The 71,604-nt window shown below is 45.6% G+C and overlaps 2 protein-coding genes across 5 annotated transcripts in view; one reads left to right on the top strand and one right to left on the bottom strand.

The window, feature by feature from the left end:
- Positions 1-10,511, bottom strand: part of Csmd2 (CUB and Sushi multiple domains 2) — a 546,763-nt gene extending 536,252 nt beyond the window's left edge. For 2 of the 4 annotated variants that reach the window (XM_074080637.1, XM_074080638.1), the window contains exon 1: positions 10,159-10,511. In XM_074080637.1, the coding sequence (XP_073936738.1) occupies positions 10,159-10,345 (187 nt within the window). In that variant the 5' untranslated portion in view covers positions 10,346-10,511. The remainder of the gene's footprint in view (positions 1-10,158) is intronic. The other 2 variants (XM_074080635.1, XM_074080636.1) reach the window with 1 other exon arrangement.
- A 12,870-nt stretch (positions 10,512-23,381) lies between these two features.
- C7H1orf94 (chromosome 7 C1orf94 homolog) lies at positions 23,382-61,849 on the top strand. The gene is made up of 7 exons (XM_074077964.1): positions 23,382-23,710; positions 42,952-43,640; positions 46,582-46,821; positions 48,302-48,474; positions 53,526-53,603; positions 57,149-57,345; positions 61,774-61,849. The coding sequence occupies exons 1-7, from the start codon at positions 23,382-23,384 to the stop codon at positions 61,847-61,849; spliced, it is 1,782 nt and encodes a 593-aa protein (XP_073934065.1).
- Positions 61,850-71,604: the final 9,755 nt, after the last annotated feature.

Genomic DNA, 71,604 nt, shown 5'->3' with positions numbered 1-71,604 from the left:
AGTTCTTTAGTTAGTTCTATACAGTACAAGAGAGGAATGTGCAGTTCTCAGCACAGGGCCCAAGTGTTCAACAAAGGGCAGCTTCAGGATGAAGGGAGGGGTGTGCAAACCTGAAATCCCCAGACACAGCTCACTGCTGTCAGCCTTCATCCAGTACTACCTCTGTCTAGACCTTCTTACCCCACCTTATACTGCTGAATGAAGCCTTTGCCATGCACTTCCCCTCATGGCTTTGCTTGGAGCTCCGGGGCCCTTGACAGCTTATGACCATCCTTGGCAGAAAGAACCTGGTTTTAAGTAGTATTTGTATCCATGCCCCACCTCAGGGCCGCTGCACCAGGTTCTCAGTTAATGTGCTAGTGAGCCAGCCCTCAGGTCCTAAGCAGATGGGAGCAGTCTTTGCCTTAAAACCCTCCTGGTTGGCAGAGCTATTGGGCTGAAACCTGGTTAAAGGAAAGACCATGGAAGGGAGGGTCCTGGGTGTGGTGGGATAGAGGTTCAAGGTCCAGTTCAAGAAGAGGAATAAGTGATGGTGAGACTGGAGTGGAGAGGAGGATGAGTCTACAGGAGAATAAGGAGTCTTGGTGTCCAGGGAAGTGAAAGACTGGAGAAGAGGAAAGGGGATGGAAGATAAGAAGAGGAGCTTGGCAGAGAAGGAGAAGGAGACCAGCAGAAAGACCAAACTGTGGGCAGGCACCTGGGGCATGGAAAAGGTAGAATATGGCAGGTCTCCCCACAAGAGGGAATGATGAAATGACCTGCTGAGTCAGGCCAGGCAGGTAGGTTGATAGGGTCTCTGTTTTTCTTTTTCTTTCTTTCTTTTTTGTTTTTGAGACAGAGTCTCAAAAAAAGCATCCAAGCTGGCTCCAAAATCATGAGACCCCTGCCACAGCCTCTTGAGTGCTGGGATTACAGCAATGCACCACCACACCCTGCATAGATGCTATTTTTATTTCCTTTTATGATGAAAATTTAGCAGCTTTCACTATAAGGCAGCACTGTGATTTAGGATCCAAGCTTTACGGGGTGGGTTTCATAGGCTTTTGACAGATCCGTCAGGTCCACAAGGATGAGGCACAGGGCAAAGAAATGTGGGAAGAATAGAATTCCCTTGGGCCCCTTCCAGCTCACCTTTCCCCCTGATGCTCCACACCAACACCTGCCTTGCCCAGGCCTCACTGCCCTCTTTGTTCCTGTTCCTTCAGAGATCTGTGTTTGCCAGCTAAGTTGACCCACCACCCCCTGCTCAAAGCCTTCCAGACTCCACATTGCCCTTCAGTTAGCAGGTTTTTGCATCACTGAACTTATCCCAGACTTTGAACTTACTCAACCAAGAGCCTGCGCCCATGAGCTCCCACTGAAAAGCAATAACTTTTCTAGCTCCCCATCTTTACCTGCTTACTGCTACTAATCCCACAGATCTTGGTTAAATGTTCCTTTTTTGGGAGCTTTCCCTGACCCCTTAAGTCTAGGTTGCTACCCCTCTCCATTTTATATTATAGTGGTAAAGTGCACATAACATAAAATTTACCATCTTAACCATTTTTAAGTGCATAGTTTGGAGGCATTAAACATACTCACATCAATCACATTGCCATCACTGCCACTGATCCACAGAACTTGTGAAAAGTCCTAAGACTTCTCATCTTGCAAAACTGACACTCTGTGTCCATTAAACATTAACTCCCTAGTCCTCTCCTCCCAGCATCTGGCAACCACCATTCTACTTACTATCTCTATGAATGTGACTGTGCTATCTCAATAAAGTGAAATCACACACAGTATTTGTCCTCTTGTGTCTTGTTTATTTCACTTAGTATAATGTCCTCAAAGTTCATCCATGCTGTAGCATGTGTCAGAATTTCCTTCCTTTTTAAAGTTGAATGATATTCCACTGTATGGATATACCACATTTATTTATCCACTCATCCATCAATGGACACTTGAATTGATTCCACCTTTAACTGTGACTAACACTGCTAGGGTCTTATGCATCCTTACCACCAAAATCTATCTCTGTCCCCCATGCATCTCAGAGTTGTTGCACAGCACAAGTCCTCAATAAATGTCTGCCGTAAAACTGAGGAATCCCTCACATTCTTTAAGCATAGCTTCCATTGATTCTTAATTTGTACTTTAACTGGGGCCTTCAGAAAACACAGGGCCTTGAGCCAGAAGAGAGACCTCCAGAAGGGCCTGGGAGCCCAGGATAGACAGGAAGGCTCTGGGACTTCTCCTTCCACACAGGCAGCCAGCCCCTCAAGAAAATGGACCCAGGTGGGCCTGGGAACCTACACCATTTCCTAACTCATCAGCGCCTTCATATTTCTCAACTTCTGCCATCTCTATAACAGTGAGGGGTTTGAATGCAACAAAACAATGCATTTCTGTTCAAAGAAAGAAGTCATAAACAAAACAGACAGATGAAAGGTTGGAAGAAGTTATCTGTAACCTCTAAAACTGACAAAAGACAGTATCTGGAAAATACACAGAATTTCTGCAAATCAACCAAAAACTTCTGAAATTAAGAATCTAATTTAAAAATGGACAGAGAATATGGATAAGCAATTCACAAAAAGAGAAACTCAGATAACAAACATCATATATATATATGTGTATATATATATATATATATACTCAAAATGACTAGTAATCAGAGTGATGCAAATGAGAAATCAGTTTAAACTTGTAAGAACAGCAAAATTAGAAAGGTGGATAATATTAGGTACTGATGAAGATGTGGGAAGATAAACTCTGTGTACTCTTAGTGGAACTGGGACCTGGTATTGCAGTTCTGGAAAACACTATGACAAAATAAACAAAATTAACTCAGAAATCCCAAGTCCCCATTTGTATGGCCCAGAGTAGGATATTCTCAAGCAGGTACAGGATATTCTTCAGAGCTTCATGCGTGGCAGGGAGGGTCTATTCCCAGGGGAACCAATGCATAAAATGTGACAGATGTATAACTCGCAATGCAGCAGTTAGAAACCCCAGACTAGACACACTCAAGGGACATGGCTGATCTTCAAAATATGGTGTCGAGTAAATTAAATAGGAAACCAGATGAAATTTATGGCTCAGTATCATTTATAGTTATTAAAAATACATACACATCAAGCAACCCTCCATATTTTATATGGATCCATGCATATTTCAAGACATATATCAAGTATATCTGACTGGCTGCCTATTGGAGGAGGACAACAATAGCTTTGGGATTGGGAAGGAAGGGAGGAAAACTTTAAAATAAGAGGATTTTGCACAGACATATGATCATAAAGTGTGATGGATGGAGGGCAGGAGTCATTCAGTAAGATGCTCTTGAGATGGAAGAGAGTAGAAAACAAAAAATATCTCAACTATGCCTTCCACATGACTCAAGAAAATTATATCTATAACAGTTTCCCCTTTCCACATTTCTTAGAACAAAATATTGTGGAAGATGTGTGTCCCAGTGGTCCCTGAATATAGGGAATTTTCACCCTGCTAGAGTTAACGATCTTGTTCCCAGATGGATGTGTTTGTGAAAGTGAAGCCCAAGTAGCCATCTCTCCCAGAATGAACTCAACAGCACTGCTGCCTAGGGGTGGGGTAGGGGGGCTACAGTCAGGATATCTGATAGGTTGTGGTAGGCTGTGGCTGTGAATGGCTTGTTGTTCCCTCTCCTGTTATTAGGAGCACAAACTACTGGTAAGTAAGGATGGATCAGGGCCAGCACACTCAGCAGGTCCACACTCCTTCTCTCACTACCCTGATTCCTGAGATACAGATGGGCAGGCTGTGGGCACAGGTGGTGGGCACCCTGTCCTTCGAAAGTCACACTGCCTGACCAATGGGCAGGATCGCCCACTGGATGGCACTTATATTAGTGAGCTTTGTAGTCCTATTCCTGCAACTCTGGCGTCTTTCTGTTTTGTTGATGAAAGACTGTCCAAGTCCATCATGATATAGACAAGGTGGGTATCATTGTTTCATTTTACAGGTGAGGAACTGAAGGGCCAGCAGGAGAGAGGGAATGACCTGCTCATGGCCACACAGGCTGTTAAGGGCCAGACCAATCCTAGAAAACTGGCTCGTTGATCCTTGAGTTAAGTAACCCTTCCTCATGGCCACTCTGCTATGTGTCAACTTTCTGCTGCCACACATGACAAGGGCCAGGAGGGCAGGACACACAGGCCCCTGAGAGATGCGGATGCTATCATGGAGGTCGCTATTTTCATGCTAGGAACATTTTAATATGGCTTGAAAATAAACCATTAAATTCTTACCTCCTTCTTATTGCCAAGTAGTGTGTCAGACACCCACTTATCACACCAAGCCTCACCAATCTCCCAGCCTCTCTCTACCCTTGACCCCTACTCCCGAAATGGTGATGGAGGAAGGAAGCAATGAGTAGGCAGTAAGTGGAAGTCAGGTTGAGGTGGGGGAAGGGGTGAGAGTCAGGCAGCAACCTGAACACAAACCTCCCGAGGCCTAAGTCAACTCTACCACACTTGCTCATCTCAGAAAGGGCCATCAATCGCTCTGCACAAAATGCCTTCACATTCTCTGATGATACACTTGTTTCTCGAATGGTCTAAATTTCAGAGTCTCTGCTTTCTCCCTTTAAAGTTACAACCGTCACACTTGCTTACTTTCAATCAATAAATAGATGTAGCTACTTAATAATGGAACTTATTCTTTTTTTCTATTTGAAAACCTAGAAGATGGACACAATTTCTTTTGTGAAGTTTCTGGATTATAATTGCACTTAATTGAGTATAAATGAGACAGTAGCTGGGAAGAAAGCTATTTGTCCAGCAATATGAGCCCTTATTTTCTGCTCTAGACTACGCAGGAGATTCTCAAATAAATTTCTAAGAGTTATTTGGTGTTCTCAGTAATTTAACTATACATACTTTATTTTTAGCACCACAAAAGTTCCTTATGGTGATTTTTTCAAGGATAGGGCTGACATCCCAGTATAGACTGATTCAGTCTAAAATTTTCCAACAATACAGAAACAAATAGGTAGAAAGTAAAAGGCAGTATTCAGTGGGGAGCCTCCATCCAGGCCTTGGCTTCTGTGGGTACAGCTACCCCACTGGTTCTAAGGTAGGCCCAGCACCACACTCTGCTGCTGGACTTGACATGAGCTACTCTTGTGCTCCTGGCTTGTGCCAGACATACTTCTATGATAGGGTTCCTGGTGGTGGCCATAAAGGACTCCCAGCTTCTCCCTGAAGAATGACCTATTTATTACAGGTGAGAGGGAAGCCTCTAGCATTTAGGGATCCATGCTATGTGGGACCAAAGGCTGATGGGAACTTTCTATCTGCTGGAAATCTCACAGTTCTGGCAAGAAAGAAACTGGAGTTCAAGGAATCCTAGGGAGGAAGATGAAGATGCGACAATAATGTGACATAGGATTCATGGAAACCCATAGCGAGTTCCACCTAGATGGGTGTTTAGGATTGGAAACCAAGAGCGACTTTGCAGCCCTCCCCAAGGAGCTTGACATGGAGACAGATGTACAGTAGCTGCTGGAGGACTGGAAGTTTGGGAACCAGGCCTCACGTGCCCAAATCAAAGGGACAAAGGCAGAAGGATTCCAAAGGGGTAACACCTTCTGAATCCCCTGAGAAGTCAAATAGCAGTGTGATCATGAGTAAGGGATCTGGAGTCAGGCAGACATGGGTCCAGAATTAGGCACCCCTCTGAACTCTGTGCCTGGTCTATCACATAGGGACATTACTGCCCCCACTGGATTGCAGTACAGATGGAGCTAAAATGTTCAAGTGCCAGACATAACCCACAGTGAGCATTAGCTATTAGTGTCACTCCCCTGGGTGTGAGCATGGAAGGTGAGGAGGACATGGCAAAGGAACACACACTGGTCCCTTGATCCCTTTGTCCTCAGGGCGCTGTTCAGCCACACCGTCCATTTATTAATGGACACATTCTATGAGGTCACAATGGGGTGGGGCCTGCTGCCCCTGTGATTTTGAATTCTTCCCCTCACATAGGAATTACGGTCCCTTTATAGATGCCTTAGAAGATCTGAGGATCAGCCAGGTCTCCAACAAAGAACATGTAGTTCTGCTGAGCAGTCAGACTGATTCCTTGACACCTGCTGGAGTGTCAATGAGGATGAAACAGCAGGCTAGGCCTATGAGTAAGGGTGGTGCTGCTGAAGCCACCTGCTGAACTCTTCTGGACAGTTGGAAACCTTGCAGTGTCTGAGTCCCTACAATCTGGTTCCTAGTCCCCCTGCCCACGATTCTAGCCTCCCTTTTAACAAGGCCATGCTGTCACCAGCCTAGATATGGCCAGTTCTATCTGCTATACTTGTTTTTAAAATAAGTATAGCTGTCTGCTACAGCTTAGTTTTTTTTAGACCATAAGCCCGATTTGCTCGATTGGAAATGGAAATTCAAATCCATACCCACATTGGTGACTGAGCAGTTAAATGCCTTTCTCTGGCATGCTGGTGTTGGGGGTGGGGGTACCACAGACTTGTTGCATTGGTTCTAGAATCTAAAGTACCAACCTGTGTTGTTAGTTGTGGGGAGAAGGTAACTGGGAACCTGTGTCTTTGTTATCGTGATACCTCTGCAAGCCAGCTGGCTTGCCTGAGCAATATCAGTTCCTGGTTCACTGTCCAAGAAAAAAAATATGAAAATCATCTGCTGATTTAACAGCCATCCATCAAACACTCTCCTGCCTTCAGGAAGCTCACAGTTGAACAGGTGAAGCAGGTGAATAAATCCTTTCAATACCATTCAATTTGCACTATAATAGAACATGGGGTACAGCTGGTGCTGTAGTCTGCAAGAGGCAGGCTAAAAGCAAACCTTGGGGTCAAAAGCAAAACAAGAGACTTTTTTTTTTTTTTTTTTTTTACAAATTAATTTGATGTTTGATTTTAAGTCATGAAAGTGGTCACACAGGGAAAAAATTCAAAACTTTGTTGGAATTTCTCAGAGGTCAATGTTGTTTCTATTTGTAATTTATTAAAAAGGTGTTTTTCAATGCTCAGAGCCTTTTCATCCAGACAATGTATCTATATTTGAGGGTAGAAAACTGCAGGCCATGGTAGCCACCTGATAAAGAAGGAGCTGAGGATTGTCGGAAGGTCCTAGGCTGGGAATTGAGAACTCTGGTGGGGGAGAAGCTGATGAAGATGTACTTGCTTTGGAAGGGAACCAGCGAGGTAAGATGTGCAAGAATTCGCCGGATGTATGGGCTGTCTGGACCCAGAGTGTCCATGGACTAGGAAGCCAACAGACATATATCAGGAGATATCTTGGCAGGATAGATCTGTCTGGAAGCTTCCAAGTGTGTGGTGGAAGGATGGGCAGGGATGAGCTCACCCAGAGAGTGGGGAAAAGAGCAGGGAACTGAATGCTGCTGCAAGACACCACATTTCAGGGAGGGGAATAAAGGTTACTATTAGAAACTAAGGAAGCACATCCAAGAGACAGGAGGAAAATCAATAAGATAGTATCCCAAAAACCCAAAGAAAAGAAATTTTAAAAGGAGTAGTCTGAAGCATCCAAAGCCACAAAGAAGATAAAGACAGAGAAAGTACAATGGGTTTGTCAATGATGACAGTCATTGGTGATCTCTTCTAGAGTGTTCTGGTACAGTCCTGAGGACAGAAGCCAGGCTGCAGGGAGTGACTGGTAGTAAAGTAAGTAAAGGCCGCCTTTCATGAGCCTTGACAATAAAAGGGAAAGATGGGATAGTGACTAAAAGAGATCAGGATGGTCAAAATTTATCCTTGGCTTGTTTTATGTTAAGATGTCCCTGTATCTTCCAAGGAAACATGTTACAAGGAGGAAGACTAACTGATGACAGTGGGAGAGCCAGGTGACTGATGGGAAGTTGAAGCTGGGGTGGGTGTGGAGTGGGGGGTGTTGAGGGAAGCAGGCAAAAAGTGTGGGTGAGGAGGCTCCCTCTACCAAATCCTCACATTCACCCTAACCAGTGATCACCCATCCAAGGAAGAGAGGCACTCAGTCCTGAGCCTCTTTTAAAGTCAACAGGGTGAACACAAAATAAATGTGCATTCCCGCCTCATGCACCACATCCTGCTTATCTCCTGTCACCAAGTCCATGTCCAAATCTTTGCTGCCTGGAAGGCCAGACAGCACATGTAAACTCGGGAAAGGTTTAAAACGAAATGAATGTACTGGAAGCCAGGGTAGGGCTTGCCAGAAAGCAGCTACCACACACACACACACACCAACTTATGTACCCACCAAAGAGCTGCAGGCAAATCGGATCTCTCTACAGGTCAGGGTTCTAGCACCATTGAGCAGAGTGCAAGCTCTGGTGAGGGGGCCTTTTGCCCTCTGCAGGGTCCTGGCATGCCCAAAGGGCAGGGACAAATCTAGCCAGAAAAACAATTTGGTCAAGATACAGGGAGATTCTCCAATTGGCTTCAGCCAGAGAGGGAGCTCACCCCTATAACCCTCCAAGAGTTCTCACAGTCAGTAACAGCGATACCCCTGCTGCCCATGTGGCAAGTCTGGGTGACACGCGGCATCAGCGTGAACAGCCTCGGGGTGGGTGTGGGTGTGCGGGAGGCCAAAACTGCCAGGCGCGCACACCACGGGCGCCCCACACTGGGTGCTGGTGGCTATGACTCTTAGGAGAATTTGAGAAAGTCCGGCCAAGTAGGGATGAGAGAGCTGGAGCTGGCTTGGGGCGCCCTCCCTGACCGAGAACCCCAACAGTCGGCGGCTAAGGGGTGGGCGACATAGTCTGCGGAAACGGGTTCACAAGATGCTGGAGCCCAAAGTAATGCAGAGAACTCGCCGTTCATTGGCCTACCAGGGGAGGAGCACACTTTCCAAAAAGGAACCCTGAGATTCTGGGGTGGTCGATGCCAAGTCTTCAGGGGTTCAATCGGTGGTTTGAAACTACGAAAAAAATCAAAGGCTGCTCTAGTCCGGAGGCGCCCTGGGTCCAGGCCTGGGCAGCAGGTGTTTCTGGTTTTCTTCCCTACTGGGTGTCTGCCTCTGGCTAAATGAAAATGAGGCTCCAGGAGGTCGTTCGGACCCGTCCCCACCCGGGAATACGGAACTTTCTAGGTGATGGCTAAAGCTGCGCTTCGGTGGGTGCAGTGGGTAAAGTGGAAGGGGACCAGTTGGGGCCAGTAGCCTCCATTGGGAATGCGTTCCCTCGAAGGTCTGCGTGCCTCCCCCGCGAGCTGCAGGCTGCAGCCAGACATCGTGAAGTTCCAGGACTATCCGCACCCACCAGGTCTGCCCGCCTCCCGGACTCGGTTTCCCGGAGCGGGTCCCGCCGCCCGCGCCACCGCTGCCGCAGCCCAGGCACTCGGCTGCAGCAGGGCGCGGGAAAGGGCACTTTGGCGCGGAGTGAGAACCAAGGGGAAGGTGGCGGCGCGGATTGTGGCGGCGACACTCCCTCTCCCGCCCCTGGGCACAACCCCCACCCCCGCCTCCAGTCGTTCAACCCCTTCCAGCCCCCACCTGAGGCCTCCTGCAAAGATTGCGCGGGACCCCCGGCCTGGGCACGCGCCCATTTGTACCCTTCCCCCACCGCTGTCTCGGAGCACTGAAGGAGGGGGACACTTGGGGAGGGGGATGGAGGCCGCAGTCTCCCCGTGGCTCCGGCGGGGGCAAGGGCTTCAGTCTGAGAAAATGGGCGGGGGCAGGGAAGGACAGACCCTGCAGACCCGGAAACGCGGAGGGGGCGCGCCGTTCCTCTCCTGCCCCCAGGACGGGCGTGCCAAGCAGAATCGGGAGCCGGGGGAATTGGGCTCCGGGAAAGTTTATCCGGGAAAAGCCTGGCACCTTAGGGGCTGGGAGGATGGCGGAACTGAAGCCACGGTCCAGGTGCCCCGCAACCCCAGGCGGGGATGTCTGTCTCCCAGGCCCCCACACCGGCCGGATCCGTCCAAGTTGCGGCTGGGGTTGGGGCGAGCAATGAGGGTGATGGTGGAGGTGAGGACGTGGTTGAGGGTGGGTGGGGTGGAAGATCAGGGACAAACGGGAGAGGATAGGAAGGAGGGTGGGCAATTGGGAGGGGGAGGCTGAGGCGGAGTGGGGGCGGGGGAAGGGACAGGGACCGCGTAGAAGCTGGGTGGGCTACCGGCTCGGGTGGGGCGCGCGGCGGCCACCGGCTCCCCGGCGCGGCCGGACTTACCCGCGGCGACCGAGGCGCTGAGCAACCCCCAGCCCAGCAGCAGCAGCAGCGGCGGCGGCGTTGGTGGCGGCGGGCGGCCCCAGCGGCTCCCCGCGCCCGGCACGAGCGCCGAAATCCCGGCTTCGCTGCGAGCCCTCCCCGCGGGGCAGCCGCAGCGCCCCTGCTTCCGTCCCCGCGAGCGCGGCATGGCGCGGCCGGCTGCCCGAGGGAGAGGCTCCGCTCGCCGCCGAGGAGAAAGGAGGTCAGGAGAGCTCTGGAGCTTTTTTCTGCTCGGAAAAAATCCCGGTACGCGGGAGCCCTGAGCTTCTGCGGCTGGAATGAACCAAGTGTCCGCCCGGCCGGGGAGAGGCGCGCTGCGCTCTCGGAAATGACTCGCTCCAATCCCGCTTCGCGGGGTTCGCGCCGGGGGGCGGGGGGGGGTGAATTATCCCCGGATTAATCACTCCGGAGCCGCTTCTCCGCCGCTCCACATGCTGGGGGTGGATGCGCTGCTAAGGAATAAAAATATTGGGGGGGGAGGTGGGTGTTCCTCTTCCGCGCCACCTCCACCTCCAGATAAACCACAAATTACATCTAAAGGGTTGTTTATTCTGTTTTACAATTGACCAGTTTCTTTTAAGTTCAGTTCTCTGGTTTTCATTTATAAGATCACCATTAATGCATCCCCCCATACACACACACAAACATACGCACAGTGACATAGACACACACGCACTCAGCACATACACACATGCCTCTTCCACGTTTGGAAATTGAAATACTGTCTGGGAAAAGGTAACCAAAGAAGGACATCGTTCCCCAAGTCGTGGCTTTTATGAGCTGATCTTGGGTAGTGGCTTTGAACTTGCCATCTTGGGTTGAGGGGTAATGCTTAAGAGCCCCATTCACAATAGCCTTCTACCCCATTCCAGAAGAGGGACGTAGATGAACAGAGGCGAGGTTAAGACTTGGAAGCGAGTGAAACAATGAGTGGTGGTGGGGGGAGCCCGTTTATTTGACCCGGGACGATCCTACTACCCCTAGCTTAAGACAAAATCTCAGGATGGAAGAAAAATGCCCGTGTGCGCGGGGATGGGGGTGGGGTTGAGATTGGTGGAAAAACTGTGCAAGAGTTACTTGTACAATTTATCCTCAAATTAAATAACTGGATCCTTCTTTTTCCTCTCCCTCACTCCCTCCCAGCCACTGCCCCAAACCAGGCAAGTTTCTCTCAATGGCGTAGCCTTTCCCCACCTCTCCTGGGTAGACACTGCCTCCAGGCCCCAAGGGCTCAGCGTAGGTCCCCACCCCATCCCCCACCCCGACTCGGCTGCTGCTTCTGTCTGGTTTATCCTAGACTCCTCCGCCAGTCACGATGGCTCCTTAGCTGTCTACGCCAAACTCTCGGCCAGAGCGCAGAGACGCTCGGGGAGATGGGGGTTGGCTGGAGGGGACCGTGAGCTGCAAGGCCGAGGGAGGAGGCCCGGCTGGCGCGCGCAGCGGAAAGGCACCTGCGGATGGGCACTGCCACCCCTTTTGCCAGAGGCATCGTGCTCGGCTTTAGGAAGCCAGGGAACCGCGCGATTTGGTCAAATCCGAGCTCTGGCATATTCGAGGCTCTGGGCACAGTGGCTGGCGACCGGCGGGGCTGAGAAATTTCCTGGGCGAAGAAAGAGACTTTGGGGTTGGAGACCTGCAAAGGAGAGGGGCAGGCCAGGGACTTTACCCGGAAGGGCATGCAGAGGGGCCACGGGGTTGACAACCCGCATTGGAGGGGAGGGACCAAAGCTGGAGGAATAGGTGGTTGTCCTTATCACCCACTAAAATCTTGCTCCCCAGAGCCACACTTTCACAGCATGCTTAAATGCCGGTCTTCCTCCCTTCCCCCATCCCCAAGTTGTTCCGGTTTCCCTGCATGAGCTCATTCCCCAGCTGGGGAGCCCGCCCGGTGGCCCCAGGCTGACGAGAGACTCCTCAGAATCACAGGCCCCATCCCCACCCCCAACACACTTGCTTTCCAGCCCCTCCCGACGCTGCCTTGCTGGGTGCCAAGAACCAACCATAGCAGCCAGAACGCCTCAGTGAAAGGCCTGCTTTATATCTCTGGGGCACCGAGGAGGGGGTCTTTTTGCTTCTCATTGTCCAGCCCCAGCCCCAGAAAGAGCTCAGCCACTGTCCAGGCCTTCCCACCAGTCCTGGAGAGGAAAGAGGGACGGTCTGGTGCAGCCAGCAGGAGTAGGTGGTGGCCTTAAGGGTTGTTGCCTGGATCTTACCTGGAGTGGGCTCCTGGTTCCTAATCTTAGACCTTCCCTTTCTCTGGAGGCTCCCCTATTTCTCCAGAGAAAGGTACTAATGGTAATGCCCAGGCCTCCTGTGCAGCCCACAGCTGGGCAGAAGAGAGGCTGGGCTGTTCTGCAATTCTGCAGCTGGAAGCCAGTGGTCTTCCCCCAGAAATCTGCCCTGTGACTAAAACTGGCAGATGAGGTTCACTCTAAAGCCCTGCCTGGCAAAGGGAGTGTTTGTCATCCTCCTTCCTGGGTGTTGTGGCGGGCACGGGCACACTTTTCATCCCCGTAATCGACCCAGTTACTCACATCCTTCACCATTGGTGTCCGCTCTGATCTATTTGGGTCCACACACATTTACTGAGCGCCTCCTGTGCTCTGGGCCCTGACTGAGGCTGTGTTGTGAGCCCTGCAGAGATGCACAGTGTGTGCTCCTGATTTGGGAGGAGGCAGAGCAGAGGTGGAAACCCACACTTCACTGATACAGACAGACGGCCATAATCACTGTGGCTGAAGAAGAGGCCTAGAGCCATATCAAGACACTAAGCTTTTCTTGGACCTGGGGGATCAGAAGGCTAATTTAAGGAGACAGGGTCCAGTTTGGGCTGGACCCTGCTGCCCGCATAAAGACTTTAACCAGGTGAAGATTCATTTACTGAATAAATATTTATTGAACATCAGTATGTGCCCCAGCACTGAGCAAGATAAGAAATATACACCATCGTGAGCAGTCTTTGACTTTATGAAGGCAGGCTTTACGTAAATATGCACAATGTTCCTAATTAAGGATGCTAATGAAAGAAAAGTTCACAGTGCAATGAGAAAGAATATGAGACCAACTTTACAGGGATGTTCGGGAAGATCTCTGTGATGTAGCATACTTGAAGATGAGATCTAAAATTCAGCAAAGAAAAGAAGAAAAAAAATAAGACAACTATGCAGAGGGTTGGGAAAGGGCCTTAGTACTGAGCACAGTAAGACCTTACACAGGGAGGGACAGGCTCCAGGTGGAGGGGAAGTGCCCTGGAGATGAACAAATCATGCAGAGGATGGTGAGGAGTTTGGATTTTATTCTTAGGCAGTGCGAAATAGAAGGTGTATTAGTTTATAGAGCTGCCATAACAAAGTGCCATAGATTGTGTGACTTAAACAACAGACATTTACTTCCTTATGGTTTTGGAGGCTAGAAGTTCAAGATCAAGGCTTCCATAAGTTGGTTCCTGCTGAGGCCCCTCTCTGCCTTGTAGCTAGCTGTCTTCTTTGTCTTCACATAGTCTTCCCTCTGTTCACATTTGTGCCCTAATTTCCTCTTCTTCTAAGGGCGGCAATCATTTTGAACTAGGACCTCACCCTAATTATCTCATTTTAATGTAATTACATCTTTAAAGACTCTATTTCCAAATACAGTCACATACTGAAGGACTGTGGGTTAGGACAACATATGAATTTGGGGGAGGGGTACAACTCAGCACTTTACAAGAAGAAAGGACTTTTTCAGATGGAGGAAACAGATGAATGACAGAATATACATGCAAACAGGTGTCTGTTGGGACTGAGGATGTTGCCCAGTGGTCAGTGGTAAGGTGCTTGTCTGGCATGCTGAGGCCCTGGATTCAGTCCCTTGCATGAAAAAATTAAAATTTAAAAAAGAGGCAGTTGCTAGGGCTGTGTATAGCATGGCTACTTCAGCAGCAGATACTCTGGAAACATGGACATAGCTCTGGTAGAAGTGAATTTTCATTTCTAGGCAATGGAGCCAAGTAGTACAGCTTGGCATGTTCTCTGGCTTCTATGTGGAGAATACAAAGGAAGGGAAGGAAAAAAAAAAAAAAAGACCACTTGGGAGTCTGCTTCAATATTCTGAGCTCCAACAGTCTGAGTGATGTGGGCAAAGACCAGGCTGGGGCTCTGGAAATGCCTGGAGAAGCTGGAGTCAAAGAGAGGCTTACAGCCCTACCCCCTCTGGCCTAGGACAGTATGGCTCTCAACCACGCCCTCTGCCTGCCCCTTCCCTTTTTTCAGATGAGTAATAGGCAGCCATGGGTCGAGGTCTCTTTATAATATCACATTGCAAAAAAAGCCCAGTGCAGTGTAGTGACTTGCCAAGATAAGCCTAATATCCAGATAAGATCAGAGTTTGTTTTAGAAAGAAAATAAAGCCTGATGCTCTGGAGAACTCAGCCTGCCTCAAGTAAGGACTGTAGACCTGATGTCCTGAAATTTTCATCCTGATCCAAGAAGAAAATCAAAGAACTTCCTGCAGCCGAGAGAGAGAGAGAGAGAGAGAGAGAGAGAGAGAGAGAGAGAGAGAGAGAGAGAGAGAGCGCAAATAGGGGCTATGTGAGGGGAGCAAACAGGACTGCAGAAGGCAGAAGGTGGGGGCTCAGAGAGAAAGCTTGGGATCTGATCTGGGTGGAGAGGATTCTAGTCCTGAGTTTGATCAGACAGAAGCCAGTGTTTCCCAAGGGCAAGTCTGTCACTAGAATGATGGCAGTGACTTGCTTCCGGAGGACAGGTGACAGAGCAGTGCATGGAGGAACAGCCCAGAATGAGCTGGGGTGAGCCTATGGATCTCTACAAATAGAAAGGAGAAGCAGTGAGCAGGGCTACAGTCTGGGCCATTCCTCCAATGCTTTCTGTAGCCCACCACCAAATTCTGATATTCTTCCAGAAAAGTCTCCATTTGTGAAATGAGAAAGTGGACAGAGCTCACACCAGTGATGAGACAGGTCAGTCTTTTCCCCTGAGTGTCAGAAGCCATACTCCACAAGAAAGGGCTGTTTCAGGCTACCACTATGGTCTCTCCTTGAAGTTTCTCCAATCAGCTATGCTCCGTGCCTCCCTAATTTAATCTCACTAATTTAATTTCGCTGTTTCCTCTGTCTGCAATAAATACCATTCCCTCTCTCCAGCTCCCAATTGCCACTCAGCTTAAGTGTCAACTGCCCCAGGTGGCCTTTCCTAAATCCTCCCCACTCCCTGCTGGGTTAGATGGCCCTCTCAGCCTGGGCAACCAGCTAGATGTCACCAATGCCTGCTTCCCCTTCCATAGTTTAGAGCAGTGTTTCTCAACTGAGGATGCTTTTTCCCTCCAGGAGACATTTAGACATAGAGGGTAGGGTTGCTACTAACCACTGTACAATACATAGGAGGCTCCCTCCACCCTCAAAGAATTATTCAGTCCAAAAATCAATAGTGAGAAGTGGATGCTCAACCAGGACTGTCTCCCAGCCACCTTTGCATTTGGGTACAGTCTGAGACAAGGAATATATAGGTAGGAATGGACTAGATACAAAGCATTTGGTGGGTGGCAGAGTCACAAGATGGAACAAGCCACCCGTAGGTAGGAAAGTCACCTGCCAACCAGTAAAACCTGCACTGGACCATTATATCCATCTAAATGAATATACGGATTTGTTACAGTAGCTAGCAATACTCTTGAACATCTATCCTCATTTTCCTTATGGTACCCCGGGGAAGTCATTCAGTAATTCCTCACTTGTTCATTCTCTTGTTCATACCACAAACATGGTTCTATATGTCAGACTCAGTGTTAGGTGCTGAGGAAATGAGTAGGAAGAATAAGACATTATCCATGGTCCCTGCCTCAGGGGGCTTATGGTTTGTTGAGAAGAATTAATAGCAAAGCATGGTTAATTATGCTAGGAGAGCTAAAGGGTATGATGAAAACAAGAAGAACTCCTAAGTCAGCCTAGGGAGACAGGTGGGTGAGAAGTAGAACTTTCCAGAAAGAAAGCATAGAACAGGCTGATGCAGGAGGTAAGATATAACATGAAGCATCTGCAGCAGCCAGGAGACTAGGTCACTGAGTAAGAGCCCAAGGAGACAAAAGACCTGTGTTCTGTGACTCTCAGGGCTCTGTAATTATCAGCTTTTTCATTTACTTCCCCCTCTCCCTCCCTCCCATGCGCCACCCCCCCCCCAGGTTCCTGACCCCCTAGTGCCTGTATTGTGCCTTTTCCTCTCTTGGATGACCCACAAGACCCTCTCTGCCAGCCTGATCAAAACAGCTCTCCCATTTCTAGAGAAGTGCCCCAGCTCAGGAAATGGTTTCCACATCTGCCCAGGTTACTGAGCCAGAAACCTGAGAACCCAAGCTGTACTCTCCTCCCAGTCAGTTCCCAAATCTTAAAATCTTCCAGATCCTAATTAAGGACCCCATGATCTATCTTTGAGATTACTTAAAACAGCTAAGCAACTTTACCTCTGCTCCTGCCTTATCCAATGTGCCTTCTTCTTTGCCACCAGTTATCTTTTTGAAAATACTAATCTGACTTCACAGCTCCCCTGCCTTCCTGAGATTTTCTGCATGGCTAGAGTAAACCCAAGCTCCTGAAAGACCCTCCATACAAGTGCCTCCATTGTCTTCCCCTGCCTACCTCTCCAACCCCAAGTTTCCGTACTCCTGAAAACCCACGCTCCAGCCACTCTGAGGTCCTCATACTCCTGCAAGGAGCCATGCTTTCTCCCACCTTTCCCTCAAGGACCTGGATGTGCTGTTTTCTCTGCCTGGAATACTCTCTTCCTCCTGGATGTGGACTCCTATTTGCCCTTCAAAGAACTGACAGGTGTCATTTCTTACAAGCAGTCTTCACCAGTGCCATTCAGAATCCTTGGTACATGGTGGACATTCAATAATCTTGGATGGATGGAGGGATGGAGGGATGGATGGATGGATGGGAGGGTGAACGGGAGGGTGGATGAATGGATAGGCAGGTGGATAGATGGGTGAGTAATGTTTGTGGAATGGACCCAGAGTTATCTCCCTAAACTTGATTATCTAAGTTCTTTCAAGAGATGCTTTTACTGAGTTATGATTTAATGTTATGCTCTCTGTCTTCAGAGAACCCTGATGTGAGCAACTGACCAACTTAACGGCATTTCTGTCTTTTAGGAAAACAGAATTGAATATATTGCCCACTGTGTCACTCAGTGTCCTTTATACAAGGACTCATGATAAATTCATGCTTAAGGTTATTTCCAGGAAACATTTTGTCTCTGCAGATGAAGATGTGTATTTTCTGCTGTCAGAAAATAAAAACTCTGCCAGCCAACGTGTTTCCATTTTTGTTTTAGCTGACAAATAGGGATACCCAGTTTTATTACCTTATTACCTCCTTGCGGCATGGACAATTCAGTTGCCTCAAAGTAGCAACTCTTTCTGCCTTCTTTAGATGGAGTCAGTTGTTGCTTTATTCTTCAACACCATATTTTGTACTTTTTAATCTGAAAGCTGTCTCAAATCAACTCAGTAAAAAACTAGTACAGGTCTTAAACAAATGCATATTGGTGACCAACAGCTGGGCATGAAAGTCAAGGAAAGAAGAGGAAAGCATCAGATTTCTTCTTGGCAGGGGTCCCACACAGGGTCTCTGGAGGAATTCCTGGAGTTCCTCTCACAACTTGGGTCTGGCAGGTGGTGATGGGCCACCTGAATTCTGGCTTTGTTACTACCTTTCATGGGCTACCCCTGCAAGCCATCTTCTTTTCCTCTGCTAACCACGGCCTTCCCTTACTCTAGCTTTAAGTGGAGACCTCATAGGCTGCCATTTTTACATTACAAGGTTGGTAATACTATAGATGGCAATAATAATCAGTTTCTTTTCTTGAAGGCACACCATGAGCTTGAACTGAACTGAAAATTTCACATGCATTTCCTTATTTGAAACTTCCCCTAACCCTGACCCTAAATCTGCTTGTACCGCTTTGCAAATGGAGGGGAGATTGTATGCAGACAGCTCAAGTTCAAGTGTGTCAGCTGCCACCATCCAACCCCCTCATAAGTGGGAGAGGAAAGAGACAATAAGAAGGGATAGTCCTCATCCCCCATCCCCACCCCGAGAAATGTCAGGGATTGCTGATGGTGTTGCCAGGGGAGAGATGCCACCAAGTCACAGCTTTGCCTCCAGAACTCTGCAAGTTCCTTTTCAAACCTTGGAAATGGCTGGCTGCTCTGCAGCCCTGTTCCGTTGCTGAGGCAACATCTGAGGAGGCCATTTCCATGAAGCATGGATGCACGTTCTCTTCCTCCAGCTCTGATGATTTGTCCCTCAAGACATTTTACCTTGGGTCTTCCTGTGCATGGGCCCTGCCTCTGGGCAGTTTGACCCATTATGCATTACCAGCATGGGAATGAAAGCAAGAATCCTCTCCCTGAGTTTTAGGGGTCTACAAAAAAGTTTGAGGCCTGAAATTTTTATTATTAGCCCCACAATACAAAACAGAAAACTGCAACACTGAAATCAGTAAATATTTAATTAAATGCAAAGTGTAACATTATGTCAACTTCATTAACTGTTGAATTTAGTAGTCATAAAAATTTCATTACATTTGATAACGATTTGGAGGTTGGAGTTTTCTCACAGCACAAGATTTCCCGAGTAGGCACCAAGATTGGTAAGCAATCATAACTGAGCATAAATTACTCATGGCCAAAAACTTTCAAATAAAAAATGGCAAATATCCTTGTAATTTTCTTTTATAGCTGAAAGTTATGTTTATTGTGAGAGATGGGTGTGTTTAATTAAATATGTCGGGTAAGGAATAAGGCCTACAGAGTAAGCAGGCTTGGGACTGATGAAAATTTTGATTTTTAGTTTTCGTTTTTGAAGCAGCCCAGGCTAATCTTGAACTTATAATCCTCCTGCCTCAGCCTTCTGAAACTTGTTCTTTGAATTTTTTTTTCAGGGACTGGGGTTTGAACTCAGGCACTTGAGGTTGCTAGGCAGGTACCCTACCACTTGAGGCATGGCTCTGGTCCCTAGATTTTTTGGGGGGGATGGGAATTGAGGCAGGGTCTTCTTATGTGGCCCGGGCTGGTCTAGAACTTGCTGTTTAGCCCAAGCTAGCCTAAAACTCAAGATCTTCCTGCCTCCACCTCTTGAGTTCTGGGATTACAGGTATGAACCATCACACCAGGTCTTATATAAAAGTTTTAAAGAGCCCAGGCTATGCCCACCTTTCTGGGTTTTCTAACTTGGCCATGTTTGTGTCAGAGAGAGAAGACAGGTGAGTACAGGATTTGACTGTAAGATCACTAGGGAATATGGTCTCCCCTTGAGGCTTTCCTGGCTCCAAATTGGAAAGTAAGAATCCCAGAATTCTACATAATGATAGCTAACAGTCATTGGAGATATAGTATGTGCCAAACTTACTTCTAAGCTCTCCCCACATATTATCTCAATTGTCACAAAACAACTCTATGAGGTGTTTTATCATCTCTATTTTGTGGAGGAGCCAACTGAAGCATAAAAGGTTAAATGACCCGCCCAGGGTTACAAGGGTAGTAAGGGGAAATTTAAGAAACTTTTCAAGCTAAAAATAATCCATAGATGAAATGGCATCAGTGACCATCAAATGCCTCACTTCAACTCTTAAAAAAGGCAGAGAATAAATCTGTCTTTTGTGCTGGGCACACAGGTCCCTGTGCAGGACGAAAGTAACTCCATGTTGAAAGGAGACTGGAATAAGTGCAGTCAGTTCATGCTACACCTGATCTGTACGGGGTGCTGATGGAATGCTTTGCCCCCTTCATGAGGCTGTGACTTTGTCTAAGGTAGAGTATTTACTCACCTCTGATCCCTGTGCCTTGCACAGTTGTGGCCCATGAGCAGAGCTCAAAACTAAACACAGCCTGGAAACACCTATGTAATGATTTCAGTTCACCCCTGAACAATTTCCCCAGGACAGCTAAAGCTCTCCCTCCCTATGCTGAGCACAGAAACTGTGGTTTAGAAACTCCAAAGGCACATATTTCAATGTAATCAACAAGCACACCAATGTACCACGTGGTGTTCTTGCAATTAGCGTGTTAAGCAATCACTTAGTAATACAACATCTATGAAAATTCCACCAAGCAAGCATTCTTTATCATCATCTTATTTTACAGATGAGGAGACCAAGTGTTACAGTGTCCTCCCAACATTCATACATTAAAACCCTAACCCCCGGTCCCTCAGAATATGGGTGCATTTGGAAACAGACCTTCAAAGAGGAGGTTAAGATAAATGAAGCCATTAGGGTGAGCCCTAATCCAACATAACTGGTACCCTGTTAAGAAGGATTAGAACAAGGACATGCACAGAGACAGACCACGTGAAGACAAAGTGAGAAGATGGCCACTGTACACCTTCTGTAGAGGGACCTCAGAATGGACCCATTCCAGCTGACACCTTGATCTTGAACTTCTAACCTCCAGAACTGTGAGGAAATAAAGTTTTTTGTTTTAACCCATACAGTCTGCCATCTGTTGTACTCTGTTATAGTGGTCCTAGCAAACTGACCCACCAAAGCACATAGTAACTGCTCTCAGTCTACATGAACTCTGAATTTGAACCAAGTAGTATGATGCAAGAGTCTGTGTGTTTTGCAACAATGGAAATACTCTCTATGCATTTCCTTCCAGTTCTTCTAACAGGGAAGCCAATGGTACATTTGACTCTAGAGCACTTGAAATGTGGCTAGTGCAAGCAAGGAACTAAATTTTTCATTTAACTTAGGTTAAATGCAATTAAAGTTAAAAAAAAAAAAGACAGGTGGCTAGTGGTTACCATATTAGATCATATTAGATATAGCTTTATTCAGTTTCTAAGTATAAGGTTTTTGCAGAATTTTCGGGAAGCCTCATCTCTCTGTGTGCTCTAAAAAATATGCTTCTATCCTTGCTCCCTGTCCCTGATATATTGTAGGGTTTTTTTTGTTTTGTTTTTTGTTTTTGTTTTTTGTAATTTAGCCCCTGTTGCCTAGTTTCCTGCTAAGGGAGAGAGGGCAGAGAAGGAGAAAGTAGACTAGCTGGCTTTCCAAAATCCTGCATCCTGGGCATTGTAGGTCGGTGGTGCTCTGCTCTAAGCATGGGTGTTAGCCAACCAAATGCCAAGCAGCACAAACATGGAGTGACATTTTCAGAACTATTAATATTTCATCAGAAATGATCACTTTTCCTTTAAATACGCTATCTTAAAAGGTTTTCTACATTCTTAACTATAATTTTATTCAGTCTAGGTCCTCAGAATTTTTCCCCAAGGAGCACATCTTCAATTTTATAATGAAAATCAAAAAGGAATGAAGCTTGTATTTCAAAACTCAGTCAACATTTCCAGGAACTCAGGTCCTCTGTAAAGAGCAAGGCTGTGTATTAGGCACCTACTGTATGCCAGATGCTTTACATACAGAATATCATTCATTCATCCAATGTATATTTATTAAGTGCTTACTATGTGTCAGAGATGTGATGTACATAATTTAAAGTCATTTTTCAGGAAAGGATTCCTCTCATCCTTCCCGTTCATCTCAAACATCCCTCCTCTAAAGAGGGAGGGCCCCATGGTTTGTGGGAATGGGAAAACAGATGTCAGGGTCACACAGCTAGAGTGCAAGGCAAAATCAACACATGGGACTTCTACAGGCTGCTATCTTCCTCTACCTACCATTCTTCCTTCTTTTGCCAGCTTGCTGACTCTTCCCAGGAGACCCCTGGGGGATCAACCACTGACTTGGGGGACCAGAGAGACCCGGAAAGAGAAGCCAGTTTCACTGAGGGAAGCCTATTGATCAGCAAAGAGCCAAGAGAGCCCTACTCTCCATGCCTCTGCCTCCCTGTCCCCACCCCCAGAGCCTGGTGAAGCCTGAAGCTGGGGTCAGCCTGGTGCCAAGGGCAGGAAATCAGGGCTAGAGTCCTGGAGTTTGAATTCCAATCTCTCACTTCTCAGCGGGCCTTGGACACAACCCTTTATGACTTTGAGACTCAGTTTCCTCACATCATGTAGAACTGTCTTGAAAAGTGGCAGTAGTTTCACAAGCTTAAATAGGATTGAATATGAGCTCAGCGCTGGGCCCACAGTCAGAACCCCCTAGAATGACAGTTGGGGCTAAAGTCAGGCGGACAAAAAGGGCAAACCTCAGCCCCCAGCTCCCACCCCCAGGGTAGACTCGGAGGTGTGTAGGGAGTGACAGTGGAGTGCGAAGGGATTTCCCTCTGACTTCTAAGGCGGAAAACCCCTGGGTCCTGCCCGCCCCACCCCCCACCGCATCTGCGGGCCTGGGCGTGGAAGAACCCCCGCGCCCCGCGCACCGAGCCGTTGCGTCTGAGCCCACAGACAGAATTCCAGCGTCGACGGCAAGGGTGTGGGAGTCACTGGCAAGCTAATTGACCCTAGCCAATCAGCCCGACCCGCCCAGCCCTTCCGGCGCCCTTTTGAGGGTCGGGGTCTTCCCCAGTGCCCATCGCCGCCCATCGCAGCCCGGCGCCGGAGCGCGGCAGGTGTCTGCTGGGTCCACAGCCAGGCGGGTGGCGCTCCCAGAGGCACATTGGAGATTTCTTTCCTCCACCCCAGAGCAGCCTCAAAAAGGGGGGACAGCAGGGACAGTGAAAGCCGGGACCAGGGGAGTGGGCGGGGGCCGTTGGCCCTCGGTGTGCGCGGGGTCCTGGGAGGCCCGAGCTGAGAACCTCATGGCGGGCTCCTGCCCCCACGGAGCCTAGCACCGTGCAGGGCCCTTACCCAGCCCTCCACGTGGTTTGGCGGGCAAGAATGGGCTGAGCCCCAGGTGCGGCAAGGTTGTCCGCGGGGTGTCCAAACGCGGGAGTGCCAGGGTCTGTGGGGAGAGCCAATCCCCCCCTCCGCCACGAGCTGTTCCCAAATGTCATTCTGCCCGCCCAGGCGCCTGGTTCCTGAGCAACAGGGGATTCCACGGTTACTAAGCTACTGGTTTTTGTTGACTTTTAAATATTTTCTTTTAAGGGAGGGGGAGAAGGGGGCAAAGTCAGGAACGAGCACATCAAAGCAAATCAAAATAAGCCCCCTCTCCTCCCCAGAAAAGCTGCCCTCCGCCCACCACCCCCACACAAACCTAAGGCCTCTGAACACAACCACCTGGCCAGAGGAACTGCCAGGCAGAACTGCCCTGCTTGCCAGACCCCATCCTGTGCTCCTTTTCTGGTGAATGAGGAGTGGTGGTGCATGGTCCCTTTATTTTCTAACCCTGGGTGGACAAAGGGGCTTCCGGAAAGAAAGGAGGAGGATGGCTAGTGGGAATGGAATCCCTTCCTCCTCGGCCCTGGTGGCCAAGCGCCCCTCCGCCCTGGGCCCATTCCCCAGATATGTCTGGATCCACCAGGACACACCCCAAGATAGTCTAGACAAGACTTGCCATGAGATCTGGAAGAGAGTTCAGGGCTTGCCTGAGGCCCTGAAGCCCAGGACTTCCATGGAGCAGGTCTCTGCCTCCATGACTGGGAATCCAAGAGACCACGGGCTCAGCTTCCAAGAAGAGTGAGTATCTCCTACTGAGGAGGGAGGAGATGAAATCTGACCTCCTGGGGGAATGTTCTGGCTCAGTGTTCATTCTGGCTAAACCCTAAATGCTGTATACTTGTCCTGAAGTTCCCTAACTGAAGGGCCAGACCATTCCAGGCTGCCTCTACACCAGCCCACCAACGGTGACATTTCTCATCCTAAAGGCATGGGCAATTCAGATGTAGATCCAAGGTCCTTGAAGAAGCATCCTAGCCAAGGCTGAGGGTTAGATGGCTCATGACTGTCCCCAGAGGCAACTAAAGGATGCTTTCCCTCTCCCACACAGAGGCTGGGCATTCGCACAGATGAGTCTGGTAGTTTTAAACCACATCTGGAATTTCCTAATACAGGGAGCAGCTGTCCCATTCAGCCTCCACAGAAGCTAATGCAAAAGCGCACATCAAAATATTTACTGGGAAGGCATTGACATATTCAGAGGACATAATAGAAAATTAAAGTGCGGGAAGATAGCTGTAAATAGCCGTTTCCTGCATGGGAAACCCCATGTCTGGGAAACACAGAGCTAAGTGTTTCTCTACTAGGGCAAAGTTAGGGACATAATGCTGGGGATGGATATTCACAATGAGACAGAGAGCAGAGAGGAAGAAGGGATCTCATTAGGAAAAAGAAGAAAATCAGCTGCCACTGTTGAGCACTTCTTCAACACGTTGCATCTTCAAAGTGGGCTACAAACATTAATTAATCCTCTCAGAGTCCCTATGAAGCAGGTATTAGTGTCCCCATTTTACAGATGGATTAAGTGTTAATAATTAAGTGCTAATTAAAGACTAAGTGATAATTAAGTGCTGTCTGCTCCAACACATGCTCCAGCTCAGTTCAGAGATGCTTTGGAGTGGGAGGACCATTCAGGCATTTCTCAGCTGCCTCCAGTTTCAGGGACATCTAAGCAAGAGCTAAGAGGAAAAGCAAAGTGTGACTGATACCCATGTTTGTACTTCCTGTTGTCCTTTTGTGAGCTTATTTACTGGCTACAGATGAAGGTGGAGGGCACTTTGGCTGTTCTTGCCTCCTCTGCCCTGTGCTCAGCGTGATATGGCTCAGATAGGAGTGGCCTGTCTACAGCCAAAATCCTACTGTAACACCTTTTGGTGGCACTGAGCTCTTTTCCCCTGCTCATTGCCATCTGGTCTGGAACAGGGCCTTGGGGTTGTATTCAGCTCTCATTGGCCAAGGAGTTGATTATTCACTTTGTGGAGCAAGGGTCAGTAGCAATTTCCGGTAGATGGCACCCTCTCTGCCAGGCCACACTGAATTAATGGAGACAGACTCTACTTCGAGTCTGCACTTGGCCGAAAATTGAACTGGCGCACCTTTGGCCACTTGCTTCACTCCATTTGGCCTTGATTTCCTCATCTGCAAATTGAGGATGATGTGCCCTGTCTTGTCTACCTCAGAGTTGATAATGAGGATCAAATGTAGACAAGGAAATGAGAGCTGCATTATACAAACGAGGCCACCCTTAAGATGTAATTCAGAGAGTGTGGGGATTTCACTATTGTTGCCTTCAATATGGGGTTCTCACACTGTGCTCCACAGACCCTAGGGTGCTTCAAGGTCTCCCTGGAGTCCAGTGGGCTGGTTTCTGGGTCCCAATCCCTACTTCAGCCAGAGCTGTTCAGCTTGCTTTTTTTTTTTTTTGAATCAGTTTTACTAACTGGAGTTCTAAGTAAGGTTGCATTTGAAAAGAGTTCTGCTACTGAGAAAAGAGCTTGGACTGACTTAGATCAATAAATGGCATAATGGTGGTGTAGACATCAACCAGGTAGAACACAATGAGCTGTTCTGGAAATAAAAAGTGGTTGTGCTGGGGGAGTCACATAGCTCTGGTTTCAGATCTCATTTCAGCCCTGTGCCAGCTGCAGAATTTGTGGCTGTTTAATTTATCTGAGCTTTGGTTTCCTCATCTGCCAAATGGAAATGATTACTGTGCACTCATAGGGTTGTCAGGGTGACTAAAAGAGATAGTTAAACGTCCCAGTAGTAATTAAAATTTGTAAAAATTCCTTGTAATGATGACAGTAATTATTTCCTTAAGCCTTATGATTTTCACATGAGGTAGGTACTGTTTTAAACTCCCCATCTTTTTTGGTTTACTACTTTCTATTATACAAAATTCCAAATCCATAAAATAGGATAGTGTACTGAACATCTATGTGTTTATCACATGGATGGAGTTTCAATAATTTCAAACCGTGCTATTCTGGTTTCAATTGCTCCCTCCCCCTATTTTTAAATAAAAGACTTTATTTTTTTATAAGTGGTAGAGTTTCAGAAGTGAAACCCAGGACCACCTTAGCTATGATGTGATAATGGTGTCTGTCTGTCCTGAGAATATGAGGCATCTTTAAATAGTCAAAATACTTGGGAGGGAGTCTTTGTTCTGAGTGATCATACGTAAGAGTTCAAATCTAGGGAGTTGTCCATGATGTGTCCGGGAAGTTTTCAGGCTCACAAGACACCTATGAGCTAGTCCTTCTGCTGCTTAATTTGTAGACTTGGTTTTGGTAATGTCTTCGTCCTCTGGGGTAGTTGGGTAAATAAGCTTTAGAAGTTTTGTTATCCAGAATTTTTTTCTTGACCCTGTCCCCTATATGTCATTAAACACAGACATCTCTAGTTTGACAGAGATCTTAAGAGGTCATCTTCTACTGCTTACATAATCTCCTTGGTCCTTAACCAAGTGGTTATCCACTCACACTTTCTTAGATGGGAAAGTGCCATTTCCTAAGGCAGCCCTGTCCCTTGCTGTGAACTCTCTTTACAAGGTCATTTTCTTCCTGCAACTCGAATCTATATCAAATTAATACTCAATGATCTGGACTCTGCCCTTAGGGCTCTAGAACAAATCCATCCTCCCTTCTCTCAGTAGCTCTTTAGGTGGTAGAAGATGGCAACAATATTCCTCCTTGGATTTCTTGTCTCTGCAGACTAAATGCCTCTGGTTTTCTAAGTGTCTCTTCACATGCCAACTTGGATGGTTTCCTGTCCACATTGCTGGTCCCTGTGACAGTGTGGTTTCCAGACCAAATACAGCAACCGGGTATGATCCAGTGAGTGCAGACAGGATCTTCCAGTCTATATTCTGTAATCCTGTTAGTGATGATAGATATCACTGTTCTCTTCATGTTGACTTTGCTCTTTGGACACATTTTGAGTTCATTCATTCACTCAATAAATATTTATTAAGCACATATTGTTGCCTTGTACTGTGCTAAAAGCTAGGGGGAACAAAATTGTGAACCAGATTTTAAGACAAATAATAATAAAGCAATGATAACTTCAGAATGTGAGAATTGGTGTTTTGTTGGATGAGACCAATGATAAGCACATAAAAATAAATGAGATAATTTCAGACAGTGATGATGGAAATAAAACAGAATAAAGTCATAGTGAGAGTCCCTTTAGCTGGTATGTCAGGTCCTTTGAACTGAGCTGTGGATGCTGAGAAGTTGCTGATCTAGTGACAATCCTGGGAATGATGTCCAGGCAGAGGGGAGAGCAAGTGCAAAGACCAGGAGGAGAATGAGCTCTGAGAGGGACAGCACAACCAGAATGCAATGAAGGATGGGGACGTGGTATAAGGTGATATCAGGGTCTGGCAGGCAAGATCTAAGGGATCTGGGGCATCACTATATAGAGCTTAGCTTTGTTGTGTGGGTTGTTGGACACTTTTGGAGGTTTTCAGGAAGGGAGTGTAACAATTTTGTCAGGTTCACTATTTTTCAAAGATCTGTCCAGCTTCTATGCAGAGCTGGCTTATAGGTGTATAAGAGAGGAAGTTAGATGACCTCTGAGAAGATTCTGCCATAGTCTTTATGAGAGGCCCTGTAGTGGTGGTGGCTGGACCAGAGTGACTAAAGCACAGAGGGAAAGAGTAGGGGGTTCAGTGCGCAGTTGTGAGAAGAGCCAGAGGACCTGACAGTGGCTTGGGACACACAAAGACATCCAGGTGGAACTCAGGTTTTCAGCTCAAGTCCCTAATTGGATAATGGTGCCACTTATGGAGGTGGGAAAGAAGTGGGGAGAAATGGGTTTTGTTGAGAAATCAATAGTTCTGTCTAGAGTCAATTAAACTCCAGAATCTTGTTCACTTATCTTTTAATTAGTCTTAAATTTAGGCTTAGAGAATTGTGGCAAGTCGTTTTGTTGACTCATATTTGAAGATTACTTATTCATTCACTCATTCATTCATTCCTCTCATCACTAAAATTTCACAGCTTCAGAATGAGGACTTTGAATATTGTCTTGACTCCATTGCAGTGACTAAGGAACAGCACTTGTTAATTCTTTGATTTTTGGATTCATTCAATAAATGCTTATTGTTGCCTTTTGAGAGGCAAGGGCCCAGTGCTGGGTCCCAGGGATACAGGTATAAGTATGGTCAAAGCCCTTCCCTCAAAGAGTTCCCAGTCTAGTGACATATTCATCTAGCAACAGTGATATCTAGCAAACAATTATTGTGCACCAACTATTGGCCAGACAATGTCTGAAAAGATGGAGACAGCCTCTGACCTCCTTTGTGGACCTTCAGTGTCTTGCAAAAGGTAGACAGCAACACATTAGGATTATGAAGTTAATGGAGAGAGCCAGGGCTGTGGGACTTAAGGAAGTTCCACAGGCTCTGACCTGGGTTTGGGACTTTAGGAAGTCTTCCTGGACATGGTGAGGGAAGCAAGCTGAAGTGTTCACAGACAAGACCCCTGCATGACGGAAGATGTGGCCGCAGTTCCCTGGGGGGCAGAGGATGTCATGATTCATAATAGTTACAAGGGTTTCCCCTAGGCCAGGTCTTGAGAAAAGAAAGGGAGAGCTGGTTCAGAGTCCTGCAGGTGCAGGGAAGGACAGGAAGTTCCCAAGGGCTTTGTCAAGCACCTGAGATCTTCAGTCTATCCAAATCAGACAGAACTTGGTTTGCAGAGCCAAAGGCTTTGGAGAACCTCTTTCAAAGGCATATACCAGCAGGAAGATAAATCTGCAGGAAGAAATTTGCTTAAGCAGTAGAAACCAAACCAAACAAAACAAAGAGAAGCAAATATAAGGAACGATTTCTTGATTTCTTGACCAGCAGCCTTCCTGAAGGAAGAGGTGTGTGTCGTACTTATTTTGGTAGGTCCTTGCTGTAGGCCAATCCTCTACACTGGTGAAGGCAATGAAACCTGGAGCCTAAGGTGCTGCTGTGCTTAAATTGCTGTCCTGACAAGCCAGTTCTTTCTGATGGTGTTAATAAACAGTTGGACAAATCCTATTTTTCTGAAAGGTTACTTGAGATGCATATCCTCTTTCATTATCATTATTATTATTTTAAAAGCTGGTGACAGAAATAAAAAGGACAAGACTGACATGTAGAAACTTGGGCTGATGTCCCAGAGATGAAGCCAGTGCTGAAGATCCTCAGAGTCTAACATTTTCTCCCCTTCGTGGAGTCAGTCACCTCTTTGAGGGTCTGAGGAAGGCTGCTGGGTGCCCTTTTGCTGAAACTCATCCCCACTTCTCTCAATATTTTGGAAATGACTGCAGAGACCTTCTAGACTGAAGGTTAGGAGTTAGGATTCTTTGTCCTGAGACCCAGCACTTAAATAAGTGTCACCCTCCCTAGAGCCCCCCCAAGCCTGGGCCTCAGCACCCCAGTACCTGACATCAAGGCACACTCATACTTGTTTAAGTGAACTAGTGCATGGTATAGTGCTGGCAGGCAGGCTCAAGGCCACCTGGCTCTTCCTTACTTCAGTGCCTACACACCCCATCAGTCCACTGTCACCATAGCCTTTGATTCTTTGCCTACTTGCTTGACCTCTTCCAGCCACCTTCACATCTCAGCCTCCTGCATTTGGTTCCTTTCTCTCCAGAATGTCTTCTACCCTTCACCAGCCAAATCTTCCTGAAGCACGTCAATAGTGCTACCCAGACATTGTCCGTGGCTTCCTGTTGTCTTCTGACCCCTTGGTCTATCCTCCAAGGGTCTCTGTAGTGGCCCTGCTTATGTCTCTAGAGGCACATACTACTGTTCTGCACACACCTTGTAATCCAAGATGAGCTGTCAACAAGCACTCTTTACGCCCATCCAATTCAACATCTCTTTCTCTCTCTCTCTCCCTTTGTTCTTCCCTCCCTCCCTCTTTCTCTCTCCTCCTCCTTCTTCTCTCCTTGGTCCTCCTCCTCATTTTTTGCAGGATGCTAGGGATCAAACCCAGGTCCTTGCACATGCTAAGCAAGTACTCTACCACTAAACTATAGCCTCAGTCCTTTTTCTTTTCTTTCTCTTTCTTGCTTTCTTTCTTGCTTTCTTTCTTTCTTTCTTTCTTTCTTTCTTTCTTTCTTTCTTTCTTTCTTTCTTTCTTTCTTTCTTTCCTTCCTTTCCTCCCTTCCTCCCTCCCTCTCTCCCTCCCTCCCTCCCTTCCTTCCTTCCTTCCTTTTTGAGCCCAGGCTGGTCTCAAACTCCTGAACTTAAGGGGTCCTCCCACCTCAGCCACTGAAGTGCTGGGATTGCAAATATGTACCACTGTGACTTGCTCCATGTTCCCCCTGCCTTTTTTTTAGTTTAAGTAAACATTAATATCCTACCTCTTTTCTAAGGATTTTAAAGTATCTCATATAACAAAAATAAGGAGACAGGTGTTGAGATTAGAATTTCAACAGCTGCAACTGAGTTCCTTAAACTGTCTGTGTCTTATTTTCTTTATCTGAAAAAATGGAAAAAGTTCATAGTGACTTCCTTAAATGGCTAGTGCATTCATGGAATAATATGTGTAAAGTCTACATACACCTGGAATAAGATAAGGACTCCATATTCATCATGGTCATCATTATCACCATCAGTCACCATCACCATCTTCACCACCATTACCATTGTCATCACCACCATTGCCATCACCATCATCACCATCACCACTATCACCATCACCACTATCACCATCACCATCACCACCATCACCACCATCACCACCATCACCATCACCACCATCACCACCATCACCAACCATCGCCATCATCATCATCATGGTTATCATTAAGGATAAAATGACAGGAAAAGAATGATATGAATAGAGGAGACTTTATATATTAACAAACAGACTAAGAGAAACTACTCAAACGAGGACATTTGTTTTGAGTTTCTTGGCATCCTGGGCTGAAAGGGTTGGTTTTTATAACTCACATTCTCTAGTGAGAGAAAACACAAGAGATCAACATGAGAGACAAACACTTGCCTGGCTCTGAGGACCACATGGCATAGGTCTTTATATGAAGGTGATGGAGTAAAAGATTGGGATTATGACCATCGTTCACATTGCCTGTTGGCTAGAAGGGAGGACACAAAGCACAAGCACACCTGTCTGCATAGTTATGGTGTGAGAGTTCTGACTAGGTGGTGGTCACCTGGCACATACTGTTCACTGCCTTGTGGCCACAGTTCCTCCTCCCTCACTTCACCATAGGATTCTTAAGGGCAAGGACTGTATCTTACTCATCTTTGTCTCCACAGTGTCCAGCCAAGTTCCTGGCACCCCATGACTATGCAGTGTGTGTGAATGAGTGAGGAAGTAAATGATGGATGAACCATTAAAATGCCACCCTGAAGAGAGTGAGGCCTAGAGGTGGCCAGGATCCAAGCAAAGGGTCATGGTCATCAAAGAAAACACAGAAGGACGTGGGGACAGAATATTCAATAAGCCAAGATTTGGAAAGTTTTTTTTTTTTCATCCACTTCTGAATATAAGAGGAACCAGCATTTTCTTGAGCAGCTTGTATGTGCCAGGCTCTGTATTTCTTTCTGTCTTATTTCATTATCTTAGCAACAATACAATCAGTCAATAATACTCCCGTTTTGTAGATGAGGAAGGTGAGGCTCAGAGAGGCTAGACAACTTGAGTAGGGTCACCCAGCTGGGAGAAACAGAGCCGAGGTTGAAGGACTGAGCTCTACTGGACACCAGGAGCCCTTCAAAATAGCCTTGTATGTCTGCTTAGCACCAGAATCCATGAGCAGGCAAGGAAGATGAATCATGATTAACGTCCCACTTCCTGTGTCCCCCTTTGTAATTTAATTTTATGGTTTCTGGAACCATGTCGCAGGTTGTGGGAGCCTGCAGAGATGGGCCACCAGTGGTTTCGTTTAATCCCCTTTTTAATATCTTTGTTGCCACGTTCTTTCCAATTCAGCTCCCAAGTCACATAAAAAAATACCTCTTCCTTAGGGTGAGCCTTCCCTTATTAAACAGATTCAAATGAAAAGTTTTAAAGATAATTTGAACAATAAGAATCACTCTGTAGCTCCCAGCCGAAGCTCCTTTATTGCTGTATTTATTCCCTAGTATTTCCTGTCTCATTCCCCAGTTCACTGAATTCCTCATCCCCCACAACCAGCCCTCCCAGGCCTTCGCCAAATTCCACCTCTGTCCCTCTCCCTGGAGGGAGATTCAGGGAGGTGGTGTAAGACAGGGGTGTCACACTTGCCATTGTGCATTCTAAGGCTGTTCCACCTACCCTGATTGACAGGCAGAGCATTGCTGCAAGCCTCTGGAGGGACAGTCGGGTGTACCAGGGTGTCTCCAACTGCAACAGTGCTGCAAAAACACAAGGGGGGGCCAGAGAGGAGACAGAAAGGAAACCTGCTTAAAATGCAGATTCCTGGGGTCACTGCCAGACCACTAGGGATCTGCATTTGAAACAAGCATACAGGCCTTTTTCTTGTATGTGTATAGAAGTTTCTTTCACACCTTAGGGGTCAAAGATGGGGAACCTCAGGCTTAAAAGGCTGTGGTTCACAGCTTTGAGAAGGAAGTGTTTGAAAGGAAAGCATGGGAGGAAGAGAGACGACTGACTTTAATGAGCTCTAAGTGTGTGCCAAGAACACTTTAAAAAAAAATGGACTCTACTCTGTGTGAAGACCTTTGCTAAGGAATGAGATGGGCAGGCCTGGCATTCTGGAAGCCGGAAGATTTCACGGAGTTGCCTGCTGTAACTCGGAGTGGGTGGACCTATCCCATTCCCACTTAGCAGATGAAAAGACCAGGACTCAGCGACTTGCTGGACTCCACACCTTAGTAAGCAGGTCTCCAGGCCATGAACTGGGCCAGCCTGGCTCTCCAACAGTTGCACCACACTGTCTCTCAGTCAGAGCTGCTAACATTTGCATAGAGTTCCTTACAATTTACCAAGTTCTTTCACATTCATCGTCTCACTTAATCCTCACCAGACAGTGGAGAAGGGCTGGGGAAGGGGAGACTGATGCTTTCCCAAGGCCCCCTGCAGGCAAGCCCGCACACCTTGCCCCCTCTCAACTGACTCCCAACCCTCAAACTAAGAGAAGTGGTTCTGGTCTGGCAGGTGCTATGAGAGAGGAACTGCACCTTCTTTTACTTGCTGCTGATTGTTTGAGTGAGAAAGCTCTGGTGGTGTGAACGAGTGCATGGTGTCTATGTGTGTATGGCTGTGTGTGCATATGTGCATTGGAATGTGGTGTGTGTTGCATGGGTGTATATGTGTGTATGGCAGTGTTGTGGGTGCATATGTGTATGTATGTATGTGTGTGTGCATGCATATGTCCGTGTATATATGAATACATGGCTGTGTGATGTGTGAGGAGGGGACCCAGGCAGTACAGTGAGTCCTGGATCTGGAGCAGAGGGAAGATGGAGGAAGACACAAGGCAGCTTTGATGGGGGAGGAGCTGCCTTCTTTTCCTCCACATTGCGCAGGGCCCACCTTGGGTGCTGTAAACATATGCACCAGGGGAATAGAAGGAGGGTGCCCAGTTTCTATGCAAACCCCAAAATGCCCATCAGTCTTAGCTGAGCCAGAATGGACTCCCCTGGGGAATATGCAGGCTTCACACCAGAGTCTCTGCCCCTACAAGGAGGGCCTCTCCTTATCTGGACCCTTGGTGCCCCTCTGCCAGTCTCTGTGTTGGATATCTGCCTGTCCTCCTAGTTCTACCTCTCACAGCTCATCCTCCTGGTCCCTATTGACCCCTGGAAGCCTCTGCTCTCTCTGTAGTGGAAGCTCAGAGGAGGGAAGTGACTTGCAGGAGATCACTGTTCATCTGAAGGACAGAACTGGAGTGTGACTTTATGTCTTTTGTCTACAGAGCCCCTGCTTTCTCCTTTTTCCACTCTTTTGGGGAGTGTAGGATGGTGGCTAAGTGTAGAGGTTTGGGAGCCACATTGGTTAATCCTGCTCCAATTATGCTTCTCTTGAGTGAATATAAAAAGGTCTTTTAACTTTCCTGAGCCTCTTTCTAAGTTGGGAGTGAAGATATTTCCCCATCCCTTATGGTTGCTGTGAAGACACATGGCAACTATAATGCCTGGCACCTAGTAGAGTCATCACAGATACTGGCACTTTGTCCCCTCACTGTCATTCTTCTAGAAACCAGAGCCTGACACTTCCTTGCTTAAATCTCCCCTATGCCTTCCTTGGGCCTTTGGAATAAAATTCCTTGGCATCACCTCCAAGACCCAGCAGATTCTGACTCCTGCCAACACTGACCTCCCTTCTTGTGACTCCCCTCCCCTGCTAGCATGCCCACCCACTTAATCATAGTTCCCACCAGTGCCTCAAGCTCTTTCCTACCCCATGGTCTTTGCACATTCTGCTCCAATGTCTGGAAACCATCTCCTCTCATCCTTCACCTGGCTAAGTGCTTATGATCCTTTAGGACTAGCTTAAAAGACACTTCCCCAAGGTGTGGGGTACATGCCCCTGCTATCCTCACACACAGCATTTCACTCTTGGTTTCTAGAGCAGAATAGCCTAAGTAGTTAAGAGAGTACCACTGAGCCAGACTGCCTCAGTTCACCTTCTGTGCCCCTTTGGATGTGACCTTTGGATGATTGCTTACATTTGTGTCAGTTAACTTTTTTGATATATAACAAACCTGAAACCTAGTTGCTTGAAACTGCAACTATGTTCTTAGCTTCCATTTGTACAGTTAAGTAATTTAGGCTAGATTCAGCTGGGCTGTTCTTCTGGTGTGGACTGGGCTTGTCTGAACTTGGCCAGTGTCCTTACTCATACATCTTCTTTAAGCTGAGTCTAGCCAACTGTGGGCCAAGATTCCTTGGAGTTTTCCTCCATCTGGTGTGTTACGTTCTAGCAGGCTAGCTTGGGTGGTTCACCTGAAGGTTCCTAGTTCCAAGAAAAATGGGAGATTAAGCCCTACTGCCCAAGCACATTTTACATTTCTGTTTCTTACTGAATCAAGAACAGAGGCAACTACAAAAGAATGTGGGTACAGGAAAGCATGATAAAGAGGTTGCTTTTTTTTTTTTTAATCAGTCTGTCATACTACCCCATTGGCTGCATGGGAATTGAGATGAGTTTCACATGTAAAGTATTAAGCATAGGGCCTGGTTATCAGATAGCATTCAATAAATGTTAATTTGCTATTTTGTGGCTTAGACATTAGATTGCTTGCTGAAGGTCTAGTCTCCATTAAAAGGTAGAGATTTGAATCTAGTTTCTGCCTCCCCTCTATAGACTGACCTCTTAACTACTCTGCTATACTTTTCCACTCACAGAGATATATAGAGAAGTCAGAATCACAGAAAAAGTCATTAGGTCAGTCTACCAGTAGACGACCACAATTCAAGCCTGAATCTGTGCATGACTCCAGACCTTTCTGCTTGCTTCACTCTTTAATCAACCATGTGGCCAGGGCACTGCCCTGGGTACTGTGTTTGTTGTTGGCCTAAAATGCCATAGCAGGAAGAAAATATTTGTGTTGGTGTCCTCCTCCAGCACTAACAATTTTCTGCTTGCATTTTTCTGTTGTTTGGTTCAGCTGAATAGCAGTTTTCATCTTTGCTCTGTGTTATCATGTATACAGAACTGCTGCTGGGGGAGCTAACGACATGCTTGCTTAGTCATTATTCTGGGAAGGGGTGCCAGCCAGTCAATAGCTTTTATTTTTACACAACTCTGTATACTGCAAATGCACAAATAATGCACAGCATTTGAGTATAGAGCCATGATCAGACACCTATCATTTCTGGAGGTAGGCGAAATGGGGCAGCGTGCAACTGGAGCCATGGAGCCACGGCACGGATTCTGACTTGCTTCTTTTGTCAGGAGTCCAGGAACTGGGTTGCCCTCCATGAATGATTTACTGGATAAAGTCTGATAGATTTTATGGTTTTTACCAACCTAATGGAGAAAGTAAACAGCATAGGAAAGATGCCAGGTCTAGCAAAATTTCTTAGGAAAAAAAATTAAGGTAGATTCCAGGAAGTGCAGGTATAACATTGAACTCTGAAAAGTTGTGAGGTTCATGAGAAATCTTTGAACCCCAAGGGGACTGCTCAGAATCTACATGGGGTGTGCTATGGGACCACCTTGCAAAGCTTGGTAGTTCTTAGGATCAGGCCAAGCAGGAGGGTTAGGCTCATCTGATCAGCTCACAGGGATGCCAGGTCAAAGATGGGACCAAAGCCAGACAGGTGGAAACCAGTGGGAGATACTGGGGCAGTCTTGGCCTGGGAGAGGAATGGGAATGTGTGATAGGGGTTGAAGAGTTCTGAGAAACAGATTAGGGCAAAGGCAAGGGAACTCCCTCATTTACTTATCCAACAAGTACTTACTGAGCTGAAGTTATGTGCCAAGCTCCACCCTAGCTAGGTTTAGAGGCTCTGTGGTGAACAAGATAGAGTCCTTGCCTTTGTGGAGCATATGCTAGAGGTGGGGTGGGGCTGGCATCAAGACAGACGGAAGATTATATGGTAGTGGTAAATACTATAAGGGAAATAAACAGGTTGATGGAGTAGATCCTGACTAGGAGTGGGGGAGGCTCATTTTTTAGTAATGTGGGTAGGAAAGGTCACTTTGAGAATTTGACACCTGAACTGAGGCCTGGATGATCATGATGAGTCAGTCAGGGGACAATTTGGTATATGAAGGGGGAGACATTACAGGAAATGCAAAGGCCCTGGGATTGGAATGAACTTGGCATTTCAAGGAGTATAGAAAAGACAGGTTGGTTGGAAGAAGGGGGAGACAGGGCCAATTTGTGTAGTGTTCTGGGGGTCATCAGGAGTTTGGATTTTATCCTGTGTGTAATGAGAATCCTCAGGAGGGTTTTAAGTAGGGTCTGAGTTCTGAGACTGTCCTAGCTCTGTGAGCACACAGTTTTCTTTTTTTTTTTTTTCATTTTTCTTTTATTATTCATATGTGCATACAAGGATTGGTTCATTTCTCCCCAATGCCCCCACCCCCTCCCTTACCACCCACTCTGCCCCCTCCCGCTCACCCCCCCTCAATACCCAGCAGAAACTATTTTGCCCTTATCTCTAATTTTGTTGTAGAGAGAGTATAAGCAATAATAGGAAGGAACAAGGGGTTTTGCTGGTTGAGATAAGGATAGCTATACAGGGCATTGACTCACATTGATTTCCTGTGTGTGGGTGTTACCTTCTAGGTTAATTCTTTTTCATCTAACCTTTTCTCTAGTTCCTGGTCCCCTTTTCCTATTGGCCTCAGTTGCTTTAAGGTATCTGCTTTAGTTTCTCTGCATTAAGGGCAACAAATGCTAGCTAGTTTTTTAGGTGTCTTACCTATCCTCACCCCTCCCTTGTGTGCTCTCGCTTTTATCATGTGCTCAAAGTCCAATCCCCTTGTTGTGTTTGCCCTTGATCTAATGTCCACATATGAGGGAGAACATACGATTTTTGGTTTTTTGAGCCAGGCTAACCTCACTCAGAATGATGTTCTCCAATTCCATCCATTTACCAGCGAATGATAACATTTCGTTCTTCTTCATGGCTGCATAAAATTCCATTGTGTATAGATACCACATTTTCTTAATCCATTCGTCAGTGCTGGGGCATCTTGGCTGTTTCCATAACTTGGCTATTGTGAACAGTGCCGCAATAAACATGGATGTGCAGGTGCCTCTGGAGTAACCGTCTTTTGGGTATATCCCCAAGAGTGGTATTGCTGGATCAAATGGTAGATCGATGTCCAGCTTTTTAAGTAGCCTCCAAATTTTTTTCCAGAGTGGTTGTACTAGTCTACATTCCCACCAACAGTGTAAGAGGGTTCCTTTTTCCCCGCATCCTCGCCAACACCTGTTGTTGGTGGTGTTGCTGATGATGGCTATTCTAACAGGGGTGAGGTGGAATCTTAGTGTGGTTTTAATTTGCATTTCCTTTATTGCTAGAGATGGTGAGCATTTTTTCATGTGTTTTCTGGCCATTTGAATTTCTTCTTTTGAGAAAGTTCTGTTTAGTTTACATGCCCATTTCTTTATTGGTTCATTAATTTTGGGAGAATTTAGTTTTTTAAGTTCCCTGTATATTCTGGTTATCAGTCCTTTGTCTGATGTATAGTTGGCAAATATTTTCTCCCACTCTGTGGGTGTTCTCTTCAGTTTAGAGACCATTTCTTTTGATGAACAGAAGCTTTTTAGTTTCATGAGGTCCCATTTATCTATGCTATCTCTTAGTTGCTGTGCTGCTGGGGTTTCATTGAGAAAGTTCTTACCTATACCTACTAACTCCAGAGTATTTCCTACTCTTTCTTGTATCAACTTAAGAGTTTGGGGTCTGATATTAAGATCCTTGATCCATTTTGAGTTAATCTTGGTATAGGGTGATATACATGGATCTAGTTTCAGTTTTTTGCAGACTGCTAACCAGTTTTCCCAGCAGTTTTTGTTGAAGAGGCTACTATTTCTCCATCGTATATTTTTAGCTCTTTTGTCAAAGATAAGTTGCTTATAGTTGTGTGGCTTCATATCTGGATCTTCTATTCTGTTCCACTGGTCTTCATGTCTGTTTTTGTGCCAGTACCATGCTGTTTTTATTGTTATTGCTTTGTAATATAGTTTGAAGTCAGGTATTGTGATACCTCCTGCATAGTTCTTTTGACTGAATATTGCCTTGGCTATTCGTGGCCTCTTGTGTTTCCATATAAATTTCACAGTAGATTTTTCAATCTCTTTAATGAATGTCATTGGAATTTTGATGGGAATTGCATTAAACATGTAGATTACTTTGGGGAGTATCGACATTTTTACTATGTTGATTCTACCAATCCATGAGCATGGGAGATCTCTCCACTTTCTATAGTCTTCCTCAATCTCTTTCTTCAGAAGTGTATAGTTTTCCTTGTAGAGGTCTTTCACATCTTTTGTTAGGTTTACACCTAGGTATTTGATTTTTTTTGAGGCTATTGTAAATGGAATTGTTTTCATACATTCTTTTTCCGTTTGCTCATTGTTAGTGTATAGAAATGCTAATGATTTTTCTATGTTGATTTTATATCCTGCTACCTTGCTATAGCTATTGATGATGTCTAGAAGCTTCTGAGTAGAGTTTTTTGGGTCTTTAAGGTATAGGATCATGTCATCTGCAAATAGGGATATTTTGACAGTTTCTTTACCTATTTGTATTCCTTTTATTCCTTCTTCTTGCCTAATTGCTCTGGCTAGGAATTCCAGTACTATGTTGAATAGGAGTGGAGATAGTGGGCATCCTTGTCTGGTTCCTGATTTTAGAGGGAATGGTTTTAATTTTTCTCCGTTAAGTATAATGCTGGCTGTAGGTTTGTCATATATAGCTTTTATAATGTTGAGGAACTTTCCTTCTATTCCTAGTTTTCTTAGAGCTTTTATCATGAAATGATGTTGGATCTTATCAAAGGCTTTTTCTGCATCTATTGAGATGATCAAGTGGTTTTTGTCTTTGCTTCTGTTAATGTGGTTTATTACGTTTATTGATTTTCGTATGTTGAACCACCCCTGCATCCCTGGGATGAAGCCTACCTGGTCATGGTGAATAATCTTTTTGATGTGTTGCTGAATTCGATTTGCCATTATTTTGTTGAGGATTTTTGCATCAATGTTCATTAAGGAGATTGGCCTATAGTTCTCCTTTTTGGAGGTGTCTTTGCCTGGTTTTGGGATAAGTGTAATACTGGCTTCATAAAATGTGTTAGGCAGTTTTCCTTCCCTTTCTATTTCATGGAACAGTTTAAGGAGGGTTGGTATCAGTTCTTCTTTAAAGGTCTGATAGAATTCAGCAGAGAATCCATCAGGTCCTGGACTTTTCTTTTTGGGGAGACTCTTGATTGCTGCTTCAATTTCATTTTGTGTTATAGGTCTATTCAGGTGATTAATTTCCTCTTGGTTCAGTTTTGGATGATCATATGTATCTAGAAATCTGTCCATTTCTTTTAGCTTTTCAAATTTATTTGAATATAGGTTCTCAAAGTAGTCTCTGATGATTTCCTGGACTTCCATGGTGTTTGTTGTTATCTCTCCTTTTGCATTCCTAATTCTACTAATTTGGGTTTTTTTCTCTCCTCATTTTAGTCAGGTTTGCCAGGGGTCTATCGATCTTGTTTATTTTTTCAAAGAACCAACTTTTTGTTTCATTAATTCTTTGTATGGTTTTTTTGGTTTCTATTTCGTTGATTTCCACGCTGCAAATCTTGATTGCAGTGGGTGCGTGATGCAGGCTGTCGTGGATGGCTAAAGAAGGGATGATTTATTTCCCCAAAGTGTTGATCCAGGATTACTGTCAGGCTGGAAGGAGGGTCTCTAGCAGTGTCCCCATGGCCCTGCTTTGGACTGTCTCCTCTTCAACATTTCTATCTGCAAATTGGCAGAAGACTCAGAAGACAAGCTCATCAAACATGCAGCTGACATGGAGTTGTCAGGGACAGCTAATGCCATGGATGACAGGCTCAAGATCCACTGTGTGATCCTCACAGGCTGGAAATAGGTTGAGAGCAGCAATATCCCCGATTGCATTCAGCTGGGGGAACAAAGCCTAACCGGGGTGCTGGGAGATCTAACGGGATAATTATCCAGAAAGGAAGCCTGGGCTGAGGTGAGCCAGAGGAGTGAGTGAGGGCAGCTAGACCAGCCTTGTTCCTATACCAGCCTCTTCTCCAGCATGGTGACCAGGTTCTTGGCCTTTCAGGGTCTCTCTTCCCATCTGTGAAGTGGGGGTACATAATGCCCAGATGTGTGGACAGGATCAATTGTGAGTGTGAGTGAGGATTCCTGGCTTTTCCTCTGGCTTGTGGTGGACTCAAGACAAATGTCCCGGTGTGGCCTTTGAGGGCACATGGAAGGTTCACACTCAGGGTGGACCTCTCTGTTCTTGGCACAGGTGTTGACCCCTCTTGGAATGCTAGATTTCTAAGAGCCTCATTGTCCCCTGTGATGTGTCAATGGAGAATGACCAGGAAGGGTCAGGGTCTGGAACTGTCCTGCAAGAGCCATTGTGAATCTGGAATGGAAAGAAAGAGGGTTGTTGCAATCGAGAGGAACACAAGTGTCTTGTCAGACACCTCAGGGCTGCAGGTGGAAGCAGAGAAGGTGTCTTCTGTGTTGCTCCAGGTGCCAACAGCAGTACAGTGAGGGGTTGTGCAAAGGTGCCTAGGGGTGCATAACAGATCTCAGCACTGATGATAACGCTAGTCATTATGCCATGTGCTTGCTGTCTTGCTGTGAGCCAGGCTCGTGCTGAGTGTTTTGCATAACTTATAGCATCCTCACAGTCTAACCCTGAGAGGTGAGTGCTTATCCTCCACCTGACAGATGAGACAAACATGGTTCAGATGGCAACTGCCACAAGGCATAGTTGGGATTCACTCTGAGCACCTAGTCCCTCTTCACCTGTGTGGCCCTGGATTGGGGGCAGTAGGAGTTCCCTGACCCTGAGAAAAGACAGGGAACTCAAATCCCCATGGGTCTTTTAGAAACTGCTTTTCTGTTCCTTGGAGCTGGTACTTTAAAGGATTCAGTGGCAAGTCTTTTGTGTGTGTATGTATATAACATTTATTAAAAAAAACCAAAAAACAGAACCCAAATACAGACACAAGGAGAGTGAATAGTATGTAGTGTGTGATGACCTCACCAGTTTATCTCCAGCTTTCAAGATGATGGACACAGGCAGCATACAACTTGGTTTCATTCAACTATTACGCCTCCTTCTTCCCTCCCCATGCTGGATTAATTTTAAAGGAAACTCTAGACATAATTCGATCTCTAAATACTTCAGCATGTAGCTCTGAGAGATAAGGACTCCTTTTTGTTATTGTTGTTGTTTACCTGTAACCACAGTACCATTATCACAGTTTTGAAAATTAGCGTCTTTGTAGTGAGTCTTTTTAATTCAGAAAAGCTACTAGCTACAGCTTGCTTCAAGCATTAGGTTCCTGGGACTTGAGACTCACCTGTTCCTTTGGAGGAGGAAGTGGAGGAGAAGGAGGAAAAGGAGGGGAGGAAGAAGAGGAGCAGGATGAGGATGATGAGGAGGAAGTAGGAAGGAGATCTGAAACTTGGGGCCATGGATTGGCAACCTCTTTATTCTGATTGTTCCCTAGGGCACAGCAGTGAGAGTGGGGACTATTTATAGCCCAAAGTCTAGACATGGGAAGGAGGCAAACGGAAGGGAATAAGTGAGAGAGCAGGGGAGAGGGGGAGAAAAGAGAGTGGAGGAAAAGAGAAAATGAAGAGTAGGAACCAGCACTGCCTCATGCACAGCCCTGCTGGCCTCCATAGGACACTAGTGAGTTCTCACAGCTTCAACACATTCTCCCAGCCATGCCCCAAGGCTTGTGCTGCTACATTTTACAGTGGAGGACCCTGAGGTTCCAGGGTCTGGTATAACATAAGCTGGGGTGCCTGGGTTCAAACTTAAGTCTGTTTGGCTGGAGTCTGCTGGCTCCCAGCACCACTCTCTGCCTCCAAAACTGAGGAGAATACTGCAGGGAGAGGTTTAGGGGGCACAGGAGCTTCTGGGGTTAGTGTATCAATATACCCTCTATGTGTCTTTGTCTTTGATATGGAGTTCTCACCATTCTCCAAGTGTCCTGGTTACCCAGCTCCTGCCCCAGGACCTCTGGGTCCCAGAAGGACCCAGAAACTAAAGAATTCTTATAGGGCACAATGGGAAGCCTCTTTGAATGGATCCTGAGCCCACTCTGGCAGACTTGTCAAGTGAGGGGTTACTCCCTGAGTAACAGGGAGAGATGGAAGCTCTCAGCACTGCATCCCACCTGGTGGTGTTGAGTCTTTTGGAAGTCCACTGTGTGCCCATTTTTTCTCATGAGAAGGCAACTGGTTCCTCTCATCAGAAATGTGTTTTCATCAGGTTGTGCTTCCAAACCCACTTTTCCTGAGGCCTGTGTCCTCTTGCAGAGCCCCCTTTGGTGAGTGGGCATTTATGCTACCTGTCTCTGACCTGTTTGCAGAACTGTGGAGCTGAGCAGTGGCAAGGATGAGATCTCCCTGCTGGTGGAGCAGGAGTTTTTGAGCCTCACAAAAGAACACCTCATCCTGGTCCAAGAGAGCTCTGGGGAGCTGGAGGCACCTACTGGCACTCCCCAGGGGACCAGAGAGCCAGCTCCCTGCTTTTTTGCACCTCCTCTGGTGGTGGGCAGCCGTGAGCACCCAGGAACTTCCATGGTTGCTGGTGACCAGCATCGGGAGCAAAAGGTAGCTGTGGCTGTCATTGGCAGCCAGCAGGGCTGCGATTCTGTCATGCCCACAGTCACGGGCATCCTGAGGGCTGCCAAGGTCAAAAGTGCCAAGGGGACCAAGGACCAGGGCCACAGTCTGAGTGCCTCCAATACAGAGTTCAGCAAGCTTCTGGCCCAGTTCCCACTGAAGTCCACTCCAACATCCAAGGCCCCTGACAACAAGACAGTGCTGGAGGAGTCGAGGGTCATCAAGAACTTCCTGAAAAGCAGCATGCTCAGTGGCTCTGGGCCCCAGGAGGCTGCAGGGTTGGGCCCATTCCTGCTGCTGCCACCCCCACCTTCTCCTGCATCCCTGGACAAGGCCACTGAGCTCTCTGCTCACAAGAGGCAGCTCCCGGTGTTTGCCAAGATCTGCTCCAAGACTGAGGTTGACACCACAGTGGAAGGGCACCATTCAGTGGGTGAGTGGAGCTGGGAACAGGGCAGGAGAAGGGGCCAGGAGAGGAATTCATTTGGCAGTGGGGATCATTTAATTTCTGATAAAACACCTGTTCTGGACACTAAGTCCAGCCCTCTCTCTCTCTGGAGCAGGAGGAGGATGTGGAGGTTATCCAAGAACAGTTGGTCCTGGAAGTTGTTTTGTGGGACTCCAGGGACTTAGAAAAGTGCATTGCCATCCCCTAATTGAGGAGTCCATATCCAGCCACCTCTCAAGTCTTCCCCACTCCTTCCCCAGAATTCTGCATTTTGTTCTGATCCAGTCACTCAGTCTGAGCAGCTCCAAGAAGGCAGACTGATGACAGTGACATTTGTCCACAGTCAGCAACCACGAGGAGAGCAGATCACCCTCATGCCAGCCAAAAGCAGAATCACCCCCAGGGGTTATGGGCATGGGTGGATAGTTGAGAGGTGCCTGTATCAGGGGAGCCCTCAGAAACAAGATCAAGGTCATCCCCAAGAACTTTCTGTATTGTAGAGCATTAGAGGGAACCCAGGGAATCAGGGCTGGGGACAGACAGTGAGCTGGACTCAGTGCTAGGCAAGCTGGAAGAGGTATGAGGGCCTTGGGATGATGGGCTGTATTTGGGAGAGGGCCAAATTAACTCCCCAGAGGGAGGGGGCCTCCCTCCTTCCTCTTCTCCTGAAGGGACCATCTGTGCCCCTTGCTTATGACACTGCTAGGTTGGAAGTGTCCTGCCCACTCCGCCTCTCCATCATCTGTGAGTGTCTTTGTGTACAAACGTGTAGGTAAAGGTGTGCCAAAAAGAGCTCTGCTGGTACGAATGTATTTGTTAGAGAAAATTCAGGGGTGGAGCATCTAGAGTGTTTGTGTGTATATGTAGGTGCATCTGTCTGTCATGTGTGTACTTGTGTGGGTGTGAGGCAGAGGAAAGGCAGGCAGGGACTCTGTGTGTGTGTGTGTGTGTGTGTGTGTGTGTGTGTGTGTGTATGCCTCATAGGCACAGTCTTGTAGATGTTTAAGGGACAGTAGGTATGTGAGGGGATGCAGGTGTGTTGGTCTGGGGAAAGGGCTATTATTAGTGGATATGTTATTTCAGCACACTAGCTCGGGGCTAAACTCAGCAACCAGAGAAACTCTTGGAAGAGACTCCAGGGACATGTTTTACTAAGAATGTCATTGTTTTCTAAATTGGCCCAGGCTGGAGCAGCAATTCCTTTTGCTGGACTGGCACTAAGAGGTCAAGTCACTTGCATGAAGACAGCCCCCAAGGTTGCTTGGTTAGAGGTCTAAGAGCTAGTGGAATCAGGTCCACTCCCAAAAGGTATCACTGAGGCATGGGTCCTGTGATCTGGCCTTAATGGAGTTCCCAGGTACACACAGTGTGTCCAGTGCAGTATGTAGCCATGGACAGGCAGGTGGGTTTCCCAGCCAAGTTCTGTGAAGACTTTCAGAGACCTCCAGACTGGGGAAGGAGTGAAGGGGACTAGGAGGGCAAGGCCCTCTCCCTGCTTCAACCAAAACAGTGCCTTCACACACACACCACACACTTACGTGCACACACACACACAGTTGTCTCTCCTTGTCTTAGTTCCAGGACCCTCTCAGATATCAAAATCCACAGATGCTCAAATTACTTATATAAGATGACATGTAATCTATGCAGTCCTCCCACATACTTCACATCATCTCTAGATTACTTGTGATTCCAAATACAATGCAAATGCTGGGTAAATAGTCGCTATACTGTATTGTTTAAAGAACAACAACAAGAAAAGAGTCTGTACATGTTCAGTACAGATGCAATTTTTCTTAGAATGTTTTCTACCCACGATTTTACACACACACACAAAAGAAAGAGCTCCAGTGCTAAACTATGGGTGGAAATCACCCATAGTGAGAGCCACTATGGTACCCTTGCACAGGGGGTAAACACTCCATCTACTTGGACTGAGGCCTAAGTCTGGCACCTGTTGTGTCTCTGGTCATTTCCAGTGACTCATTTTGTCTCTTTGATGCTCCCAGTCTTTGTCTGCAGTTTCCCAGGCCTGTGGTTCCTCCCCACCCATCTCCTTGTGTGTGAGGCCTTGCTGAACTCCTGCTTCCTTCTGGGAAGGAAGGACCCTCTCAATCAGAAGTGATGTCAGCCAGCATCTTTTCCCATTTTGTCCCTTTGTCACTTCATGGTGTCCATCTGCCTGTCCTGGAGCTATTTCTGGGCATGTCTCTCTCTTCTTCCTTGTTGTGAGCTCCTGCAGGGCAGTGTCTGGCTCTGACTCATCACTGTGTCCCCAGCACTCAGGTCAGGACCTAGCACTGATGATAGAGCTGAGTTGCCTGTGAACAACACAACAGAGGTAGAGTCTGTGATAGGTATCAAACTGTGTGGCTCAGACAGTGTTCTGTAGAAATGTGCATCTCCCCACTAAACCATGTGCTCCCTGATGACAAGAACTGTGTTTAAGTCATCCTATGACCCCAGCATGGCACTGTGTAGGGTTGGAAGGAAGAAAGGAGGGAGGGAGGTATGGAGAAAGGAAGTAAAGAAGAAAGGTAGGAAGGGAGAAGGAAAGAAGTCAAGAAAGAAGGGGGGAAAGGAAGGAAGAAAGGAAGGAAGACAAGAGAAAGAGGGAGGGAAAGAGAGGAGGAAGTTAAGAAAGAAGAGGGGAAGGAAGAAAAAAAGAAGGCAGGGAGGGAGGGAGAACATAAAGACAGGAGGATGAATAGATGAATGCATAAGACAGGAAGGCAACAATGGACAGTGATCAGGGAAGGCTTCTGGGAGAGACTGGGGTGGAGTCTGGCTGCGGGGGAGTCCCTGGTCTGATCTGAGTCTCAGACATGTGCTATGGAGCATCCATTATTTAGTCCACAAGAAAGTGTTTCCTATATCCAGCACTTGGTTCTCCAGAGGCATTGACTCAGTTTCCCTCCCATTGTAGAATGGAACTCTGGCATCAAGGAGCCAATCAAGTGTCGAGAGAGCCTCTTTCTCAGCCAGTGGCCCCCAAGCCGGAAGGACTCCAGTGGTGAGGAGGGTCGCAGTGATCCAGTGGGCACCATGGCCACTGTCCTGCCAACCAAGAAGCCTACCTGGCAGGCTGAGAAGAATGTGCTCTGTGAGTTCCTTGGGGCCACGAAGAACTCAAGCAAAGTGGAGGTAGATGGGCTGGAGCTGAAATGTAAGTAGGTCCTAGCCCATCCTAGCCAGGAAGGATCTTCAGGGGAAGAGATCCTGGAGGACTTTATGGATCCAGGGGTGGTTCTGGCCTATCCATGAATGTCAAGAGGTTTAAATGCATAAAGTGGGGGAAATGAGTTTCTCCCTGTATTCCGTATTAGGAATACAAATTGACCACAGGCATTAACAGTGGTCAATATGGAATACAGCCCTGACCCAGAACCTATTAGAGCTTCTCAAATCGCCCACAACAAAGAAAAATCCATGCTTTTCATTTTTTCTAAATTGAGATTATTCACATCCTGCTTTCTCTCCTGCCTTCCTACACTGTTTTAGTCAAAACTCATTTCCAAAAAATGATGCCAACGAAGGGAACAAAATTGAGGACCTGTTTCTGATTCCATAAACCCACAGGATATCTTGTAAAAGAAGAGAATCCAGGATTCATATCTTGAAACAACTGAACCTCATTCTTTTAGACTAATTTTGAGTTCCTCCACACTGAATTATTTCTTTTTAAAAAATATTTAAGAAAATTATTATTTTTAAAATAAATTTTTGTTAGGATATATTCATTATGGGGGAGTGGATTCATAGTGACCGTTCTGATTAGACTTACATTGTACATTATTTACATTGCCCCCATCGTCGCCACTTAAAAGCAATTGCAAGAGATTTCTTAGTTCTATTTCATATGGGTATATGAAGTCCATCTACCATACATCTCCTTCCTTCACCCTCCCCCTTCCATTAGTTACCCCCCCCGCCACTGTACCTATTTCACAGTCCTAGTTTTCATTATTAATATTTAAGTTGATGTTCAAAGTGGGTGTGCTTCACTTTGGTCAGTTCTACCCCTTCTTAAGAAAATTATTGCTAGGCATGGTAATCCCAGCACTTCTGCTGAGGCAGAAGGATGGTTAGTTTAGGCCAGCAAAGGCTACATGATGGGACCTTATCTCAAAAATTTAAAAGAAAACAAAGGAAAGGGAAGAAAAGAAAAGCAGAGAAAATTATTCCTGTATAGGTGCTACAATCCATGCAAGGTTCCCAGTGTGGCTGAAGATATGCCCTTGTGGAATTATTTGATAAGAAAGAGTCCTAATGTCATAGCACTTGTTTGTGTAAAGCTGGATTTTTCTAAAGCACTTGAGGGAATTTGGTTTTATAAATAGGTGAAATAAAGCCTCAACAATCTGGTTTATTTTGTCCCTTGCTAAACGGCCTTGTTTACTAGTGAATGATAAAAAGAGAAGCTTGAACAGGCCCTGTTGGGATTTCCAGCCCTTCCAAATTGCCAAGGCTGTGAATTAATAAAGTTTTCCTGTGACTGGAAGTTCATCTGGACTTTGAGGACACGCTTGGCTTAAAGGATTTGACCCCTGAGAATACGAATCTCTGGGCATTTGTGGCCTGAAAGAGGCATCCTGGCCTCTCCCTGCCTCCATGACTGACCACTTTCCCTCTCCTGTGACTTGCAGTTAACCCACCTGCAACCACTGCGGACAAGAACAACCTTAAGTACACAGGGAATGTCTTCACCCCACGCTTTGCTACCGCCTTGACCTCAACAACCCCGAACCAGCCACTCTGGCTCCACCTGAATTGCCCACCTGTGCCAGTGTTCACGAGTCACTCTACCTACCAATATCAGGTGAGCAAGAGGACCCTGTGTCTCCCTCTGGCCACCGTATGGGTTCTGGCCAAGGTGGAGATGTGACTGGAAGGGAGCCCATTTCACAAAGAGCCTTCAGACATGAACGCCATCCCTAACTCCAGAGGCTTCATGGGAATGACAGTTTAACACTATCAACTTGTGAGCTCCCCTGTTGGTGTCTGCATGGTGACCATGCACAGGTAGTTCTAATTATGCATTGCCTGGAACTCCAGTTCACACCGTGCTGTTTATTCCAGAGCCCTGTGCTGGTTAAGTGCTTGGACTCCCAGAATAGGAAGCTGGCACAGCCCTTGTTTTCTGTCTGCTTCCTGTGACACCCTTTAAAGCTGGATGGCATATATCCTAAGTTACTTGGGGGCAGTCCCAGATTAGGTCTTTTGTCCCAGATATCCTGTTTGGATGGCAAATTATGACAATTTCCTCCTTTAAGCTATACCCAAGCAATCTTAGCTTGTACCATCTAAGGAGCTGGGCACAGTCTTGGTCTGGGGTTCCTGGCTGCAGGGGAATTAGTGGTCAGACACAAACAGATGGTGAAACACTTGTAGCAGGATTTGAAATTTTACTCACAGAACTTCCTTATGCAGGGGAAATGCAGTTCCTTTATTTTCTCCATTTAACTTAATATCCCTTAAGAGCCGCCGCCTGCTCGGTAGTAGGAGGGAAGAATCAAATAAATGTCCACTCTTGTTTAAGCCTTTGTCCAATCCAATAACTTAAGCAGTCCCTGTAGGTAGTGCTCAGTTTTCTTCAGGAGAGATGCTCAGCATCTAAGATTTCTCAGTGTTCTGTTCCCCTTCCTGAATCCTCTCCACAATGGCACGGTAGTTTTATGGGCAAGTGTAGGAACTCAGACCTGTGCATCCAGGACTTTCACCTACTCTCCCAGCCTGGCCCTACAAAACCTGGGAAGGGGAAACAGAAAGAGTATGCTAGGCACTCAGCTTTGTCTTCCCCCATTTCGCTTCCCATTCCCCTGCCCGTTGGTGTCCTGTGTCCTTTCCTCCTTCACAGCAGAGTGACAACCTTATGGCTTAGATGTCCTATGCAGAAAGGGAATCCTCTCTACTCCACATAAACACTCTCTGAGTTGGTCCACCAGGCTCAGCTCCTGAATCTTAAAGGAATTTAGCAAAGTCTCTTTTTCAGTTTTGTGTTCAAGCTTGTTTATTTGCTAAAGAGAACAAATACCTGTTTTCCCCAGGTATGAAAAACCTCATGCCCCACCACTGAGGTGAGAGACTGTAATGAAAGGTGACCTAAGGGGAAAATTAAAGTGCATCAAGTTTCATATTAGTAACAGTATCTTTACATAGGCCTTGAGAGATGTGTCTTCCTGTTCATTGACTCAGACTCCTTCACCAGTATTCTTCTACCCTTGCATTTTTGGGCTCATTTACTGACTGTTCATTTATTCATCTTCTCAGTGACTTACTCATTTCTCTTTATTTATTTACTCATTCATTTAAGTAATTTAAAAACTTCTGCTCAATGCTTACTACAGGCCAAGCACTGTGCTAGGTGAGGAGATTCAAGGATGACAAAGAAGCCAGGAATCTAGTACAAGATCAGGAGTAAATCAAGGGCCAGCAGAGGCACCTCCAGCTCTAAAGAAGCAATTGCGTCATTTTATTTAATGTAAACGCACGTTCTCCAAAGTGCGTGTGTAGAGCTCACCATGTAAAACTAATTGCAATGGCTTGCTGTATTAAGAGGGGATGGTATCTTTCTGCTACTTGACCTTTTGGGATGGGTAAGATTTGGATGCATTTTCTGAGTATGAAATTCCCCTGTTTACATTGTAGGGTTGTTTATGGCGACATTCCCCAGCTTCTGGGCAGAAGGGGTGAAAAGGCTCTGGCTTGGAGGCCCTGCTGGGTTCTGTGAGGCAGTTTAGAACTGAACGGGCCCAGCTGACAGACAATAGCAAAAGAGCATAATTCATCTTCTCACAGCTTCTCACCATCCATAATGCTACCTGGCTTCACAAGAGCTGATCAAGAGGCCTGAAATAATAGGGAGAAAGCAGATTTGGAAATCAGTGGACTAGTGTTAGGATTCTGATGCCTCCAAGCTGTGCAGCCTTGGGCAGATTAGTTAACTACTCTATGCAGTGGCAGCAGAATAGACTGATTTGGTTGTAAAGATAATTGAAAAAAAAAAGATAATTGAGCTCATGCATGGGCAAGGACTCTGTAAAATCTAAAGTGTGATACAGATGTTGGATTTTATTAACATGCGGCCCTGGTTTTCCAAGAAAAAAGGGTCAAGGAGCTCTGCAGACCTTGAGGGGACTAGTCTATCCTAGTCTTTTCCCTGCTTGGCATTAGGAATAAAGATGAGGTCCCAAATCCCATTTTCTCAGAGCTCCATGGTGGAGGGACTCAGAGATGGGGAAGGCAAAGTCCCCAACATGGAGGTGCCCAGGTAGCAACTGGTCTGCTTGGCATGAAGGCAGCTCCAGATTAAGAGCGAGGCCTTGTGGGGGAAGGCCACAGCCTCAAGCGAAGAAGAATGAGAGTTGCTGTGATTTTATAAAACCGCAATTCTAACAACTGGAACTGTCCCTGAAGTCAGATGGTGTTGCTCATACTGATGAACAGGGCCCCATCTCCTGCAAGGATGGTGCTGGGTTGGCCCAGGATGGCCTAGCATTGGGAGGAGTGGGAGTGGAGTCCTGCCTGCTGTTCTCTGGCCTGGATTCATTCTTTCTGGCCATGGAAGGCTAAGTGCTAACGGAGCCAAAAAGGCTCCGAAAAGGGAAGGGGCCCTTTTCAACCTGTCCAGTAGTATTGTAGCTCACTGAGGACTGGGAATAGGCCAAGTTCAGAAAAAGGTAGGGTCATAATGGTGTGCGAAGCTGCCCCAGGCTGTAGGGCTTGGGGTGGGGTGGTGGTGGGGCTCAGGGAGCTGGTGTCAGGCAACAGATGGTGGAAGTGGGAGAGCCTGAGCACAGGAAGAGCTCAAGTGTCACTGCTCAGGAGCAGAGAGCAGGCTGGGGATCTGAGAAAATGTGTTCTCTTGGGACCTGGACAGCAGGGCACTAGGAGAGCTGGGGGACTTCCCCACAGGCTCCAGATGGGGCACTCCCAAACATTTCATGAAGAGCCCATAGGCTGAGGGAGTCGGCAAGAGCTCAGTGTCAGCCACTGAGCATAGCCACGCCAAGCCCAGCATGGCAGCAGCATCTTGGGTGTAGAATGCTCTGGGAAGAGGTCCTTGGCTGAGAGACACTTTGGACTTTGAACTTCACCCTAGGGCAAAATCTTTTTTTTTTTTTTTATTCATATGTGCATACAAGGCTTGGGTCATTTCTTCCCCATGCCCCCACCCCCTCCCTTACCACCCATTCCGCCCCCTCCCTCTCCCCCCACCCCCTCAATACCCAGCAGAAACTATTTTGCCTTTATCTCTAATTTTGTTGAAGAGAGAGTATAAGCAATAATAGGAAGGAACAAGGGGTTTTGCTGGTTGAGATAAGGATAGCTATACAGGGCATTGACTCACATTGATTTCCTGTGCGTGGGTGTTACCTTCTAGGTTAATTCTTTTTGATCTAACCTTTTCTCTAGTTCCTGTTCCCCTTTTCCTATTGGCCTCAGTTGCTTTTAAGGTATCTGCTTTAGTTTCTCTGCATTAAGGGCAACAAATGCTAGCTAATTTTTTCGGTGTCTTACCTATCCTCACCCCTCCCTTGTGGGCTCTTGCTTTTATCATGTGCTCGTAGTCCAATCCCATTGTTGTGTTTGCTCTTGATCTAATGTCCACATATGAGGGAGAACATACGATTTTTGGTCTTTTGGGCCAGGCGAACCTCACTCAGAATGATGTTCTCCAATTCCATCCATTTACCAGCGAATGATAACATTTCGTTCTTCTTCATGGCTGCATAAAATTCCATTGTGTATAGATACCACATTTTCTTAATCCATTCGTCAGTGATGGGGCATCTTGGGCTGTTTCCATAACTTGGCTATTGTGAATAGTGCCGCAATAAACATGGGTGTGCAGGTGTAGGGCAAACTCTTGATTGGCAGGGTAGAGGCATGGTTGGAGATGGTAGGGGTCTTTGGCTAGCCCATCCCCACCTGCAGTTCCACTGCATGTGTATCTTGTGTCAGTGTATGGATACAAGGACACCCTCCTTCTCCTAGAGTTGTGAATAAAATTCCCATTTCCCTTGGTCTGAGCTGCCAGGCAGTCTTTTTGAGGGAGAGGGCAGTGGGAGATGATAGACAGACCTAACATTTACAGAGTCCTTACTATGTGTTAGGCACTGTTCTCAGCTCTTCAGATGCACGAACACACTTATCTGCACACCACCCCTCACCATGAGCTGCAGATGCAGGTGTATGTGCTGGCACCCAGGCTCACAGTAGCAGAAACCCAGAGACACTCATGGGGGCACAGCTGCACATTTGTACACAGACACATAAGACTGCAATAGACATAGATGCAAACATATGCAGAGGTACTCAAACATGGTTGCAAACCAACACACACACATACACACACACACACACACACACACACACACACACACGTGTACATGAACAGCTTGTGTCTTAAAGATATAATGGACTTGGGGAAACGTATTCAGAAAAGGCATGCGTACAGTGACAGAGATAACCTGGCTGTTTTCACAGGCTTTATAGACCTGATCACACAAAATTCTGCTGACAAGGAAAAAGACATTCAGAGAGATACAGTGGCTTGCCCAAGATCACAGAGTAGCCACTAAGGGACTGGGCTGGGATCTAGGAACTAGTCAGGCTCTTGAAACCCTTTCCTAAACACTCACCAAAAATGTTGCTTAAGAGGGGCTTTCCATGTGGTATGAGTTGAGTGGACCTCACCTGACCCAGCTGGCTTCAGGCATTGATGGGTCTGGCCAGCTGGGGGATATGACAAACTCAACGCCTGTTCACATTCAAGTGTGTGGGACACAGGCTGGAGCTGCCCGGCAGCTGCTCTCTGGCTGGGAGTTCTTGCCCAGCAGCACCAAGCCTTTCTCCCTTTCTCCCTAGGGCCTGTACCCACAGCTATGGGCAAGGATGCCCTACCAGCAGGCTGTGCACCCTCAGTTGGGGTGCTACTCTCGACCGGTAAGGAGGCAACCTCCCCTCCTCTGTCCCAGCAACACAAAGGCCTGGGTCAGAGAGCCATCTGCTCCCTTGTCCTTATCTAGCTGGTCACCAGCTATACTTTCTGGTCACCGTTGGCTCCAGAGTACAGACACGCATACCAGTGTGGGTGCTGAAACACAAACCAATGTCCATAGGTGATGATAACAGCTGTCATTTAGTGGAGCTCTTGGCATGCCAAAGCCTTCTCTAAAGGCTTTCCTTGCACTAACTCTCTACCCCTGCGCGATAGGTTATAGAGGAGGAAAGTGAGACACAGGTGTAAACATGTTCAAGGTCATAAGTTCACATAAAAATTAGGGTTTGCTGTGTCTGCAAATAGCCTCAATGTCTCAGGGACTTTCAACAATGAATCTTTAGTTCTGTTTTCCAGGTCTGAGGGCCAGCTAAACTGGGTTGCGCATCAAGTTCAGGCCTGTTTCTTGTATCTCTTCCTTGGGCCTGGGATGAAGATGCAGGAGCTTCTGCTCCTCCCCTGGTCAGTGGCAGGAGTATAAGAGGCCATGAGTGTAGAACTGGTGCATGGTAACATCTACCTCCTTCCGTTGGCCAAGGCAAATCTCCCCAGCTCTGCCCTCATCAGTAGGGCTGGGAAGTCATTCCTGTCATGTATGCTTGATACTTAAAATATAGGATACCCAGTGAAATTTGAATTTCAGATCAACAACAAATACAAGTATGTCTCAAATATTGCATGAGACATACTTATGCTAAAAATGTATTTGTTGTTCATATTTCACTTGTCGTCCTTTAGTTTTATTTGCTGAATGGGGCGAGACTACTTCCACAGGTCGGTGGGGATGACAACCCACTGGACAGTAACAGAGGCAGAACTGGCTCTGTCTTTGGCAGCCTGGTACTCCCAGTCACTGTGTTTTACCACCTCCTAAGCACAGATACACAAAAGTGTAGTATCAGAGCCAGGTGTAGTGGCTCAAACCTGGGAGCTCAGCCTGGGATGCTGAGGCAGGAGGATCTCAAGTTCAAGGACAGCCTAGGCTTCACAGTGAGACCCTGTCTTAACAAACCAAAACACACGCACGCGCGCACACACACACACACATATACACCCCACATGGAGGGAGGGAGGGAGAGAGAGGCAGAAAGAAATATAGGTGCAGTTATTCACCTGAGCAGACATGTACAGACACACATATACCAACAGAAACAAAAGTGGATACAGAGGTTTTGGGTCTGCCACATTCCCAGGTTGGTCAGTTGGTCTTGCACCTCATACATGGGCAGACAGACAACCCCACAGCTGAATGTCAGACTCTCCTGCCTTTCTCTCGCCCAAGGGAGCCCTACCCTTTCTTTGCAAACTGTACCTCTACCTGAAATGTGCCAGGATGTTCTAGAGAGTAGAGAGGACCCATAGGTATAGGCTACTTTGTTAGTTGGGCCAGGACTGCTTCATCAGCAGAAGGAGCCCTCAAATCCCGAGGTGAAGTAGGGAGGAGGGAAGCTGCCTCAAGTCACATCACATCCACCCACCAACAGTGACACCTCCTGCCTGGCTCTAAGAGAGTCTTTTTGGACAATTACTTTGTGTGTGTGTGTGTGTGTGTGTGTGTGTGTACATACTTGAGCTTATGCATGTATATCTGAAAAAAAGAAATATAAGAACATTATAAAAATTTTTAAAACTTAGAGGCCATTACTGTTTACTGGTTTTTTTTTTTACATATCCTTCCAGTGACATCTATTTATATAAACACATCCGTAGAAATGCAGCATTTCGGGCACACTGTTCTGTTGCTCTTGTCAGACAAGTGTATATTTGGAGACAGTTCCAGAGCAGCATATAGAGCTCTGTTTGATGGCTTTTTTCAACTCTCTGGAATCTTGGGTACATTGCTGAACAGAGCTTGCATGAGCTCTGGGACCCAGCTCTTCCATTCCAGTCTCTGCCAGGCAGGTCCAGTCACTTCCTCCCACCATGGAGACCAGGGGTATTTTCTGCCATGGGCCCCACAGGGTCTATCCTGGGAGGTACCTGCCTGCATCCTCTCCTGGCATGCTCATCCTCTTGGGTTTTGGTGCCTGTGTCCAGCATTACCAGGCCCTACATCCTTTCTGCTTGAGGGGATGAAAGCAAGGACCAGGGTAGGGCACAGAGGAGCCAGGCTAGCACAGGGTACAATCTCTGGGCTCCCATGATACTCAGAACTGGAGACACTCCTTGAGCAAATACTTTACTTCTCTGGACCTCATTTTATCTGTCTCCAAAATGGGAATGATAAGGGCCCTACCTCACAAGCCTGTTTGGAGGCTTGATGGGAGAACCTATGTGTGGGCCTGGCACAGCCTGAGCACTCAGTATGCACTAGCTGGAGTGTGTTTTTATTAGATACAGGAGTGCAGGGCGAGAGGGGGCTTGTCCAGTGCTAAATCCCTCAGCACTGCAGCTCCATGCTCTTGTTAGAATGGAAATCCAAAAGCTTCCTCAGTTTTGACTGAAACTCCCTTCCACACACAAGAGGATAGATGTCAGCTCCATGCAAGAAAAGGTTCTCTGATATTTGCAGCTGTCAGTAGTAGAATGCAGCGCTCATGAAGTATTGCACTCCCTCCACAGGCACCCAAGCAGATGCTTAGTGCTCTTCTCATTCTCCCTGCTACCTCTCTCCCTTTCTTGCATTCATGTGTTTAATCGGTGTTTGTTGAGCAGCCACCAATCGCCACCACCATCTTGGAGCTGGAGAAATGACGTTAAATAAAACAGGTTAAGTCTCCGCCTTGTCAGAGAGAATGGGAGCCCCAGTTCTTAGCGGGGGCTTGTTCCAAGTTCTGGAAATCCCACTTAATTCTTGTCTTTCCCTTGGGTTTAAGCTGAGCCCTGTTACCCTCTTTTGCCCTATCTCTTGTTTACCCAACATGGTAGCCACTAGCCATGTGTGACTATTTAAATTTAAATGAATTACAATTGAGTAAAATTCATAACTCATTCCTCATTCACACTAGCCAGATGTCAGTGCTCAATGGCCATGGGTGTCTGGAGGTTACTATATTGGGTAGCAAAGGTAGAACATTTTGGTCATTGCAGGAATTTCCACTGGGCAGAACTGTCTTAGAATCTGTTGAGATCCTGAGATCAAAGCCAGAGTTGTGTAAATAGCAGCAGGTTTTGGGCAGGGGGTTGTGTGGGTGGGAGTATAATAAAAACCTTAAAAATGAACAAGGGGCTTTGGAAATGGTTATTGACAGAAAGGCAGGGAGTCAAGGAAGAGAGAGAAAATAATATTTAATAAATAAATAATATTTAACTGTTATTAATAAATATGAATAAATGTACAATAATGTAGACAATTTCTGCCCATTTTGCAGATAAGGAAACAGAGGCTTAGCTCAACTACAGAAGTTGAGCCCTGGCCTTTTTCCTTCCCAACATATTGTTCCATGTACTCAACAGTCACTAAGGGTATAGAGGTAGAGGGATGGTGGTTGGGGTGAGGGTCAGGGCTGGGATATGGTGACTTTACCTCTTTCTCCTTTCTGACCTGCAGGTGACACCATACAACCCACAACAAATGGGCCAGCAGATTTTCCGCTCTTCCTACACTCCCCTGTTGAGCTATGTCCCCTTCGTTCAGCCCAACTATCCATACCCTCAGAGGACACCTCAGAAGCTGTCCACCAATCTCCGAGACCCTTCACCCTTGGCCGGAGATGGGTCACAGTACCTCTTCCCCCAGGGATATGGGTAAGTCTTCAGCCCACTTGGGGAGAGCTGTGTGCAGAGAGCTGCCAGAGCAGGGAGGTGAGTGGGAGGTCTTTGCATAGCCTTTCTTGCTATGTTTGTCCCATGGCTGTGGTAAGAATAGCCACTGTGGTCAGTGGCTGTGTGGCTCCTGGAGGGACCTGGTATGGAGGTGAGTGGGGCCTGAGTCCTGGGAGGATCCTTTTGTAGGTCCATTCAGGCTGCAGCCTTGTAGTCTGGTTGCAGAACTTCAACTGCTCAGTTAGAAGCAATGGGCACCTCACTCCATGAGTGGTGACAAGTGGTGGAGCATGACGCGTTGCCTTTACCCATTTGCTTGGTATACAACAGGACACGGCCAGGTAATTTTCTATGGCTTCCACCCCCACTGGCTTCACCCTGAGTTCTTGCCAAGCTAATCTCCCACACATCCCATTGACTTCCTGATGGGCCCTGGCAAATGGCCTTCCACTGCTTATCAGAGCTTCTCGTGCCTTGTCACCAAAGTCCCTCAAACAGCAGAGAAGAATTACATTTCCTGGGTCCATCTGAGGGCTTAGAAAACAGCCAACACACACTCAAAGTGTAGGTTGAAAATTCCACTCAAATTTTGCATGCTGTTTAGTAACAAATTCGTGTTTATTTTAATATAATGATAAGTAGTCACTCATTCCCATTCGCCAAATCTTCAGCTAATATTGATGATCCAAGGGGTGGGTGGTAACATGTCACCCCTATGGATCCGAGGTTCCCGGGCACAATGTATGCCCCACTTTGAGAAACTCAGTTTCTAGGATTAGGACCAAACTCCCTAAGCTGACATAGGCTCCTGTCTTCCCACCTGTTCATCACAGAGCCTTCCCAGTAGTGCCAACCCTGTGTCCCCAGACTCTCATCTTTTCAATTGGTATTTCCCCCTGAATATCTTGCTGAAAGGGGTAAGTGCTAGAAAGAGGGCTTCTGTAGTCAGATCTGTTTGGGAAAAGCTGTGAGAAACAAAGATAAACAGATTTCTTAACTGTTGGAATTCTTAGATCATTTAATTTCCTAGGGTGTATGGGGAATGTTCAAGACGGTAGTTGATAGTGTTATTTGAACATGATATCCACAACTCCTTTTATGTCTTTCCGTTTTCCTCCCCTCCCTCCCTCCCTCCCTCCTTCCTTCTCTCCCTCCCTTTCTTCATTCTTTTTGTAGAACACAGCATGATGTGTGGCACCCAATACACCCCAGAAAGTGCCATATTAATTCATGGAGTTAATTTGAACTTAACCTGCAGGGGACCCGTAAATGAATAGGACATACTCTGCTTCCTTTCGGAGCACTGAGAGCAGATGAGACATGGGCACTAAGTGAAGACCATCAAGGTGGTCCAAGGCCAGAGGCAGGACCCTGCAGCCAGGGGAGACCCCAGTGAATGAGAGTGGAGAAGACACTCCAGGCAGGAGGAGGAAGGCCCTCAGCAGGGAGGGTGCTGGGCAAGTTGGAAGCCTGGGGAGAAAGGTGTCTGGTGGAAGTATTAGATTTGTCCCTGAAAAAGGTGGAAAGTTGGATTGGAAGGGGGTGGTGGGGATTGAATTATTAAAGGATTTTGATTGCTAGGCCTGGGGATCCAATGATTTGTGCCCATCGCAGTGAATTGATGGACAGAGGGGAGAAAACAGGAGCGAGAAGGTACAGTCTGGAGGTGACTGTGGGATCTGTACAAGAGCTTAGCACCTTCCTGGAGGTGAGAATAGGTAGAATGCAGAGGGATCCAGCTACCTGTAGGCTGGCAGACCTGCACATTCCATGCTGTGATTCTGGAATCAGGAAGAGGCATGATGGATGCAGAAGGCAACTGGCCATCACTGGAAGGGAGGGTGGTCCTGAGGTGCTGGGAAGCACTGGTTGGAAGCTGTAAGAGCAGAGCGCTGAGGCCTGGACTCTGCGGAGGCACAGAGAGAGTGGGAGGAAGGAGCAGGAGTGGTCTGAGCCTAAGGAAGGAGCAGCCGGAGAAGAGGGAAGGAGCCCAGGGTGAGCCAGAGCTAGTGGACACAAAGAGGAGGGTGATGAGTGAGGAGGGGCAGTCAGCTGGAGAAATGGCAACCTGAAAGGTTGGCAAGACCAGGATGATGGAGTCAGAAAAATGGTGTAAAGGATGCCATCGTGCATCCCCAAAGGATGGGGGATGATTGTTCATTCAAAACAAACTGATTGGCACTTGAGAGGCAAGAGGATTGGGAATTCCAGGGGAGCCTGGGTTATTTGGTAAGACCTTGTCTCCAAAAACAAAACAAAACAAAACAATAAAACCCTCAAAACAAACAAACAACCCCCCCAACCTACCAACAACAACAACAAAAAACAAACATAAATGGAAAAACACACGGAGCATCCTTTTGTGCCTGCCACTGTGCAAGGCACTGGGAATCTGGAGTGAACAAGACAGTGTTTCCTTCTCTCAAGGAGCTCACTTTTGGGGGTGGGGATAGACAACAGTAGCTAAGCAGACAAACATGCAACCTGCAACACAGATGCTAGGAACAGGGGAGGAAAAATCAAGGGAGGTGTCATGAGCCAAGATGTAAGCAAAATGAGAGAACGAGCCACACAATTTATCTTCTAAGCAATAATGAGTTTGAGAGCTTACAGGGGTTGAGTAATAATTACACTGGAAATAGCATTGTATCCTCTGTCCCAGTCAAGCCAGGACACGTGTTCATCACACTCAAGAAGCTGCTCTAGCTTCTCTTCCTTCCACTTTTTTCCTCCTCCTTTCTCCTTCCTTCTCCTCCTGCTCTTTGTTGATCTTAGTCCACCCATACTGTACTTTCTCCTGGCCCTCTAGTATAAATCCTGCCTGGACCATATCTTTGGCAGTTGATCTGATTATAAGTTGAAAACAAGGAAGGGCTAGATGTATGAGGTGTGGCAATCAGATGCAAGGTGTGTCATGAGTAATTTGTTACTGATAATTGTTATGAGTTATGGCCTTTACTTTATAAATTAGAATAGAATTCAGGATATTCTTATAGCATCATTTTTTCCTCCCAGTGCTGAGGATTGAACCCAGGGCCTACATATGCTAGGCAAGTGCTCTACCACTGAGCTGCATCCCCAGCCCTTGGTTTTTTTCAAATAGGGTCTCTCTAAGTAGGCTAGGCTGGGCTTGAACTTGTGATCTTCCTGTCTCCACTGCCTGAGTGCTGGGATTATAGATGTGAGCTACCATTCCTGGCTAACATAATTTTCAATTATTTATATGTCCACATGATTTCTGAAGGAGAGAAAAAGAGGTATGGTTTCTGCTAGCCTTAGTTGTCCACTAGGCATCTACCTTGTGCCAGGGCTGGACTGGGTGGTAATAGTAGACTGGTGAACAGACCACATACTGTCCCTGTTCTCCTAGAAGTTATTTTAGTGAGAAGGGGATGCAACATAACTCAGAGCCTAGCTGGTTCATAGATGCTCCCAGTGAGTGACAGCTTCTGTTACTAGCAGAGGATTACAAATCAGCGCATCTTCCCACTCCTGCCCTGACCCCCACCCCCCGCCACTTTGTGTTTTGTCAATTCACGGAGGGTTCCTTGAATGTGGTGAATCTCTTCTGCAATATGCATCTGCCCAGCTAAAAAGAATTTGAGAATCCCTGGATTAGACTAAATCTAGCCATTTGCTCAGCTGCAGTTTGTATTGAGCTCTGTTCCCCTTCAAAGTATCCTAGCAGATGGGTGAAGAAATTACAATCACATCCCAGAAGTGTGAGTAAATTGTTCCATCTGCAGAGGTCAGGGAAGGCTTCACAGAGGAGAAGGTTTTTGAACTCTATTTTGAAGTATGAGTAGGAGTATGCTAGGAGAAAAAGCAGAAAAGAATATTTCTGCTCTAAGAAGCCAAGGCTCACACATCTTCTTGTCAAAACCCGAGGCCCTTGGTCATGTCTCCAGGTTACTTCTTAGACAAGTGTTGAAATGAAGGGTTAGGTGCTGGTGAGTGAGGAGGTTATCTTGAGATTCTAAGATCTAATGCCAGGATAAGCTCCTGTATTCTCTGATGTTAGGGACTTGCCTGAGAGAACTCCTCTGGTTCTCCAAGGCAGGTAGGGTAGACACAAGCATATAGGTACAGTGTTCAGATATAGAGATTTCCTGCTCTTTGGTCCTGGCATGGAGTGAGCATAGGCTCTGTAGAACTAATCCTTCCAGGCTCCTGGGGCTTACTGATCCAAGTTAGTGGCATAAGCAGTTCTTTATTATTCTCTAATTATGTCTTTTTAATATTTTATTTTCCCAGAGTCAAGGTTTTCTTATTATACTAAAACTTTCATCTTCCAAGCCTGTCATGGTCTTTGTTGTCTTTGACAGCCACAAAATTAATATATTATTTTTTCCTAATCTCTCCAATAACATCAGGAATTCCATCATGGTATCCATCTTTTCTCTCTTCTAGGTTCAACTCGACATCTGGTGGGCCCCTGATGAACAGCCCCTATTTTTCCTCCAGTGGGAATGGCATAAATTTTTAGACCTCCTTATCTTTTTCTCCCTCCTGACTTGGCCCTTGGATCAGGGCTCAGGGCTCTGGAATTTTGGATTCTGCAACAGCTTGGTATGAAGTTTGGAAAACCAAGGTTCCAGCCAGGTCAAAAACAGAAAACAGCAAGACCAGAAACTTCTATTAACCAACACTCATGCACAGCCCCCTCACACACAGCATAAACCACAGACACGCCCTCTTGTTCATACTTGTCCAACCTCATGTGCACCTGTATTTAGCTAACACGAGTGATTTTTGTTTTTGTTGTTGTTGGTAAAATAGAAATAAGACACTTAATTTTAGAAAGTTTGTATTTTATGATAAAACTATGAGCTGCTTGAAGTGGTGTGCATCTGTCTATTTATTCTTTATTATTTTGGTGGTACTGGGGATTGAACTCAGGGCTTCATACCTGGAAGTCAGTCTCAACACTGCACCTATTGGCATTTCCTTGGGTCTGTCTTGTCCATGCTGATCAATGACTTTAATTACAGCCTTGAGAGCATTCTGATCACATTATGGAAGCCACACATCTGGAAAGAGAAGACTGTATGGATTGGTTGATAGCCCATACTCTTTAAATTTTTTAAAAATGAATTTTATTATAACATTTTCATATAATATACTTTGATCATATTTACCCACCCATCATCCTCTCTTTTTCTCTTCCTCTTCCTGTTGTTCCCTCCAAGAGTTGCCCTTTTATGTTTATGTCCTTTTTAAAAAAAATTCTAGATTCCTCATATGGGAGAAAATATTTGTCTTTCTGAGTCTGACTTATTTTGCTTAGCATGATAATCACCAGTTCCATCCACTTTTCTGAAAGTGACATAATCTCATTCTTCTTTATGGCTGAGTGATACCCCACTGGATAGCACATGCTATTTAACCCTCTTGTCTATACCCATGGCAGGCATCCCTAATCAACTGTGGCATTCCACTCCCCCAAGCCTGGACAGAGCCAGAGTTACTCTGCTTATGGTGCTCCAGGCAGTCGTCATTGACAAGTTGATCTGTGAAATGAAACCTGTGTGCTATCCTTTAACAAACTCTAACAAGATGAAATTAAATGGGTTGTAGTATAAGGATATAATGTTTGGTCTAAAATATGAACTATGCACATACAGGATGGCTCAGCATTGTCAGTTCTAACCTGCTCTCTTATCAACACTGTTGGTCACCTGGAAGCTGACCCCCATGATGAAAGCCAGGTCTGGAACATTAGAAGCCCCTGTACTGCTAGCCAGGAATAGCTGAGGATCTGAAAGACACTGACATTTTGGGATAAGTTTAATTTAATTGCCCACAAGAGCATTTCTCTGTGACACCATAGGCCTGCCTGACCTTTTTTTCTGCATATTTGGAAACCAATTTCTGTCCCAAGTTCCCTTAGGACTAAACCATCTCACCTTCTCCATGGTCTGCTTGGGGTTCCCTGTGAGTCATGCAGCCTCAACTTCTCATATTCCTTGTTTCTTCTTGATATCTTTGAATAACAGACTGCCTCTAAGGACATCCTCAAACTGTACTTTCAGGTACTCATCCAAGTTTGGTTATACTTTGCCACCCTCCTTTGATTTCAGCATGATGAGAGACAAAGAGAGTAAGAGAAAGAATGGGTTTGCCCTTGGCCAAATATGGTTTCTTAATCATTTTTCAACTTTGACCTTGGCAAAGAACTTAACCTCTCTGAACTTGAATTCTATGAATGACAGTGGTAAGAGTTATAAGGATAAAAAGATAATATAGACTTAATATAAACTTGGTATCTACTTTATGTAGACTAGTGATTTTAATATCATGAAATAAAGATGTTTCTGTCCCTCTTCTCTTGAAACTTACTCTCAAGGGAGACAAGAAAATCTATACAAACTCAATCCTCCATGAAACAAGGGGAAGTTAGCAATCCAAGTCTGTATACAAGCAGAAATGGGTTGAAAAAGGGTAAATGACTGAGCAGAACTGATCAGGTTGAAATGCCTGCCACAGGAGATATCAACAAGAAGCAAGTCATATTTCCTTGAAGAGCCTTGAAGTTCTCAGAAATGGAGGTTACAGTTCCTGAACACTAGGGAAGGTGGGACTAGAGAGAGATGAAAGCAAAGAGTTGATGTAATAAGTAGCTCCTATCCTGGCCTCTCTAAGTCCAGGGCCATAGACAGTTCTATAAGAAACAGGAGGCATTTTCTCTGAGAAACTTATGGGAGAAGAGGGTCCAGATAGAAAATGGGGATTAAATGAAATACACATAGACACCCCATGGCAGCAGATGGGTTCTAAGCAGGAAGCAGGAGTCTGTGGAGTGTCCTCTGGGGAAATTGAATTGCCCAATGGGCTTAGGGGGTACTAGTGGAAATTAAGGTACAATGAAAGCCTTTTTACAAAGAGCTTCCAATGAACTTTTAGGACCGGATGCTCAATAGGGATGGGCAATGTCCAATAAGAAAGAAAAAGATCAAAACAAAGGTAGAAAGGAATTAGGAAAGAGAGACGACCATGATATTCTAAGGCAGACAAGAGAAAATAGTACATTGAAAAAATAGTGACAATATTTTATATCTGCATTTTTTAAGACTTCACATTTTACCTTGAGTTCTACCTATTTAAAAACTAGAAGACTAACTAGATAATGCTCATGGCATCAGACACAATAGCTCTTCAATCATTCATTTGATATATTAACCTCTGGTGAGAGGCAAAGGAACAGTGATAGAAATGCTACATAAAGAAAATATACAAGATGTTGCTCTGTTTCCCAATATGGTGTGTGTCTTTAAAATGTTGATAAGGACATAATTTTGATAATGACCAATTTTCATCATGATGCAAAAAAGGACAAGAAAAATCATGCAATGCTGACTCTATCAAGCACGCACTGGAATAGGCCTATATGTGTGTTTATTAAAAACAAAAATAAAAGTGATTTTTGGAGATCAAATCAGGTATACCTCATAGAAATTAACATTACAGTGATCTCATGCAATAGAGAATAAAAAAGGACCCAGTCTGCATTGTAGGAGATAAAAGATGAGGAAAAGTGAGGATAAGTCCAGGAGACTCAATATCTGACTAGCGGGAGTTCTTGTCATGGAGTGAAAATAGAGAGGGGTCTACTGATGAAAAAATGAAGACAATTCTCCAGGTTGAATGGCTCAAATTTCAGAAAATCAGGAATAAAGACAAGATTATAAAATTTTCAGAAAGATCTTCCTAAAAGATCCTGGGACAAAGGTATGAGAACTTTAAGTGGAAATCATTTCAGCCTAGAATTCTAAACCAAACTCTAATTGATGAAGGTAGACTAAAGATGTTTTCAGATACTCAAAGTCCCCAAAAGTTTACCTTTCTTGCACGTTTTTCAGGAAGCTAAGGGAGTGTGTGCTCCATGAAGACAAATGGGTCAATCAAGAAAGAAGACATAAGCTGGGTGCCAGAGGCTCACACCTGTAATCCTAACTACTTGAGAGGCTGAGATTGGGAGGATTGTAGTTCAAGGTCTGTCTGGGCAAAAAAAGTTTTCGAGACCCCATCTCAATGTGGGGAGGGGAAGATTCTGGGTGTGGCAAGCACCTATTATTCCAGTTACAATAGGAAGCTTAAAATAGGATTGTGGTCCAGTGAGACCCTATCTCAAATATGACTAGAGCAAAAAGGGCTGGAGGCATGGCTCAAGTGGTAGAGCACCTGCTTAGCAAGTGTGAAGAAAGAAGACATGGTACCCAAGAGACAGAAATCCAGTGCAGAAGGGGAGCTCAGGAGGCTTCCTGGGGTGAGGAAAAGGAAGGTCTTATCTCAAGGGCCACAAAGCAGAGTCCCCTGGTGGAGCCATTGCCACCAGTTTAGATTGGAGTAGGAGGTTAGTGATCTCTAGAAGGAGGTATGTCAAAGGGGATCTGGGGGTGGGGAGCTGGAGAAAAAGAAAATGGTAGAGAATTTAGAGTTGACTCTGGAAAATTGTACGAATGTTGTTTTATAGTGGTTAGTGATGGGAGTGGGAAAATTTAGCTACAAATTCAAATAAAAAATGAAACAATTGCTATTCACTCAACAGTATTATGTGGCCATAATTATAAAAAGCTCAAATGTGGGATTTAAGCAAAAATAGTGATATAATTATACTGAGAAGATGGAGGTGGAATGAAAGGTGTGACTAGAGGAAAAGTCCTCATCATAATGGGAAGTCAGGAGGTAATATCCAAAATACATGATTCTAGAGATAGTAGAGCTGGGGACCTGGCTCAAGAGTTAGAGCACCTGCCTAGGAAGTGTGAGGCCCTCAGTTCAAACCCCAGTACTGCCAAAAAATTTAAAAACAAATGACAGTGGAACTGACACAATCACCTAGAAGTCTGGAGGTAATCATCAGAATAAGAGCCAAGGGAGGAGCTTCCTGAAAGATGGCAGCTAGAGGGAGGAAGCAGAAAGCGAGCCTCCTATAGTGAAATCTTGGAGAGTCGCTGGAGACACACTTTGCAGGCAAAATCACCAAGAAGAGGCAAAACTTTGACCCCTCCACACCTCCAGCCTGCGCAGAGAATCTCCACTTCACATTAAAAGGAGAAACAAGGAGGGCCCCGGGGCCACTACTCGCCCGCACCCAGATGGCTTGGGAAGACGCGGACAAGCTTACTGTCGATTAGTACACTAATGCTTCGTGTTTATACCTTTGAAACTTTCTTGTCTGATTCCTTGTTCTATTTTCTCCTTCTTGTCTGTTTATTTGTTTTTCCCTTTTCTTTAACTTCTTGCTTTCCATCTCTGCTCACCCTTCCATTCTAAATATCACCATTGATATTATTACAAGCTAGAAAATACTGAATTGCACGCACAGTACAGGGACAGTAACAATACCAAAGACAATGATGGGAAGACAGAAAAAACAGGGAAACCAGTTTCCCACAGCAAAAAATTAGTACAGGAACCAGAGCGGAATGAAGAAAACAGGTATTCAGATCCAGACTCCAACAAAATGAAGATAAACTATGCCAAAGGACCCAATGAAGCCCACAAGAATAATTTAAAAGAAGACATACTACAGGTACTCAAAGAGAATTTTATAGAGATGATACTGGATAGGGTATCCAAAATGTACAGGAGAAACTCAAGAAATTCCAAGACAACAAAAATAGAGAATTTGAAAAAGCAAAAGAAGAAATAAAGGAAACCACAGAAGCACTGTATAAACACCAAAGTGAAACAGAGAACACAATGAATAAACAGATAAATGAACTCAGGACAAAAATAGACAACATTAAAGAGGAAACCACTCAGGATATAGAAAACCTCAGAAAAAAGAACGAAACAGAACTGCAAAACAAAACAGAAGGCCAATCCAGCAGAATAGAACAAACAGAAGACAGAATCTCAGAACTTGAAGATGAAATGGTAATTAAAGGAAAAACCGAAGAACTATTAATTAAACAACTCAAGACCTGTGAAAAGAAAATGCAAGAACTCACTGACTCCATCAAAAGACCAAACTTGAGAATCATGGGCATCGAAGAAGGAGAAGAGGTGCAAGCGAAGGGAATGCGTAATATATTTAACAAAATAATAACGGAAAATTTCCCAAATCTAGAGAAAGATATTCCCATCCAGATGCAAGAGGCCTCCAGGACACCAAACAGACCAGATCAAAATAGAACTACCCAAGAACATATCATCATTAAAACAACAAGTTCAGAAACTAGGGAAAGAATATTGAAGGCTGTAAGAGAGAAAAAACAAATAACATACAAAGGTAAACCCATCAAAATCACAGCAGACTTCTCAACAGAAACATTAAAAGCAAGAAGAGCGTGGGGTGAGATCTTCTGGGCACTGAATGAAAATAACTACAACCCCAGGATACTCTACCCAGCAAAACTATCATTCAAAATAGATGGAGCAATAAAAGTCTTCCATGATAAGCAGAAACTAAAACAATATGTGACCACAAAGCCACCACTACAAAGGATTCTTCAAGGGATTCTGCACACAGAAAGTGAAACCCAACTTAACCATGAAAAGACAGGCAGCACCAAACCACAGGAAAAGAAAAAGCAAGACAGTAGAGAGTAACCTCAACTTAGATACACACAATCAAACCTTCAAACAACTAAGACAACTAAATGACAGAATCACCACATACCTATCAGTACTAACACTTAATGTTAATGGACTTAATTCACCCATCAAAAGGCACCGCTTGACGAAATGGATTAAAAGGGAAGATCCAACAATTTGTTGCTTAAAGGAGACCCATCTCACCGACAGAAATAAGCATAGGCTTAGGATGAAAGGCTGGAAGAAGATTTACCAAGCCAATGGCCCCCGAAAATAGGCAGGAGTAGCAATACTGATCTCTGAGAAAGTAGACTTCAAACCTACATTGATCAAATGAGATAAAGAAGGACATTCCATACTAATAAAAGGGGAAATAGACCAAAAAGAAATAATAATCATCAACCTGTATGCACCCAATATCAACGCACCCAATTTCATCAAACATACCCTGAAAGACCTAAAAGCATATATTAACGCCAACACAGTGGTTGTGGGAGACTTTAACACCCCATTATCATCAATAGATAGGTCATCCAAACAAAAAATCAATAAAGAAATCCAAGATCTAAAATATACAATAGATCAAATGGACCTAGTTGATGTCTACAGAACATTTCATCCAACTTCTACACAATATACAGCCCATGGAACCTTCTCCAAAATAGATCCTATCCTAGGGCACAAAGCAAGTCTCAGCAAATATAAGAAAATAGAAATTATACCGTGCATACTATCTGATCACAATGCAGTAAAAGTAGAACTCAACAACAAAAGTAAAGACAATAAACATGCAAACTGCTGGAAACTAGGTAACTCATTACCTAATGAGTAATGATGGATCATCGATGAAATAAAAGAGGAAATTAAAAAGTTCCTGGAAGTCAATGAAAATGAAAACACAACCTACCGGAACCTATGGGACACAGCTAAGGCAGTCCTGAGAGGAAAGTTTATAGCCATGAGTGCATATATTAAAAAGACTGAAAGATCCCAAATCAATGACCTAATGATACATCTCAAACTCCTAGCAAAACAAGAGCAAGCAAATCCCAAAACAAATAGAAGGAGAGAAATAAAAAATAAGAGTTGAAATCAACGAAATAGAAACCAAAAAAAAAAACCATACAAAGAATTAGTGAAACAAAAAGTTGGTTCTTTGAAAAAATAAACAAGATCGATAGACCCCTGGCAAACCTGACTAAATGAGGAGAGAAAAAACCCAAATTAGTAGAATCAGGAATGCAAAAGGGGAGATAAGAACAAACACCATGGAAGTCCAGGAAATCATCAGAGACTACTTCAAGAAACTGTATTCAAATAAATTCGAAGATCTTAATAAATAGACAGATTTCTAGATACATATGATCATCCAAAACTGAACCAAGAGGAAATTAATCACCTGAATGGATCTATAACACAAAATGAAATTGAAGCAGCAATCAAGAGTCTCCCCAAGACCAGGAACTAGAGAAAAGGTTAGATCATAAAGAACCTAGAAGGTAACACCCACGCACAGGATATCAATGTGAGTCAAAAACCCTTGTTCCTTCCTATTATTGCTTATACTCTCTCTACAACAAAATTAGAAATAAGGGCAAAATAGTTTCTGCTGGGTATTGAGGGGGTGGGGGGAGAGGGAGGGGGCAGAGTGGGTGGTAAGGGAGGGGGTGGGGGCAGGGGGGAGAAATGACCCAAGCCTTGTATGCACATATGAATAAAAAAAAAAAGAGTCTCCCCAAAAAGAAAAGTCCAGGACCTGATGGATTCTCTGCTGAATTCTATCAGACCTTTAAAGAAGAACTGATACCAACCCTCCTTAAACTGTTCCACGAAATAGAAAGGGAAGGAAAACTGCCTAACACATTTTATGAAGCCAGTATTACACTTATCCCAAAACCAGGCAAAGACACCTCCAAAAAGGAGAACTATAGGCCAATCTCCTTAATGAACATTGATGCAAAAATCCTCAACAAAATAATGGCAAACCGAATTCAACAACACATCAAAAAGATTATTCACCACGACCAAGTAGGCTTCATTCCAGGGATGCAGGGGTGGTTCAACATACGAAAATCAATAAACGTAATAAACCACATTAACAGAAGCAAAGACAAAAACCACTTGATTATCTCAGTAGATGCAGAAAAAGCCTTTGATAAGATCCAACACCATTTCATGATAAAAGCTCTAAGAAAACTAGGAATAGAAGGAAAGTTCCTCAACATTAAAAAAGCTATATACGACAAACCTACAGCCAGCATTATACTTAATGGAGAAAAACTGAAACCATTCCCTCTAAAATCAGGAACCAGACAAGGATGCCCACTATCTCCACTCCTATTCAATATGGTACTGGAATTCCTAGCCAGAGCAATTAGGCAAGAAGAAGGAATAAAAAGAATACAAATAGGTAAAGAAACTGTCAAAATATCCCTATTTGCAGACGACATGATCCTATACCTTAAAGACCCAAAAACTCAACTCAGAAGCTCCTAGACATCATCAATAGCTATAGCAAGGTAGCAGGATATAAAATCAACATAGAAAAATCATTAGCATTTCTATACACTAACAATGAGCAAACTGAAAAAGAATGTATGAAAACAATTCCATTTACAGTAGCCTCAAAAAAAATCAAATACCTAGGTGAAACCTAACAAACCTACAAGGAAAACTATACACTTCTGAAGAAAGAGATTGAGGAAAAGTATAGAAAGTGGAGAGATCTCCCATGCTCATGGATTGGTAGAATCAACATAGTAAAAATGTCTATACTCCCAAAAGTAATCTACATGTTTAATGCAATTCCCATCAAAATTCCAATGACATTCATTAAAGAGATCGAAAAATCTACCGTGAAATTTATATGGAAACACAAGAGGCCACGAATAGCCAAGGCAATACTCAGTCAAAAGAACAATGCTGGAGGTATCACAATACCTGACTTCAAACTATATTACAAAGCAATAACAATAAAAACAGCATGGTACTGGCACAAAAACAGACATGAAGACCACTGGAACAGAATAGAGGACCCAGATATGAAGGCACACAACTATAACCAACTTGTCTTTGACAAAGGAGCTAAAAATATACGATGGAGAAATAGCAGCCTCTTCAACAAAAACTGCTGGGAAAACTGGTTAGCAGTCTGCAAAAAACTGAAACTAGATCCATGTATATCACCCTATACCAATATTAACTCAAAATGGATCAAGGATCTTAATATCAGACCACAAACTCTAAAATTGATACAGGAAAGAGTAGGAAATACTCTGGAGTTAGTAGGTATAGGCAAGAACTTTCTCAACGAAACCCCAGCAGCACAGCAACTAAGAGATAGCATAGATAAATGGGACCTCATAAAACTAAAAAGCTTCTGTTCATCAAAAGAAATGGTCTCTAAACTGAAGAGAACACCCACAGAGTGGGAGAAAATATTTGCCAGCTACACAGCAAAGGACTGATAACCAGAATATATAGGGAACTTAAAAAACTAAATTCTCCCAAAACTAATGAACCAATAAAGAAATGGGCAAGTGAACTAAACAGAACTTTCTCAAAAGAAGAAATTCAGATGGCCAAAAAACACATGAAAAAATGCTCACCATCTCTAGCAATAAAGGAAATGCAAATTAAAACCACACTAAGATTCCACCTCACCCCTGTTAGAATAGCCATCATCAGCAACACCACCAA

The sequence above is a fragment of the Castor canadensis genome, chromosome 7, assembly GCF_047511655.1.
Source record: "Castor canadensis chromosome 7, mCasCan1.hap1v2, whole genome shotgun sequence".
Classification (NCBI taxonomy): domain Eukaryota; kingdom Metazoa; phylum Chordata; class Mammalia; order Rodentia; family Castoridae; genus Castor; species Castor canadensis.
The sequence above is the reverse complement of the archived record's forward strand: the minus strand, read 5'-3'. Positions and strand labels throughout refer to the sequence as shown.

What these genes read in the sequence shown, in the direction of transcription:
- C7H1orf94 (XM_074077964.1), top strand. Translation starts at nt 23,382, where the DNA reads ATGAGGAGTGGTGGTGCATGGTCCCTTTATTTTCTAACCCTGGGTGGA. An exon ending in GGGCTCAGCTTCCAAGAAGA is followed by an intron (nt 23,711 to 42,951) that starts GTGAGTATCTCC and finishes ACCTGTTTGCAG; the next exon opens with AACTGTGGAGCTGAGCAGTG. An exon ending in TGGGGTGCTACTCTCGACCG is followed by an intron (nt 53,604 to 57,148) that starts GTAAGGAGGCAA and finishes TCTGACCTGCAG; the next exon opens with GTGACACCATACAACCCACA.